The 71,936-nt window shown below is 43.6% G+C and overlaps 1 protein-coding gene across 1 annotated transcript; it reads left to right on the top strand.

The window, feature by feature from the left end:
• Positions 1–22,249: 22,249 nt before the first annotated feature.
• On the top strand, positions 22,250–70,298 carry ERCC6L (ERCC excision repair 6 like, spindle assembly checkpoint helicase). The gene is made up of 2 exons (XM_080653889.1): positions 22,250–22,373; positions 66,294–70,298. Exons 1-2 carry the CDS (start codon positions 22,306–22,308, stop codon positions 69,979–69,981), a joined length of 3,756 nt encoding a protein of 1,251 aa, XP_080510015.1. The 5' UTR covers positions 22,250–22,305; the 3' UTR covers positions 69,982–70,298.
• The last annotated feature ends 1,638 nt before the right edge of the window (positions 70,299–71,936 follow it).

Here is a 71,936-nt window from a genome sequence, read left to right as displayed (position 1 = left end):
TTATGCAAACAATCAGGCCAAATTGAATACAATAGATAAATTGGTCTTGATTTGGTTCTTTTAATCAACAGAGGGATAATTTTAAGGAGAAAAATTCTATTTCAATAGAAGTTATTAAAACTAAAATATTTTCTTTCCCTTCCACCAGACCATTTGTTATAACTCTTGCTATTCTAATTGCTCAATAATACTAAATTTTATAATACAGTTTGTCTCTGCCAGGTCACAAGCCTAACTCCTTCTGTGCCTAGGCCTCATCGCCCCTCTGACAGACAGCAAGGATCTCTTGGCTCTGAAGGAAAACTCCGTTCCCCCTCAGCACGGAAGCAGTCAGAGGACCCCACTGACATCCATTTTCCCTGAAAGAATTCAGAGCCAAGATCCTTGAGGTAATATATAGTAGGCAGTTAGACAGACATGAGCAGAGCAAGGACTGTGAACCAACTAGCGCTACTAGATGTAACTAAGTCTTTCCACCTCTACGTATGTAAGACAAGGGGACTCCCCAGAAGCAAGAGGGAACTAGGCTGCAGATGAAACAGTCCAGGAGGCTGCCCTAAAACCAGTGGGGCCTCTACAGATTCTAGTGACTCTTCCAGACCCTGGCCTACCCACGTCACCAGCTTACACAGAAACCCAATCTAGAAAAGCTAAAATCCATAACCAATCTTTACTCAAGTTCTTACAGGTTTTACAGTCTACCAAGGAAGCAATCCAGAAGCACATCTGAGACGCTCTGCCTGTAACAACTTCTGATCCGGTTCATCCCTTCCACCCTGGTGACTCTGTTTGGGTAAAGAAATTTACCACCCAAGGACTGACTCCTGGAGGAGACTACATATCGTCATCCTGACCACCCCCACGGTAGTCAAGGTCGATGGGATCCCAACATGGCTTAAGGCAGCACAGGCAGAAGGATTCGCTAAAGATAAAACTTTCACATGCACCATATTATTAATTCTCTCTGTAGAACTTAGTAAAGGAAACCTCAAAACTGGATAGGTTAACAATGGTAATAAGACCCAAGAGTCAATGATTTGACTCATGTACATAAAACCAGTGGGAAATGAAGCATCCATCTTACATAAAAACTGCTGTTTGAAATTTTAACCCTGCTATTTTGGCTTCTGTAAATGCTTGCTTGCTTAAATAATAAGGAAATAAGACTACTCCCTGTTCCAAAGAGGCCATAAACCTTCCCCAGATGAAGTTATCAGTGCTGGCGCCAGGCCAAGCCTTTGGTTGAGGTCTCAAAGCCCCAGCACATAGGGCCCTTTAAGAACTTGCAAAGGGAACCGGAAAAATCCTTATTTGGGAGACAAAAAAGGTAAAAACATATAAATACCGGAAACTTCCTGTGTGACTTCCCAGAATTTGAGAGACATTTTCCTCTGGGCCCGCACGTAATAATAATAATAATAATAATAATAATAATAATAATAATAAATGTAACTCCATCTCTCTAAGCATTACTTGATTCTTCTCTGGTTTTCTGTAACAGTGCCTTGCTTGGGTGTCTTGGTTATTTTTTTTATTTTTGTGGGTTTTTGTTTGTTTGTTTGTTTTGTCTCCCAGGAAGGGGTCTGTAAGCCTCTCCACCACAGGAACTGGCCTTTGCATCCCCAGTGCCAGGCCAAGTGTCCACCAGCAAACATGCCCACTACATCTTGAATGAATTGCCTTGCTATGATCCATTCAGAAGAACATTGGAGTTTCCAGAACCACACAGGGCAGAGTCCTCCTCATTACCTAGTTCAGGAAGGTCACCTCTCTGCATTCCCCCACCCCTCTCTGAAATCCCAGACTAGGCCAGGGCTGTCAGCTGGGTGTGCCCACCTCCCTCCCTTCCTTGTTCCTTTCCTCCCTTCCCCCGCCCCAACCCTCCTGAGTACAGGCGAATAAATGGAGGTGGTAATTATTGCGAGTAAATTGGAAGTTTTTTTTGCATAGGGCTATGTCTCACACAGGTCGATTTGTATGCTTCCAGAGCACTTGTGACACTCCAGAAATGCCATAGCAAAGGCCCCAGCGCTGCCCAGCTCCCTGATGGAGGGCGATAAGGCGGGGGAGCAGGTGTGCGCCGCACCCAGAGGGCGGGCAAGGTAAGAGTACACGCGGCAGGGAGTGGGGCTTTCGCCGCCGCCACCTCTCTGAGCCTCGGGTTCCCGTTGGCAACATGGGAATAATAACCCGCACGCAGGCTGTTGTTGAGCAGAAAATGAAATACTGGCCTGAACAGTTAGTAAAACTGTAAACCGAGGTCTGGCTATTAGCAACATGACCATTCTTTATCGCGATGTCGTCTTTCCCACTTCTCCCCGCCGTTCTGCGGCTCCCCCTGCCCGCCTTGCGCCCTAAACCAGTGCCTGCCAGATTACCCAGCCGCAGGAGCGCGGTTCCTGCTGGTGCTCTTTTATTCGGTGCAAAAAGCATGGCCCTTGATCACCTTTTAGCGATGAAGCTCACAGAGACACCCCAGCTCATGGGGGGGGGAGGGGGGCGGCGGGGGCGGGGGCGAGCTACTGATTAAATTGTATTCACTCTGCTTTTCGATAATTCAGATTGACTGGGAAGAGGCCCGCTGGAATTAGTGACAAATTTGAGGCAGAGAATATTGATAAAGGCCGTCTTATTGCCTGCAACGACACGTGATAATGCAAAGGACATTCTCTGAGTGTTTCCAAGGAGAGCTTTAGTTAGTGAATAGATAAGACTTTTTGCGAATTATTTGGGTGGACGTAGACCTCAAGTCCTTAAAATCAGTTTTGATCCCTTCAAGGAGTTGAAAAGCAGCCCTTCCTTTTCCGACTGCTTCCTCCCTTTCTAAATCTGAGTTTCTGATTTGAAAACAAGAAAGCGCTATGAACTATGCATTCATTCCAAATATTTTTATATTTTTATTGATTTCAGAGAGGAAGGGAGAGGGAGAGGAAGAAACATCAATGATGAGAGAGAATCATTTATTGGTTGCTTCCTGCATGCCCCATACTGGAGATTAAGCCTGCAACCTGGACATGTACCCTTGACTAAACAAACTTTGGTGTATCCATACAAGGACAGTTGCCCATCATTAAGAGCTAATGTTCTTAAAGGAGGAACAGACAATATTGAAGTAACCAGAGAAAGGAGACACTTTTAAATTGTAGTGTTACAGAATTTACCAGGCGACTGGAAAATGCACATGCAGGAGTACTCGGAGATACAGGAAAAACCCATTTATTTCCAGATGTATTAGTGCTGTGACTCAGGGGAGCCTGTTTCCAAATCCTGAGCAAGCCAATATGGAGGAAGCTTTCTCTTTATACTCTTTGGTTTCTTTGTCCCCCAAATAAGGATCAGACTTCCGGACATTTCACGGGCTTTGCAAAAAGCCCCATATGTTGGGATGGGGGCCATGAGACCACACCTAAAGGCCTGGCCTGGCGCCTGTGCTGATAACCCCCTCTGGGTGTTGTGTATGGTTCATGGTTTATGTCCTCTGTAAAACGTGAGTATTTAGGTAAACAGGTCTTGCAAGACCAGATAATTAAGGAAGGGGCAGTAACTAGACTATAGGCTAACACAGTGGTCGGCAAACTCATTAGTCAACAGAGCGGCAAACCGCGGCTCCTGAGCCACATGTGGCTCGCGAGCTGCAGTTTGCCGACCACTGGGCTAACAGAAATGTGCATTAGGGATATTAATTAACTAAATACAGAGTCAGGCTGCTGGTCTCTCCCTCAAAATGTCTTATTTTCATCATCTGTAGTAAGGGCTCTAAAGGAGATAAATAGGATGAGGGAGGTGGGGTAGCTACTTTAAAAAAGATGGGTCAGGTCTGGCCAGGTGTGGCTCAGTGGTTGAGCATTGATCTATGGAACAGGAGATCACGGTTCCATATGTCTGGGTTGCGGGCTCGATCCCCGGTGTGCTGCGTGCAGGAGTTAGCTGAACAATGGTTCTCACTTATCATTGATGTTTCTCTCTCTCACTTGCCCTTCCTTTCTGAAATCAATAAAATATATTTTTTAAAAAAGAAGATGGGTCAGGAAAGGTCTCACAGGAGAGATTGCTGAGATCTGAACCATAAGAAGGAGCGAGCCATGCTAAGACTTTAGGGGACAGTGCTCCTGGCACAGGAAATAGCAAATGTAAAGACCCTGTGGTAGAAATGGGCTTGGTTGTTCCAAGAAGAAAAAGAAAGCCAATGAGGTTGAGGTGAAATTAACAGGATGAGATTTAGATGGGGCCAAGTCACTAGGCCAAAACAGAAATGTGGGAAGATAACTGCCTTCCTTTCTGCCTCCAAAACAACCCCTTGCTCTCTATGAATGCTCTTGATCTGTCTTAGTGAAGCTCAGTAAAGAAAACTACAAGGTCCTATCTAATAAAAGAGTAATATGGAAATTGACCATCACTCCAAGACACAAGATAGCCACCGCCATGTGGTCAAGGATGGCTGCCCCCATGCGGACACAAGATGGTTGCCACAAGATGGCTGGCAGGGGAGGGCAGTTGTGGGCATTTGGGGGTGACCCGGCCGGCAGAGGAGGGCAGTTGGGGGAGACCAGGCCTGCAGTGGAGGACAGTTGGGGGGTGACCAGGCCAGCAGGGGAGGGCAGTTAGGGGTGACTGGGCCAGCAGGGGAGGGCAGTTTGGGGGAACCAGACCTGCAGGGGAGGACAGTTAAGGGGGACCCAGGCCTGCAAGGGAGGGCAGTTGGAGGGGGGTACCAGGCCTGCAGGGGAGGGCAGTTGTAGGAAATCAGGCCAGCAGGGAGGGCAGTTAGGGGTGACCAGGCCAGCAGAGGAGGGCGGTTGGGGGAGACCAGATCTGCGGAGGAGAGCAGTTGTGGGCAATCAGGCCAGCAGGGAGGGCAATTAGGAGTGACCGGGCCAGCAGAGGAGGGCAGTTGAGGGAGACCAGGCCTGCAGGGGAGGACAGTTGTGGGGGGACCCAGGCCTGCAGGAGAGGGCAGTTGCGGGGGGGGTCCAGGCCTGCAGGGGAAGGCAGTTAGGGGTTACCAGGCCAGCAGGGAAGGGCAGTTAGGGGTGACTGGACCAGCAGGGGAGGGCAGTTGGGGGCAACCAGAATGGCAGGGGAGGGCAGTTAGGGGTGACCAGGCTGGCAGTTAGGGGCAATTGGGCCGGCTGGGGAGCAGTTAGGTGTCGATCAGGCTGGCAGTGATGTGGTTAGGGGGTGATCAGGCTGGCAGGCAGAAGTGGTTAGGGGCAATCAGGCAGAGGCAGGTGAGCAGTTGGGAGCCAGCAGTCCTGGATTGTGAGAAGGATGTCCGACCGGGATCGGGCCTAAATGGGCTGTCGGATGTCCCTCAAGGGGTCCCAGACTGGAGCGGTTGCAGGCTGAGCTCAGGGACACTCCCCCGACCCCGCCCCCATGCACGAATTTCGTGCACCGGGCCTCTAGTGTTTTAATAACCAGAAGAGTGAAATCAAAAGGTTGAAAAACATTGTTGGCAAAGGTGGGGAAATAGGAACCCTCACCATAAGGGATGTAAGTCCCTTATGGATGACAATTTAGCAGTTTTTATGAAAATGAAAAAGACACATACACTTTGACCCAACAATTTCAGTTTTGGGAAATTATCCTACAAATATACTCACACATATTCACAAAAAATGCATGCACCAGGATAGTTATTGTTACAATGTTTGTAATAACAAATAGTTGGAAAATATCCATAATAGGGGAACTGGTCAAATAAAGTGCACTCTTAACAGTGAAATATATGCAGCCCCTAAAACTGAGAAAGCTCTTGAATTTTTAAAAATAGAGATGAAATTCACATAACATTAAACTCATGGTTTTGACCATTTTGAAGTGTAAAATTATATCTTTATGTTTTAATATAAAACATCCTTAGAGATATATTGGTAAGTGCTTACCTTCACTCACCTTCTGTTCCCATCTGTCTACCTCTGCTGCTGATAGTGGGAGGAACTTTTGCCAATGAGCACCTTTGAAAAGCCTTGGTGACACAGGAGGCTCAGAGGATCTGTTGGTAGGGAAAGGTGATGGTAATATTAATCAGAGGTTTCCAGACTGGAAGCACATTAGTGTCACCTGGGAAGATTTTTATTTTATTTTATTTTATTTTATTTTATTTTATTTTATTTTATTTTATTTTATTTTATTTTATTTTTTATAGCAAAGGTGGAAATTTTATTGAAGTACAAGTACAGACTCCCACGTGGGGAAAGGGAAAGAATCTCACAGCACAGACTCCCACACGGGGAGGGGTCGAGTCCCCACCTGGGAAGATTTTTTAAATGTCCTTGCCCAAGCTTCACCTCTAGAGATTTTGATTTAATTAGTTAGGGGTGTGTCCTGGGCACGAAATTTAAAATTTAGGTATAATTTACAAACAGTAAAATCCATAAGTCTTAAGTGCATACTTCAATGAATTGCGGTAATTGTTGATACCTATGTAACAACTGCCCCAATAAAAACATAGACTGCTCTGGCCAGTGTTGCTCATGCACTGTGAGGTCAACTGTTCAGTTCCAGTCAAGGCACATGTCCAGAGTTTCCGGCTCAATCACCAATAGGGCATGTGCAGGAGACAGCAGATCAATGCTTCTCTCTCTCATCAATGTTTTTCTCTTTTTCTCCCTCTCCCTTCCTCTCTCTCTCTCTAAAAAAAAAAAATCAATAAAAACATATTAAAAATAAAATAACACTGCCTTAAAAACAAAACATAGACCATTTCCACCACCCCAAACAATGCTCCACTCCTGCCACAGGCAGCCACCATTCTGGATTCTATTTTAGATTCATTTTGATTGTTCTTCAAATGTATATAAATGGAATTAAGCATTATGTAACATTTTGAGATTGGCCCCTTTCACATAGCATAATGCCTTTCAGATTCATCCAAATTGTTGCACTGATCAGTAGTTCATTCCTTTTTGTTGATGGGCAACTGTCCTTGTATGGATACACCAAAGTTTGTTTAGCCATTTACACATTCTGAGTTGTTCCCAGTCTTTGTGTGGGCACATGCACTCCTTTCTCTTGTGATGGAATTACTAGATTTATGTTGAACTTATTTGAAACTGACAGTTTTACAAAGTTCTTACACAAATTTGCACCCCCACCAGCAAAATATGAGGTTTACAGTTGTTTCACATACAAGCTAATACTTTGTATTGTCTTTTTTGAAAAAATTTTATTGATTGATTTTATTTTTTTAAAATTTTATATCTTTTTAAAATTTATTGATTAAGGTATTATATATGTATTATTCTCCCATTACCCCCCATTACCCCCACTCATGCCCTCAGCCCCCTGTTGTCTGTGTCCATTGGTTAGGCCCATATGCATGCATACAAGTCCTTTGGTTGATATCTCCCCCTTTCCCCCACCCTTCCCTACCTTCCCTCCGAGGTTTGATGGTCTGATCAATGTTTCTGTCTCTGGTACTGTTTTTGTTCATTATTTATGTTGTTCATTATATTCCACAAATGAGTGAGATCATGTGATACTTATCTTTCTCTGGCTTATTTCACTTAGCATAATGCTCTCCAGTTCCATCCATGTTGTTGCAAATGGTAGGAATTCCTTCTTTTTCAGTGCAGCGTAGTATTCAATTGTGTAGATGTACCACAGTTTTTTAATCCACTCATCTGCTGATGGGCACTTAGGCTGTTTCCAAATCTTAGCTATGGTAAATTGTGCTGCTATGAACATAGGGGTGCAGATATCCTTTCTGATTGATGTTTCTAGCTTCTTGGGATATATTCCTAGAAGTGGTATTACTGGGTCAAATGGGAGTTCCATTTTTAGTTTTTTCAGGAAACTGCATATTGTTCTCCACAGTGACCACACCAATCTGCATTCCCACCAGCAGTGCACCAGGGTTCCTTTTTCTCCGCATCCTCTCCAACATTTGTCATTTATTGATTTGTTGATGATAGCCATTCTGACAGGTGTGAGATGGTACCGCATTGTTGTTTGGATTTGCATCTCTCAGATAATTAGTGACTTTGAGCATGTTTTCATACGTCTCTTGGCCTTCCTTCTGTCTTCTTTCAAAAAGTGTCTATTTAGGTCCATTGCCCATTTCTTGATTGGATTGTTTATCTTCCTTTTGTTGAGTTGTATGAGCTCCCTGTAAATGTTGGAGATTAAACCCTTATCAGTGATAACATTGGCAAATATGTTCTCCCATGCAGTGGGCTTTCTTGTTGTTTTGTTGATGGTTTCTTTTGCTGAGCAAAATCTTTTTATTTTGATGTAGTCCCATTTGTTTATTTTCTCTTTAGTTTCCATTGCCCTAGGAGCAGTATCAGTGAAGAAGTTCCTTCGGCATATGTCTGAGATTTTGCTGCCTTTGGATTCCTCTAGTATTTTTATGGTTTCCCGTCTTATGTTTAAGTCCGTAATCCATTTTGATTTTATTTTTGTGTATGGTGTAAGTTGGTGGTCTAGTTTCATTTTTATGCATGTATCTGTCCAATTTTCCCAACACCATTTATTGAAGAGATTGTCTTGATTCCATTGTATGTTCATGCCTCCTTTGTCGAATATTAATTGAGCATAGTGTTTTGGGTCGATTTCTGGGTTCTCTATTCTATTCCATTGATCTATATGTCTGTTCTTGTGCCAGTACCAGGCTGTTTTAAGAACAGTGGCTTTGTAATACAGCTTGAAATCTGGTATTGAGATCCCACCTACTTTGTTCTTCTTTCTCAGGATTGCTGTGGCTATTCGGGGTCTTTTTTTATTCCAGAATAATTTTTGGAGAGTTCGTTAGGTCTGTGAAATATGTTGTTGGTATTTTAATGGGGATTGCATTGAATCTATAGATTGTTTTGGGTAGTATGGACATTTTGATGATGTTGATTCTACCAATCCATGAACACGGTATGTTCTTCCATCTGTTTGTATCTTCCTCTATCTCTTTTTTCAGTGTCCTGTAGTTTTTTGCATATAGGTCTTTTACCTCCTTAGTTAAGTTTATTCCTAGGTATCTTAATTTTTTTGGTGCAATGTTAAATGGGATTGCTTTTTAAGTCTCTCTTTCCGTAAGTTCACTATTGGTGTATAGAAATGCCATAGATTTCTTGGCGTTAATTTTGTATGCTGCTACCTTGCCGAATTCATTTATTAAGTCTAATAATTTTTTGATGGAGTCTTTAGGGTTTTCTATGTACAGTATCATGTCATCTGCGAATAAGGACAGTTTTACTTCTTCTTTTCCAATTTGGATGCCTTTTATTTCTTCTTCTTGTCTGATCACAATGGCTAGCATTTCCAGTACTACATCGAACAAGAGTGGTGAGAGAGGGCATCCCTGTCTTGTTCCTGTTCTTAGGGGAAATGGTTTTAGTTTTTGTCCCTGAGTGTGATGCTGGCTGTGGGTTTATCATATATGGCTTTTATGATGTTGAGGTATGATCCTTCTAGTCCCACCTTGCTAAGAGGTTTTATGAAGAAAGGATGATGGATTTTGTCAAACGCTTTTTCTGTGTCAATTGATATGACTATGTGATTTTTCTCCTTCAATTTGTTTATGCGTATATTGTACCATCCTTGCATCCCTGGTATAAATCCTGCTTGGTCATAGTGTATGATCTTTCTGTTGTACTGCTGGATCCGATTTGCTAGAATTTTGTTGAGGATTTTGCCATCTATGTTTATGAGGGATATTGGCCTGTAATTCTCTTTCATTGTGTTGTCTTTATCTGGTTTTGGTATTAGGGTGATGCTGGCTTCATAGGATGAGTTTGGAAGTGTTCCTTCCTCTTGAATTTTTTTGGAATAGTTTGAGGAGGATAGGTTTTAGTTCTTCCTTGAATGTTTGGTATAACTCTCCTGTGAAGCCATCTGGGCTTGGGCTTTTGTTTGCTGGAAGCTTTTTGATGACTGCTTCAATTTCTTCCATAGTTATTGGCCTATTGAGATGTTTAGAATCTTCCTGATTGCGTTTTGGAAGGTTGTATTTTTCTAGGAATATGTCCATTTCCTCCAGGTTGTCTAGTTTGTTTGAATAGAGTTGTTCATAATATTTTTTAACAATCCTTTGTATTTCTGTGGTGTCTGTTGTTATTTCGCCTCTATCATTTCTGATTTTATTTATTTGAGTCCTCTCTCTTTGCTTCTTGGTGAGCCTGGCTAGTGGTTCATCAATCTTGTTTATCCTTTCAAAGAACCAGCTCTTGGTTTCATTGATCTTTTGTATTGTGTGTTTTTTTTTTTTTGTTTTTTGTTTTTTGTTTTTGGTCTCTATGTCATTTATTTCTGTTCTAATCTTTATTATCTTCTTCCTTCTGCTTACTCTGGGCTTTTCTTTTTGCTCTCTTTCTAATTCTGTTTGTTGTAGCATTAGATGATTTACTACCATTTTTTCTTGTTTTTTTGAAGTAGGCCTGTAGAGCTATAAACTTCCCTCTGAGGACTGCTTTCATTGTGTACCATAGGTTTTGGATTGTGTTTTTATTGTCATTAGGTTCCAGAAGGTTTTTAATTTCTTCTTTGATCTCATTGGTAACCCAATCAATATTTAATAACATGCTATTCAGCTTCCAAGTGTTTGAGTGTTTTGGATTGTTTTTATTGTCGTTTATTTCCAATATTATGCCATTGTGGTCTGAAAAGATGCTTGGTATGATTTCAATCTTCTTGAATTTGGGGATACTTTGCTTGTGACCCAGTATGCGGTCTATTTTTGAAAATGTCCCATGTGCACTTGAGAAGAACGTATATTCTGCAGCTTTGGGGTGAAATGTTCTGAAGATGTCAATTAAGTCCATTTGATCTAGTGAGTCATTTAGGATTGTTGTTTCTTTGCTGATTTTTTGTCTAGAGGATTTACCCAGTGATGTCAGTGGTGTATTAAAGTCCCCTACTATGATTGTATTGTTGTCTATCTCTCTCTTGATATCTTCCAGGAGATTTTTTATGTATTTGGGTGCTCCTGCATTGGGTGCATATATGTTTACCAGGGTTATATCCTCTTGTTGTATCGATCCCTTTAGTATTATGAAGTGGCCTTCCTTATCTCTTGTTATGGCTTTCACTTTGAGGTCTATTTTGTCAGATATAAGTATTGCTACCCCAGTTTTTTTTTCCATTTCCATTTGCCTGAAAGATATTTTTCCATCCCTTCTCTTTCAGTCTGTGTGAGTCCCTTGTTCTGAGGTGGGTCTCCTGTAGACAGCATATTTATGGGTCATGTTTTTTATCCATCAGCCACTTGATGTCTTTTGATTGGAGCATTTAGTCCATTTACATTTAGAGTTATTATTGAAAGGTACTTGTTTGTAGCCATTTTTATTTTTTGAGGCTGTGTTCCTTCTTACCTTTTTATTTCTTCTTTTTACAGCATTCCCTTTAGCATTTCTTGCATTGCTGGTTTGGTAGTGATAAACTCCCTTAGCCTTTTTTTGTCTGTGAAGCTCCTGATTTCCCCTTCAATTTTGATTGATAGTCTTGCTGGATAGAGTATTCTTGGATTGAGTCCCTTGCTTTGCATCACTTTGTATATCTCCTTCCATTCCCTTCTAGCTTGATGTGTTTCTGTTAAGAAATCATTTGATAATCGGACGGGGGATCCTTTGTAGGTAACTCTCTCTCTCTCTCTTGCAGCCTTTAAGATTCTCTCTTTGTCGATAACATTTGCCATTGTAATTATGGCGTGTCTTGGTGTGGGTCTTTTGGGATTCATCTTGCTTGGGACTCTTTGTACTTGAGTAACTTTTTTCTTCCCCATATCAGGGAAGTTTTCTGTAATTATTTCTTCAAATAAATTTTCTAATCCTTGCTGCTGGCAGCCCTATTATATGTATGTTATTTTGTTTTGCATTGTCCCAAAGCTCCCTTAGGCTCTCCTCCTGCTTTTTAATTTTTTTCTCTAGTTGCTGTTCAGATTGGGCTTGTTTCTGTACCTGATCTTCTAACTCGCTGATTCAGTCCTCTGCTTCTTCTAGTCTACTGTTGAAGCCTTCCATGGTGTTTTTGATTGTAGCTATATCATTTTTCATTTCTTCCTGATTTTTGCATAGGTTGTTGATTTTCTTGTTCATCCATTGTATAACCTGTATGACCATTACTCTGAATTCTTTTTCTGTCATGTTGCATGCTTCCATTTAACTTATTTCCTTACTTGGCCTTTCCTCATTTTCTTTCCTCTGGGGATTGCTTTGTTGTCTCCCAATTCTGACTATCACTAGAAGGTTCAGATGTCGAGTTGCGGGGGCCTGGGCCGTGTGCAGCGGGAGTTTTGCACCCCCCAAGTGTCACTGAAGAGCTCTGATACCAAGACGTGTGGTTGCTGTGGGTTGCTGGGAACCATGCTTGCCCTGGGTCAGAGTCACAGGCGCTTAGTGTGGCCTCGTGTGTTCACCTAGAATCAGGGACTCTGCCTGCACCACGTTGAAACAGAGAACCCACTGGCATGTGCCAAAAATCAAAATCCCCTATTGCATGTCAGGAGTCAGAGGCTCCCTGTGTCCATGCCGAGAATCGAGTATCAGAGTCTCTGTTTCTTGGTGCTATCTTGCACTGAGAATCAGGTTCCTGTGTGCACATGCACCAATAATTGGATTCACTGGCTCTTAGTGTGAATGCACTGGGAATCAGGAATCTCAGGCGCACGTAATGAGGAACAGAGTCTGGTCACTGGTGGTCAATGCTGCCTCTTGTGTGGAGATTCAGGGTCCCCGATCTGCCCGGGAGACCGGGTTGCTCAGTTGCACTGTGTTGGCAGGAGGTCCACTTCTGCCCTGCGGTAAATAGCCTTCTGTGTGCACTTGCCCTGAATCAAAGTCAGGTGGCACTGCCACTTATTGATTGACAGGAAGGGAGAGAGAAACATCTATTGGTTGTTCCACTTATTTATGGATTCATTAGTTAATTCCTATATGTACCTTGACTAGGAATCAAACCCACAACCTTCGTGTATTGGGATGATACTCTAACTGAGCTATCTGGCCAGGGCTATCTGTCTTTTCATTTTATTACTAGAGGCCCGGTGCATGAAAATTCATGCACTGGAGTGGAGGGGTCCCTCAGCCCAGCCTGCCCCCTCTCACAGTCCGGGAGCCCTCAGGGGCAGGAGGCAATCTGGTGATCAGGGGAAGGCGACACCCCCATCACACCTCTGCTGCTGTCACTGCCAGCAGCTCAAGCCTTGGCCGGCCCTGGTTACCTGAGCCTTGAGCAGCCCTGGGCGGCTGGGCAGCCGCCATCTGAGGCTTGCCTGTGCCTTGGGCCAGCCCTGGGTGGCTCGGGGGCTGAGGGAACTGGGGGACTCCAGAGGCAGGCACGTGTAGCGACTGGACCTGCCTGGGGACAGGCACAGCCATGCTGCACACCTGCCGCCCTGGCGGGGCTGAGGGGACTGGGCGCCGCCATCTTGTGGCTATGGGTGCTGCCATCTTTGAGGGCGTGGCAGTCAATTAGCATATTCCCTCCTTATTGGCTGTGGGCGCCACCATTTTGTGAGGGCGTGATGGTCAATTAGCATATCCCCTCATTATTAGATAGGATTATTATTATTTTTTAAAATATATGTTTTATTGATTTTTTACAGAGAAGAAGGGAGAGGGATAGAGAGTCAGAAACATCAATGAGAGAGAAACATCTATCAGCTGCCTCCCGTACACCCCCTACTGGGGATGTACCCACAACCAAGGTACATGCCCTTGACCTGAATCAAACTTGGGGGACCCTTCAGTCTGCAGGCTGATGCTCTATCCACTAAGCCAAACCAGTTAGGGCAGGATTATTATTATTATTATTATTGTTGTTGTTGTTGTTATTTTGTTAATCCTCACCTAAGGGTATTTTTCCCATTGATTTTTAGGGAGGGGGAGAGACACAGAGAGAGAAACATTGATGTGAGGGAGTCACATCAATTGGTTGCCTCCCACATGTGCCCCAACCAGAATGGAGCCTGCCACCAAGGTACATGCCCTTGACCTGAATCAAACTGGGACCCTTCAGTCCACAGGCCAATGCTCTAACCACTGAGAAAACTGGCTAGGGTGAGCTATCTGTTTTTTTAATTGTAGCAGTTCTCATGGATACATAGTGATATTGAAAGGGGGCAGCAATAGGATTTGGGGAACCAGCTAGTATTGTAAGAAATATTAATCATGCTCTGTTAACCATGATTGTTTTATTCTGATCAAAGAAGGCACTTCTACCCTGGCTGGAGCTGACCTGGAGATGCAGCCCTTCCTCCCCATTTGGAGCTGCCTATTATCATGGAAAGATTAACAACTTTGCTGCAGAAAACAGAATGCCAGCCCTTTGAAGATCCCCAGCCCTTTCTGCATACCTGCAGGCCTTTGCAGACCTCCAGCCTGCTTACCTGTTAACTGCCCATCTGGCGCTCCCTTTGGCTATTTGCCCATGTAACCCCAGCCCTTGCATATCACTAAGTCCTTTGAAGAGCCCTAGTCCTTTTGCATATGTGTAAACAGCCCTTTTGCCTACTTTTCCTTTGTGCTTTTGCTATATAAGCTGCTGACTTATAGTGAGCTGCAGAGCAGATTTCTGTGGCTGACCTGTTGCTCTCTCACACTGTCAGCAGTACTGGAATAAACACTCATATATGATTCAACCCTGTCTCTGCTTCATTGGCTCAAGTAGTGACAGGCAGCACAGACCCGTTGTTTGTCCGGTTACAGTATCTCCTCACGGTTTTAAATTGCATTTCCCTAAGGACTAATTATGTTAATCATCTTTTCATGTGTTTATCCCATTCACATAACCTCTCTCATAAAGTGTCTGTTCCAGTCTTTTGCCCATACTTTTTGGTTGTTATTTTATTATTGATTTGTAGGGGCTCTTTGTATATTCTGGATACTAGTCCTTTGTGAAAAACATGTATTGTAAATATAACTATTGTTTAAAAGATCCCCAGTGATTCTAACTTGAACCCCTGGCTCGGTAAAGATCAGAAGCTCTCTACTTTTATGGGTCCCAAAATCTGCCCCCTGGCAACTGTGCCTGAGGGTTGGCTCTTCAATACACATGAATATCCATGGCTTCAGGGATTTTAGGAGTGAGGGGTGCCTTGTCGGTCTTCCTCCTGTGGATCTGTCTGGCTTTGGACAGTTCCATTAATCTGAAATGTTCTTATTCTCTGATGTGAGACCATAGGTAATTCTATTCTTGTCTCCACTGTAAAATTTTCCAGGTCTGAAACTTGATCTTTTTGTTGTTGTTAATCCTCACCAGAGGCTATTTTTTCCATTGATTTTCAGAGAGAATGGAAGGGAGAGGAGAGAGAAACATGAACCTGAGAGAGACACATTGACTGGTTGCCTCATGCACATGCCCCACGGGGGGGGGGGGTGCGGTGAGGGGAAGTGGGGAGCAAACCCGCAACCGAGATACATGCCCTTCACCAGGAATCAAATCTGCGACCCTTTGGTGTGTGGGCCGACCCTCTAACCACTGAGCACGCCTGCCAGGGTTGAAACGGCTCTTATTGTCTGGCCCATTCCCACCACCTGGAGATGGTTGTGTCAAAGGGACAAAGATATGTTTCTCCTGTATGGAGCAAGCTATGTCCTAGGCATAGGAGTGTGATTTCTGTTTCTCCTCCCTGCCATTGTCCTCAGGCTGCCTTCATGTTCACTGAAAAGAAGAATTGTTTTCTAGCAGCCTCAGCAACCATTCAAATGAGGCTTGGAATTGATGGCCTGGTCCTGATCTCTTGGAATTTGCTGTGTATTTGCTACATAATTTTACATAAGGCACTTAACCTCTCTCTAAGTCTTGGTTCCTGTGACTGGTAAAGGAGAACAGTAACTTCTTGCTTGCTGTGGAGGAAGTGCATGGCATAAAGTAGGTGTTCACAAGCCATTAGTTCCCTTGAAATGGGAGCTGTGAAGTTTTGGCTCTGGGAGTAGTGCAGCTGAGCCCTATGCTTGGGGACTTGCCTTGCCCTCAACATGCTCTGGTGTTATATATCTGCCCCTTTCCTCCATACCTTCGGAAGCCTAGATTGGCCAGTGTCCCTCCTGCTGTGTCATCCTCACCTGCCCTTCTTGGCTAATTTGAACAGAGCATCCCAAGAGGGCCCCTAGGATCTTTAAGCTCAGAGAAAATGGCTTGGAAGCCAATTTTCTGGGACATACAGTTCCTGACTCAGATCTGGGCAGGGAGCCAAGGCCTTCGAAGGGCTGTAGAAAAATGTTACCCTTACTTCCCTCCTTAAGAGCTCATAGTTTTGCCAAAACCGGTTTGGCTCAGTGGATAGAGCGTCGGCCTGCAGACTCAAGGGTCCCAGGTTCGATTCCGGTCAAGGGCATGTACCTTGGTTGAGGGCACATCCCCAGTAGGGGGCGTGCAAGAGGCAGCTGATCCATGTTTCTAACTCTCTATCCCTCCTCTCCCTTCCGCTCTGTAAAAAATCAATAAAATATATTAAAAAAAAAAAAGAGCTCATAGTTTTTACTGTTTGTCTCTTTTAGTGCCAAAGAGGAAGGGAAGAGGACCACAAAGGTTAAGATTAGGTGCTCCCTGGGAGTGTCTTCCTGGACAGGCACCGGAGAGGAGCCTTGACTCCATCTGCTGGAGAGGCGCCCATGCAGTAAAGGAAGGGTTTCTCTGCTGCTCCAGGAGGAGGAGGAAGCTGAGGGGGAATTCATGGGGAGCTCCCAGAAATGTCCTTGACCTGGGGAACAAGTGGGTATAGGGCATCCGGAGAATCCACCAACACTAGGCACTGGCTGGAACCCATCCATTTCACAGCCAGGCATGGGTGGTTTTGTCCCAGCACAAGATTTGGGAAGGGAATAGAAAAGAAATGTCACATTCCTGGGTGTAACTCAGATTTCTCTGAGCAATTTCTAGGTCTGTCTTGAGGCAGGTTCAAGAGGGAGACGGGGGAATGCTGGCAAGAGGAGTGTCTGGGATGGGTATGCTCCCCTTCCCTGGTTTCTGGTCCCCATTAGTGTTTTGGATATATCAATCCCACCCAGGGCCTCATTCTAGCTCTCTAACATGTTGCCCATTGCTCCCCTTTAGGATTAGTAAACTGACAAATCCATCCATCCATCCATCCATTCAACAAATATTTACTTATCAGCTCCTATTGAAGCATAGTAACCTCCATCTTGGGTAAAAACTGCTGTTTAAAATTTTAACCCTGCTATTCTGGCTTCTGTAAACATTTGCTTGCTTAAATAATAGGGAAAAATAAGACTACTCCCATTCCAGAGAGGCTATAAACTATGCCCCAGACAGAGTTGTCAGTGCTGGTGCCAGGCCAGGCCTTGAGATATGGTCTCATGGTCCTGTCCCAGCACACAGGACTTTTTCTCAGAAGGTCTGGAAGTCTCACTCCAAATTTGGAAGACAAAGAACTGAAAAAGGTATATATAGGAAAGACTTCCTCTATTTGGGGCCCCAGAATTTGAGAAGCAATATTTCCTCTGGGCCCGCTAGCGCTAGCGAAATGAAAAGGACTCCAAATAAATTTGGCTTATTGATTAAGGCGTCTTCTGATTTACAATATAACACTATGTGTAGGTACTAGGCTAAGTTCTGTGAATCTGTAACTGTGAAAAAGACATCTGTCATTCACAGAGTTCACATGATCATGGGGGAGTCAGAGAGGTTATCAGGAAGCCACATTCCATGGACTAAGTCCAAGGATAAAAGCGAAGTATGTCACATTGTGTCACAGAGGACACTGTTGGGAAGAATCATGGAAGGACCCTGGAACAAGAGGGACCAGAGCTGAGAGCTGGGTGGATGGGTGTGGGGGGGGGAGTCAATAGGAGGGATAGTAAGATGAAAAGGAAGGGAATAAAGTCCAGGCAGCAGAAACAGCATGTGAGAGGGCCCAGAGGCAAGATCTGAGTAAGAAGTGGTTCCCTTTGAGAAGAGTGGTGTGTGTGTGTGTAGGGGCTGTAAAGAAGTGAAACACAAGACGGAAGAAGCAGTCAGGGACTAGATCAGGAAGGCCTTGTAAGCCATGGCAAGGAGTCAAGACTTGATTTTGAATGAAAGGAAGAGGCTTTGAAGGGTTTAGACAGGGCCATGACATGATCAGATTTGTGTTTTTCAAACATTACTCTGATTTCTGGGTGGGGAGCAGGCACAAATAAACACAGGAAGAAAGTCAAGAGCCTATTGCAGTAGGCCAGGGGAGAGATGATATTGATGTTGACCAGAAAGGTAGCAGTGGGAACAGAAAGAAGTGTTTGGGTTTGGGATGTATTTTGGAGGTTGAGTCAATAGGACTTACTGGTGGATTGGAAAGATGCCTCCGAGTTTCTGACTTGAGGGATTGGTAATGCTATTCATGAGATGGGGAATAGGGAAGGGTGGGAGATAAGTTCAGTGCCATGGTGAAAGCTTCCAGGAAGACATGTCCTGTAGCCAGTTGGTCATCTAGGTCTGAAACTCAGGAGAGAGAATGAGGCTAGAGACAGAATTGTGAAGTCTTGGAAGTGATGAGGTAGCCCAAAAGGAGTGGAGAATGCCATGTTTTGTGCAGCAGCACTGTCCTGTCAAAAAAAAAAAAAAAAAGCTTTGGGCCCTAGTCGGTTTGGTTCAGTGGATAGAGCCCTGGTTGCGGGCTTGATCCCTAGTGGGGGGCATGCGGGAGGTAGCCAATCAATGATTCTCTCTTATTTTTGATCTTTCTATCTCTCTCTCCCTCTCCCTTCCTCTTGGAAATCAATAAAAATATATTTTAAAAAAGTTGTTTTTCTTGCTTCAGGCTAAACCCTGGGAGGCAGTTTTAGCAGGCAGTTATCAAAGACTTTGCAATTTAGTGCAAAGGCCCTGCAGATAAACCTAACTCTTGGCTCCCTCTTCCCCCTCAGTTCCTGTAATTTCCACAGCATCTTGGGCTGACTTGACTAGTTTCCAGTAAGAATGGCAGAGGCCAGGCCAGCTGCCATTCTTAGGAAATTCGGTTTCCAAACTCCCCCTGCTGGCAGAGCTGACTCAAAGCTGGGTGCAGAGCTTGAGAGAGCACCCTATGTTCTGCTTCCCTTGGGGCAGACCCTTCTCACCCCAAAGGAGGGGATTAAGACCTCACTTAAGTCCCCTTCTCCTCTTTTCCCTAACACTTCACCCACTTTAGAACTCTAGCTAGAAATAGAGAAAGAGAAGACTAATTAGGTACTGGGAAGCAAATTACAGTTTTCCTGCTTCCAAACACTTTCTTTTGTTGTCTGCCCCAAACCCACTCTTTTCTTTTTTGTTGTTGTTAATTCTCACCCAGGGATTTTTTTCCATTGATTTTTTTTTTTTGAGAGAAAGTGGGAGGGGGAGAGAGACAGAGAAACATCTAAGTGAGAGAGACACATTGAATGGTTGCCTACCTCGTGTTCCCCAACTGGAGCTGGGGATTGAGCCTGCAATTTAGGTACATGCCTTTGACTGGAATCAAACCCAGGAGCCTTCAGTCCTTGGGCCGATGTTCTAACCCCTGAGCAACCGGCTAGGGCAGTGGTCGTCAAACTCATTAGTCAACAGAACGGCAAACTGCGGCTCGCGAGCCGCATTGGCTCGCGAGCCGCAGTTTGCCGACCACTGGGCTAGGGTATAAACCCACTCTTGATTGCCTTGCCCATGAAGACTTAATTTGGTTATTTATACTTATCTCCAAAAACACTCTCTCCGTATCTCAGTCTCCCAGAGTTACATTTTGCTGACACCAGTTGGCCTTCCTCCTCCTCCTCCTCATATACAGGAAAGCAATGGTCTGTGATGATAAGAGCACTGGGCTGGGTTTAAGTCCTGTTTCTGCCACTGATTCAGAGGGTCACCTTGGGCCAGTCATTTCCTTCTTTCCCAGTGGCAGTTCTCTCACTGTGACATTGGACTGGACTCCAAAAAACTGTTCCAACTCTAGCGATCTAGGCTTTACTCCAACTACCTTACCTTTTCAGTTCTTCACATGCATCAAGTTCTCTCCTGCTTCAGGGTCTTTGGTCATGCTCTTATCTCTGTCTGAAATGTTCTTCCCTTCCCTTTTTTGTTTAGTTAACTCCTCCTTATCTTTCAGCTCTCAGCTCATATGTTACTTCCTCAGAGAAACCTTTCCCAGGCCTGCCAGACTGTGTCAGGTACTTCATCATATGTTCTCAGAACTCCCTGGAGTTTTCCTTGTGTGCCCTCATCATGGTTTATAATTTTTCACATGTTGTGGGATTATTGTTTCAAGTCAACTCTCTCCCCACCATAAACTCCTTGATAGCAAGGACCTGTCTTTTGCTCACCACTGTACCACAGCATCCAGATCCTTGCCTGACCATCTTGTAAAGCTCAACACGTATTTATTAAATAAATGAAAAAGTAAAAGGATAAGTGAATCCCTCCTTCATCTATCAGCTGCTTCATATATCTAACTAGCATAGTATTTAGGAGCAAAAAGTCAAAATCCAGACTGCCTGGGTTTGGACCCCAGCTTTATGACTCACAAGCTGTGTAAATTTGTGCAATTTATTCAATCTTTCTGTGCCTCAGTTTCCTTATCTATGAAGGGAGGATAATAATAGTATACACGGCCTAACAAGGTTGTTGTGAGGATTAAAAGATTTAATATCTGTAAAGTGTGTAGAACAAGGCCTGGCATTCAAGTGCTATATTAGTAATACCTATTGTTCTTCTTTTGCTTCATCCATCTCTCCAGTTACCCATTCTGAACTCTCCCACCAGACCTCATTATCTTATTTCCGGTCTGTGAGTGGGTGACTCAGTGTAATTTGCAGAACGGATAGAAAAGGTGTTTTTTTTTAAAATTATAATGGAAAATTTTAAACATGCAGAGAAGTAGAGAGAAGAGGATAATGAACCTCTGTAACAAGCTTCAATAATTATCAATATTTTGCCAAACTATGTTCATCTGCTCCCCTCTCATTTTTCTTCCTACTGGAGTATTTTAATGTGAATCTCAGGTGTCATATCATTTTATTTGAAAATACTCCATTATGTATGTCTAGCAGATAAAGACTTTAAAAAATACAACAATACCATTAAAACACTTAAAAAATAACAATAATTAGGGAAGGCTTTTAAAACCCCATTCCCTTGAGAAAAGCTGGGGGAATGAGAGTCCTCACTTCAGGGTAGATGTGAAATGAGGAACAACCAGGAGAGTTAATATAAGGTAAAAGTACTTTATACAGGGCTTGACAACATAAATGGGATATAGTAGTAACTATTATTTTGATTCTTTTTTGTTGCCCCCATTTATCTACTCTAAATCCTGCCCACCTTTTCTCTTATTTATGGTCTGTGAATGTGGGTGACCATTTACAAAGGAGGACTAGGTGGGGAGTTTTCTGGGTCATTGGCACCCTGGGGTGGGGGCTGGGACACCAGAATGTACCGAAAAGGGCAGCAACTTAAGGACTGAGGTGGAGGGAAGGAGAGCTGGAGGACTTAGTGGATTTAAAGAAGTGGTAGTCCTGTGGCTGTGTGAAAATGGCAACTGAGAGAAATCCAATAACCTAAGGGCAAGTGAGCCAAGGGTTGGTCCTTTCTTCCCAGTGATTAGGGCCTTTGGGGATCACTGCCAGTTGGGAAGCAGGAAGATGGTAGCTTTAGTCCTGAGGGAATTCCTTTTAGCTTTTCTCCACAGACCACAGAAGGGCAGCTGCCTAAGACAGCAATTGGGGTTCTGTTTTGTTGTCTCACAACCTATTTGCATCGCCAAAACAAGCCATTAACTCAATCACCATGTTTCTGGAAGCTCTAAGCTCTGCCTTTGAAAATATGCATCTCAGTTGGAGCTTCTGAAGAAATGGTGACCACAAGGATAGCATTACTTATTTCTTAAATAAGGGCTTTGGCTCGGTTCTTGAAACCCTTCTTCAGTGTGACTCACGGGACTATGCCTCCCAGGGTGTTTGAATTCAAAGCATGCTCCAGCGCCAGGCAGTGGAAGGAATGATATTTGGGTCGCAGGCTGTGGAGGAGGTCTCTAGTGGCTATGACTGAGATCACATCATGCAGTCTACTCCATCGCGTGGACAGCACACGCACACGTACACGCACACGCAAACACACGATTGACCTCAGCATGGTTTGGATTGGACTGAAAATGGTAGAAAAAAAAAAAAAGAGGACACGCCCAACCCGCGCCGCCGGGGCCGGACAGCCTCTTAGCTCCTGCAAGCCTAGGCGCAGGCGCGCGACCTTTGTGGGCTGGACTCAGGTGCTGATGCCGGAACTTAGGGGGATTGACCAGCCCGGTGCAGCCCGGTGGCCAATGGTTGGCGATGCTCCTCCCCCGCCCCCTTCCCTGTGCACAGCGCGTGCGCAGGGCGGGAGCGAGCGAAATTCAATCCTTGGCGGAGATAACTAAGACCCAAAGTGACGGTTATGGAGGCGTCCCAAGGGTTTGTGGAAGCCGAGGCTTTAAGCCCAGAGCTGGCTGCTCTTTACCTGAGGTATGTCTGGGCCGCTGGGCGGGTCTAGCTCGCAGGTTCTGGCCTGGAGTAGGGGTGAGGCGTCCCTCCGACCCTCCCAGGGGCCTAAAACTTTTGAGAGCAGGGCGCGGGAATCTGCTCAGCTTAGCTTGGGGAGCCCCCCAATGTCCCCTTTGAGAATCAAATGACTCACTTTTATGAACTCCTTAAAGCCAGAACTTCAATTCATCAAGCCTTCCTTGAGTCTTTCCAGCCTACCAAGCCACAGGCCTAAAATATTGGCCTCCTCCCCAAATTGCTTATACTAGTAATCTAGTAGTGGAAAGGGATAGGTAAACTTACAATATTTAATAAGTGCTGTAAGAGGTATAATGTGTAAGGCATAGTATGGGCATTCAAGGAGCGAATGGCCAACTACAGGGTCGGTGAGCCAAGGGAAGACCTCATAAAAGGAAGAGACATTTGTGTTGAAAAAATGAGGAAGCATTCTCCAGATGGCTGAAGGTGGAGAGGGTTTGGTGATGTGGGAGTAAGCATTAATTTTTTTTAATTGTGCTAAAATACACACAACATAAAATTTGTATTAACCTAATTTGTCTTAACCATTCTTTAGTGGTATTAAATATATTGTTGTTCAACCATCACCAACATCCATCTCCGGAACTCTTTTCATCTTGTAAAACTAAAACTCGGTAATTATTAAACACTAGCTGCTCATTCTCCACTTCCCCAGCTCCTGGCAACCATCATTCTACTTTATGTCTCTGTGAATCTGACTCCTCTAGGGACTTCACATAAGAGGAATCATACAGTATTTGTCTTTCTGTGACTGGGTTATTTCACATAGTATGATGTCCTCAAGGTTCATCCATGTAGTGTTGTGTGACAGGATTTCCTTCCTTTTTAAGATGGAATAATATTCCATTGTCTGCATTATTCACATTTTCTTTATCCATTGATGGGCACTTGGGTTACTTCCATCTCAACTATTGTGATAGTGCTGATGTAAACATGGGTGTGCAAATATCTCTACACGATCCTACTTTCCATTCTTTTTGATATATATCCAAAGTGGGATTGCTGGATCGTATGGTAGTTCTACTTTTAATTTCTTGGGGAATTGCCATACTGTCCTCTAGAGTAGCTGCACCATTTTACATTCCCACCAACAGTGCACAAGGGTTCCAGTTTCTCCACATCCTAGCTAACACTTATTTTCTGTTTTGTTCTTACTAGCCATCTTAATGATAGTGAAGTAGTATCTCATTCTGGTTTTGATTTGCATTTCTCTAATGATTACTGATGTTGAGAATCTTTTCATATACCTGTTGGTCATCTGTATGTTTTCTTTGGAGAAATGTCTATTCAAGTCCTTTTTTAGTTGGGTAGTTTGTTGTTGTTGAGTTGTAGTTCTTTATATATTCTAGATATTAACCCCTTATCTGATTTATAATTTGCAGATATTTTCTCCCATTTTGTAGGTTGCCTTTTCACTCTGTTGATTGTGTCCTTTGATGTACAGTTTTATTTTTTTTTAAATTTAGAGTCTGATTTTAATTTAATTTATTTTTTCAATATATTTTTTATTGAACTTATTGGGATGACATTGGTTAATAAAATTATATAGGTTTCAGGTGTACAGTTCTATGCTACATCATCTATATATTGTATTATGTGTTCACCACCCCAAGCCAATTCTCCTTCCATCACCATTTATCCCTGCTTTATCTTATTCTACCTCTCCCCACCCCCTTTTCCCTCTGGCAATCACCACATGGTTGTCTGTGTCTATGAGGTGGTTTTTTTTTTTTTTTTTTTTAAAGAAGTTTTATATTTTGATGTAGTACAAAGAAATAAATTGAGGCAGTGAACAGTTCTGTCTCCCTTTTCAGAAAAACAATGTTTTAAGGCTGTTAAAAGCCAAAAGATCTTACAGAGGAGTAAAAGTACATTTTTGGACTAAGTTACATGACTTCCTTAAGGAAGACTTGGGGGAAACAGAGGGAGGCAGTGTGGTGTGGTAGAGTGATGGCTTTATTTATTTATTTATTTATTTATTTATTTCCATTGATTTCTAGAGAGAGTGGAAGGGAGGGAGGAGGGGGAGGAGAGAAACATGGGTGTGAAAGAGACACATAGATTGGTTGCCCTCCCGCATGTGCCCCCCGCATGTACTGGGGCTGGGAAACTAGCAACCAAGGTATGTGCCCTTGACCCTTGATGGGGACTTGAATCCTCAACTCTTAGGCCCGAGGGCTGATGCTAACCACTGAGCAACCAACCAGTGCGAGTGCTGGCTTTAGAGTTGGGTCATTTGGGTTTCACATTATGGCTTTGTCACCTGCTAGCTGGGAGACCTCAAGCAAGTCACTTGACTTTTCTGACCCTCAATTTTCTCATCTGGAAAGTGGTGATAAGGCTTAAGGTCTTTAATCCCCTTCCCTCCTTTCTGTGAGCAAGCAAGTGGGCCTCTCAGCTTGCACTGTGCACTGATTCCTTAACACTGCCTCTCAAGCTGGCACCTGTTTCTCACTTGCTCCTAAGTGCTTTCTTCAGAACATTCTCAAATTGTATCTCTCCCACTCCCCTCAACAATCACCCCCTTATCTCACAGTCATCTTCTGCTGTCACAATCCATACCTTGCTTTCACAGTTTCCTTGTCTCTTATGACATCCCATCTCTCATGACCCCTCAAGTCTCATAATTCTTTTATTCCTCCTAATCTTTCTCAGTGTTTTCCATCCTCTTCCAAATCCCACACACAGCTTTCTTTACTTTCTCTCTTGCTCATAATTCTGCTCATTGGCACAATCCTATTCTCACACAATTTCTCTGTCTCTATTTCTCCCTCCTTCCCTCCCTCCCTTTTATGTCCCTCTCCTTCCCTGTCTCTGCCTCTGCTGCCTAAGAGATGAAAGAAAACTTTGAAACTTGCTGTCACACACTCTCTGCACACCTTTCTTTTTCACACACCTTCATTTTCTGTCACATATGATAACTCTGTCACACATTCTCTGTGTCAGTCCTGCTCTCCCTTGGTGATGCCAGCCCAGCAGCTCCTCTATTACCCACCCTCTCACTCTGATGCCCACTGTCTATTTGTGCTCTCTGTACCCCCATGCTTCCATTCTCTGTTGCTCCCCGCACCATTTGTCCCTTATTTTTCTTTTTCTGACATTCTTTCTTTCTCTTTCTCCCAGCTTCTGTCTCTTTGTCTTTCTGTCACCCATTATCTCTCCATCTGTGTCTCCCACCTCTGTCACCCATTGTCCCTCTCTGGCACTCATTCTCGCGCTCTCTCCCATTGTCTTGCTCTGTCACCCACTACCCCCTTCTCTCTGTTGCTTACCCCTCTCTCTTTCTGTCACCCACCTGTTCCACACTGTCATCTACCTGCTCACACTTACTCTTTCTGTCAACCCACCCTCTTTTTCTCTGTCATCCTCCCCACTCTGTACCTCTGTCACCCCTTCTCCCTTTCTCTGTCACCCATGATCTCTATCACCCACTCTTTATGTTTCTCTATGACCCATTCTCTCTGTTACCCACTCTTTCCCTGTCACCTACTTTTTTTCTGTCACCCACTCTCTCATTCTGTCACTTATCTTTTTTCTCTGTCACTGTATCTTTCTGTGTCCAATCAAGAATAGAAGCCATACAGTATGTTAAAGCATGGATTTTAATATAAATAATTATTAAACTATGAAATGAATGGCCATACAAAATAAGGACACTGTACTATGATACCCTAGGGCTATGGGAGAATACCAAGGAAAGGACAAACTTGGAAGGGAGCCCTCTCCCCAAGGCTGAGGCTCAGACCTCCTTGAAGAAGATATAGTTCTGCCCACTGGATAGAAGAGAAATATGCTGGCTTGCCCAGGCCAGGTGCTGGTCGGCAAACTGCGGCTCGCGAGCCACATGCAGCTTGCAAGCCACGGTTTGCCGCTCTGTTGACTAATGAGTTTGCCGACCACTGCACCTAGGCCAACAGGAAGCAACCTTCTGGACTGTGGGCTGGGAGCAGGCTATCAGCAACCCATGGCTTAGACAAGCGGAAGGGGTGGAGCTCAGGGCATAGGCTAGCTGCTGAGGGAACTAGTTTTCATTCAGAGAGGGCTGCAAGAAAGTAATTTCCTGGCCAGGTGGATGCTTCAAGGTCATTGAGGGACTGGGTGTTGTGGCTGACCCACTGTGTTGCAGCACCTGGCAACTTCAGGAGAGTTCCTTTCTCCTTCAGTGTCCCTCAGGCGCCCTCTACTGAGAAAACTTTGTCCTGGCTGGAAAGGAGAGATGCTTAAAGGAATTCTGTCCATTATCACAGAACAGGTATTGAGGAGTGAATTTGGAACTGAGAGGTAATAAATGATGACTGGCAGAGTTACCCATCCTCTGTCTCTGTCACTCACCTTCTTTCCTATGTTGCCCACCTTTTCTGTCACTCACTGTTTGTGTCATCCCTCTCTCTCTGTCACCCACTTGATTATTGTCCACTCTCTCTTGTCACTCATCTGCTCTTTTTCTGTTTTTCTATCACCTACATCTCCTATTACTTTATTCATACTGCTTTTTTCAAGGTCACCAATCACTTTCATATAAGTAAATAATGGTTGATTTTTAATCCTCATCCTCTTTAATCCTACCAGTAGTATTTGACAGAGATTATCATTTCTCCATGAAACACTTGATTCATTTGGCTTCCAGGACCCCTCATTCTTCTGATTTTCTTCCTACCTCACTGGTTGCTGCTTCTCAGATTCTGCTGATTCTTCCTCATACCCTCAATCACATTTTTCTTCTAATGTACTTTAAGTTAAATTCTCAGGCATCATGGCATTTCCTTTTTAAATACTTTAGTATGCATCTCTGAAAAAGAACATATTCTTAACCATCATACCATATCACACCTAACAAAATACTAATTCTTTGATATCAGCTAATACACAATTTATATTTCAACTAGAGGCCCAGTGCACGGAATTAGTGCACTCAAGGGGGGGGTCCCTCAGCCAGGCCTGCGCCCTCTCCCAGTCCGGGAGCCCTTGGGGGATGTCCGATTGCTGTGGGGAGCGGCCTAAGCCATCAGTCAGACATTCTTAGCGCTGCTGTGGAGGCAGGAGAGGCTCCCAACACCGCTGCTGTACTCGCCAGCCTTGAGCCCAGATTCTGACTGAGCGGCGCTCCCCCTGTGGGAGTGCACTGACCACTAGGGGGCAGCTCCTATGTTGAGCGTCTGCCCCCTGGTGGTCAGTGCGCATCGTAGCGACTGGTCATTCCGCCATTTGGTTGATTTGCATATTAGCCTTTTATTATACAGCATTTTTGAAATGCTTTTAAGGCTTTTTATAATTGGTTTGTTTGAATCAGGATCCAAAGAAGGTCCATATGCTGCATTTGATTATATTTCTTAAGCCTCTTAATCTTTTTTTTTTATTGTCTAAAGTTTTACATATGTCTCCTTTTTCCCCGATTGACCCCCCTCCAGCCTGGGCAAGCCCCAACACCCCAGTGTCTGTGTCCATTGGTTATACTAATATGCATGCATACAAGTCCTTTGCTTGATCTCTAAATCCCCCCCTCCCCTGCCATTTGTCTCTGCATCTATTTTTGTTCATCAAATTATGTTGATCACTAGTGGCCCGGTGCACGAAATTCGTGCACATTAAAAGGGGATTAATTAGAGGAAATAATTTAATATTGCTATTTGCCCTTTCTCTATAATAGAAGTGTCAGAAATGAAAGAAAATTAGTAAAATGTATATGAAAACCTTCCTCCTGTCAGAGAGTCAAGTCCCCGCCCACCCACATGTGCCTCAAAATCGCATGAGACCCAGACCCGGCTGACCTCCGCCTCGATTGGGTTAGATCAGGGGTGGGCAAACTTTTTGACTCGAGGGCCACAATGGGTTCTTAAACTGGACCGGAGGGCTGGAACAAAAGCATGGATGGAGTGTTTGTGTGAACCAATATAAATTCAAAGTAAAGGAGTGGAGGGGAGAGCAAGAGAACCAGATAGAACAGCTGGATCTGGCCCGCGGGCCGTAGTTTGTCCATGGCTGGGCTAGATCCAAACCTGGCCAGTCCCACCCTTGTCAAGCCCCGCCAGGCAGGGGACGTAGTCTCAGGTCCCCTGGCCCAGCGCCAGGACGGGGGGTGTGGCCTGAGGTCCCCCAGCCCAGACTGGGGCGGGGGGTGTACCTTGAGGTCCTCCGTCAAGCCCTGCTGGGTGGAGGTCCCCTGTCAAGCCCTGCCAGGCAGGGGGACGCAGCCTCAGGTCCCCTGGCCCAGTGCTGAGGCAGGGGGTGCGGCCTGAGGTCCCCTGGCCTGAAGTCCCCTGTCAAGCCCCACCTTGTGGGGGCGAGGCCTGAGGTCCCATTCAAGCCCCGCCTGGTGGGGGGCGTGGCCTGAGGTCCTCTGGCCTGGTGCCAAGGCGAGAGGCGCGACCTGAGGTCCCTTGTTAAGCCCAGCCAGGCAGGGGGGCACAGCCTCAGGTCCCCGGCCCAGTGCTGGGGTGGGGGGTGCGGCCTGAGGTCCCCCGTCAAGCCCCACCAGGTGGGGTTGCGGTCTGAAGTACCCCGGCCTAGTGCTGGGGTGGAGGGCGCAGCCTGAGTTCCCCTGACCCAGCACTGGGGGTGCACCTTGAGGTCCTCTGTCAAGCCCCGCTGGGTGAGGGGTGCAGTCTGAGGTCCCCTGTCAAGCCCAAGCCAGGCAGGGGTCACAGCCTCAGGTCCCCTGGCCCGGTGCTGGGGCAGGGGGTGCGGCTTGAGGTCACCCATCAAGCCCCACCAGGCGGGAGGTGCAGTCTGAGGTCCCCTGACCTGGTGCTGGGTGGAGGGCCGGGGGTGCACCTTGAGGTCCCCTGTCAAGTCCTGCTGGGTGGGGGGCACAGCCTGAGGTCCCCTGTCAAGCCCAGCCAGGCAGGGGGGCACAGACTCAGGTCCCCTGGTCTGGTGCTGGGGCAGGGGCCACAGCCTGAGGTCCCCTGTCAAGCCCCGATGGGCGGGGGTGTGGTCTGAGGTCCCCCAGCCTGGTGCCAGGGTGGGGGGCATGGCCTGAAGTCCCCTGTCAAGCCCCACCTGGTGGGGGGTGTGGCCTGAGGTCCCCCAGTCTGGCGCTGGGATGCGGGGAGCAGCCTGAGGTTCCCTAGCCCAGCACCAGGACGGGAAGCGCACCTTGAGGTCCCCCATCAAGCCCTGCCAAGTGGGGGGCATGGCCTCAGGTCTCTGTGGGGGGCGTGGCCTGAGGTCCCCTGTCAAGCCCCATGGGGGCAGGGGAGGGTGTAGCCTCAGGTGCCTGCTGATTGCTCTTTAAGGCTCCTATGGGAACTTGGCTTCAGCTGTGGGTGCAGCCATCTTTGTGACGGAGTGATGGTCAATTAGCATATTCCCTCTTTGTTAGATAGGATTATATCCCACATATGAGTGAGATCATGTGATATTTATCTTTCTCTGAATGGCTTATTTCACTTAGCATAATGCACGCCAGTTCCATCCATGCTGTTGCAAATGGTAAAAGTTCCTTCTTTTTTACAGCAGTGTGGTATTCCATTGTGTAGTCAGGGGTCCTCAAACTTTTTAAACAGGGGGCCAGTTCACTGTCCCTCAGACCATTGGAGGGCCGGACTATAGTTTAAAAAAAAAACTATGAACAAATTCCTAGGCGCACTGCGGGCCCGGGACAAGTCGGCTGCTAAGCAGGACAGGTAGCGGCACCCGGTGGGCCGGATAAATGTCCTCGGCGGGCCACAGGTGGCCCGTGGGCCGTAGTTTGAGGACCCCTGGTGTAGATGTACCTCAGGTTTTTAATCCATTCACCTGCTGATGGGCCCTTAGGTTGTTTCCAAATCTTAGCTATTATAAATTGTGCTGCTGTGAACATAGGGGTGCATATATCCTTTTCTGATTGGTGTTTCTAGTTTCTTGGGATATATTCCTAGAAGTGGGATCACTGGGTCAAATGGGAGTTCCATTTTTAGTTTTTTTGAGGAAACTCCATACTGTTCTCCACAGTGGCTGCACCAGTCTGCATTCCCACCAGCAGTGCACAAGGGTTCCTTTTTCTCCGCATCCTCTCCAGCACTTGTCGTTTGTTGCTTTGTTGATGATAGCCATTCTGACAGGTGTGAGATGGTATCTCATTGTTGCTTTGATTTGCATCTCTCACATGATTAGTGACTTTGAGCATGTTTTCATATGTCTCTCAACCCTCTGTATGTCCTCTTTCAAAAAGTGTATTTAGGTCCTTTGCCCATTTTTTGATTGGATCGTTTATTTTCCTTTTGTTAAGTTGTATGAGTTCTCTGTAAATTTTGAAGATTAAACCCTTATCTGAAATAGCATTGGCAAATATATTCTCCCATGTAGTGGTCTTTCTTGTTGTTTTGTTGATGGTTTCTTTTGCTGTGCAGAAGCATTTTATTTTGATGTAGTCCCATTTGTTTATTTTCTCCTTAGTCTCTATTGCCCTAGAACAGCCGTGGGCAAACTACAGCCCGCGGGCCGGATCCCATTCAGCTGTTCTATCTGGCCCGCGGAGCCGAAAGAGCGGAGGGTTCTCTTGCTCTCCTCTCCGCTCCTTTACTTTGAATTTATATTAGTTCACACAAACACTCAATCCATGCTTTTGTTCCGGCCCTCTGGTCCAGTTTAAGAACCCATTGTAGCCCTCGAGTCAAAAAGTTTGCCACCCCTGCCCTAGGAGCTGTGTGGGTAAAGATATTGCTACAACATATGTCTGCTATTTTGTTGCCTATGAAGTCTTTTTTTTTTAAATTTTATTTTATTGTTTAAAGTATTACAAATAGTAGTACATATATCTCCTTTTTTTCCTCATTGACCTTTCCCCAACCTCCCCTAACCCCTGGCACATACCCTCATCCCCCCCGCCCCACTGTCTTGTGTCCATTGGTTGTGCGTATATGCATGCATACAAATCCTTTGGTTGATCTCCCCCCCTTACTCCCATCCTCCCCTACCTTCCCTCTGAAGTTTGATGGTCTGATCAATGCTTCTCTGTCTCTGGATATGTTTTTGTTCATCAGTTTATGTTGTTCGTTATATTCCACAAATGAGTGAGATCATGTGATATTTATCTTTCTCTGACTGGCTCATTTCGCTTAGCATAGTGCTGTCCAGTTCCATCCATGCTGTTGCAAATGGTAAGAGTTCTTTCTTTTTTACCGCAGTGTAGTATTCCATTCTGTAGATGTACCACAGTTCTTTTAATTCACTCATCTGCTGATGGGCACTTAGGCTGTTTCCAAATCTTAGCTATGGTAAATTGTGCCGCTATGAACATAGGGGTGCATATATCCTTTCTGATTGGTGTTTCTAGTTTCTTGGGACATATTCCTAGAAGGGGGATCACTGGGTCAAATGGGAGTTCCATTTTTAGTTTTTTGAGGAAACTCCATACTGTTCTCCACAGTGGCTGCACCAGTCTGCATTCCCACCAGCAGTGCACGAGAGTTGCTTTTTCTCTGCATCCTCGCCAGCACTTGTCGTTTGTTGATTTGTTGATGATTACCATTCTGACAGGTGTGAGATGGTTCCGCATTGTTGGTTTGATTTGCATCTCTCGCATAATTAGTGACTTTGAGCATGCTTTCATATGTCCCTTGGCCTTCCTTCGGTCTTCTTTCGAAAAGATTCTTTTTAGGTCCGTTGCCCATTTTTCAATTGGATCATTTATCTTCCTTTTATTAAGTTGTATAAGTTCCCTGTAGATGTTGGAGATTAAACCTTTATCAGTGATAACATTGGCAAATATGTTCTCCCATGCAGTGGGCTTTCTTGTTGTTTTGTTGATGGTTTCTTTTGCTGTGCAAAAGCTTTTTATTTTGATGTAGTCCCATTTGTTTATTTTCTCTTTAGTTTCCATTGCCTTAGGAGCGGTATCAGTGAAGATATTGCTTCTGCATGTGTCTGAGATTTTGCTGCCTGTGTATTCCTCTAGTATTTTTATGGTTCCCATCTTATGTTTAAGTCCTTTATCCATTTTGAGTTTATTTTTGTGTATGGTGTAAGATGGTGATCTAGTTTCATTTTTTTGCAGTATCTGTCCAATTTTCCCAGCACCATTTATTTAAGAGACTGTATTGACTCCATTCTATGTTCATGCCTCCTTTGTCGAATATTAATTGAGCATAGTGGTTTGGGTCGATTTCTAGGTTCTCTATTCTACTCCATTGATCTATATGTCTGTTCTTGTGCCAGTACTAGGCTGTTTTGAGAACAGTGGCCTTGTAATACAGCTTGAAATCTGGTATTGAGATCCCACCTACTTTGTTCTTCTTTCTCAGTATTGCTGTGGCTATTCGGGGTCTTTTTTTATTCCAGATGAATTTTTGGAGAGTACTTCCTAGGTCTGTGAAATATGCCATTGCTTTTTTAATGGGGAGTGCATTGAATCTATAGATTGCTTTGGGTAGTATGGACATTTTGATGATGTTGATTCTACCAATCCATGAACATGGTATGTTCTTCCATCTGTTTACGTCTTCCTCTATCTCTTTTTTAAGTGTCCTGTAGTTTTCTGAGTAGAGGTCTTTTACCTCCTTAGTTAAGTTTATTCCTAGGTATTTTAATTTTTTTGGTGCGATAGTAAATGGGATTGCTTTTTTAGTCTCTCTTTATGTAAGTTCACTATTGGTGTATAGAAATGCCATAGATTTCTTGGCGTTAATTTTGTATCCTGCTACATTGTCAAATTCATTTATTAAGTCTAATAGTATTTTGTTTTTTTTTATGTACAATAACATGTCATCTGCAAATAAGGACAGCTTTACTTCTTCTTTCCCAATGTGGATGCCTTTTATTTCTTCTTCTTGTCTAATTGCAATGGCTAATACTTCCAGTACTATGTCGAACAGGAGTGGTGAGAGTGGGCATCCCTGTCTTGTTCCTATTCTTAGGAGAATTGGTTTTAGTTTTTGCCCATTGTGTATGATGTTGGCTGTGGTTTTATCATATATGGCTTTTATTATGTTCAGGTGTGATCCTTCTATTCCCACCTTGCTGAGAGTTTTTATCAAGAAAGTGTGTTGGATTTTGTCAAATGCTTTTTCTGCATTAATTGATATGACTGTGATTTTTATCTTTCAATTTGCTTATGTGATGTATCACGTTTATTGATTTGCGGATATTGTACCATCCTTGTATCCCTGGGATAAATCCTACTTGGTCATGGTGTATGATCTTTCTGATGTACTGCTGGATCCAATTTGCTAGAATTTTGTTGAGGATTTTGGCATCTGTATTTATGAGGGATATTGGCCTGGAATTCTCTTTCATTGTGTTGTGTTTATCTGATTTTGGTATTAGGGTGATGCTGGCTTCATAGAAGGAGCTTGGAAGTGTTCCTTCCTCTTGAATTTTTTGGAATAGTCTTAGGAGGACAGGTTTTAGTTCTTCTTTCAATGTTTGATAAAACTCCCCTGTGAACCTGTCTGGCACCAGGCTTTTGTTTGCTGGAAGCTTCTTGATGACTGCTTCAATTTCTTCCATAGTTATTGGCCTGAGATGTTTAGATTCTTCCTGACTGAGTTTTGGAAGGTTGTATTTTTCTAGGAATATGTCCATTTCCTCCAGGTTGTCCAGTATGTTGGAATAGAGTTGTTCATAGTATTTTTTACCAATCCTTTGTATTTCCATGGGGTCTGTTGTTATTTCTCCTCTTTCATTTCTGATTTTGTTTATTTGCTTCTTGGTGAGTCTGGCTATAGGTTCATCAATGTTGTTTATCCTTTCAAAGAACCAGCTCTTGGTTTTGTTGATCTTTTGTATTGTTTCTTTGGTCTCTAGGTCGTTTATCTCCGCTCTGATCTTTATTATTTCCTTCCTTCTGCTTACACTGGGCTATTCTTGTTGCTCGTTTTCTAACTCTTTGAGTTGTTGGGTTAGGTAATTTATTACCATTGTTTCTTGTTTTTTGCAGTAGGCTTGTAGAGCTATGAACTTCCCTCTCAAGACTGCTTTCGCTGTGTCCCATAGATTTTGGATTGTTGTTTTCATTGTCATTTGTTGCCATGATGTTTTTTATTTCTTCTTTGATCTCTCTGGTAACCCAGTCATTTTTTAATAGCATGCTATTTAGTCTCCATGTGTTTAATTTTTTGGATTGTTTTTATTGTAGTTGATTTCCAGTTTTATGCCATTGTGATCTGAGAAGATGCTTGATATGATTTCTATCTTCTTGAATTTGAAGAAACTTTTCCTGTGACCCAATATATGGTCTATCTTTGAAAATGACCCATGTGCACTTGAGAAGAACGTATATTCTATGGCTTTGGGGTGAAATGTTCTGAAGATGTCAGTTAATTCCATCTGGTCTAGTGCATCATTTAGGATTGATATTTTTTGCTGATTTTTTGTTTAGAGGATTTGTCCAATGGTGATAGTGGGGTATTCAAGTCCCCTACTATGATTGTATTGCTGTTAATCTCTCCCTTGATATCTTCCAGGAGTTTTTTTTATGTATTTGGGCACTCCTGTATTAGGTGCGTATTTGTTTACCAGAGTTATTTCTTCTTGGTGGATTGCTCCCTTTAGTATTATGAAGTGGCCTTCCTTATCCCTTTTTATTCCCTTCACTTTGAGATCTAATTTGTCAGATATAAGTATTGCTACCCCCGCTGTTTTTTCATTTCCATTCACCTGAAAAATCTTTTTCTGTCCCTTTACCATCAATCTGTGTGTGTCTTTTTTTCTGAGGTGTGTTTGTTTTAGACAGCAGATATATGGGTCATGTTTTCTTATCCAATCGTTACCCTATGTCTTTTGATTGGGGCATTTAATCCATTTACATTTAAAGTTATTATTGATAGGTATTTGTTTGTTGCCATTTTTATTCTTTACCCCCGTGTTCCTTCTTTGCTTCTTATTTTTTTTTTTAAAGCAGACCCTTTAGCATTTCTTGCATTGGTGGTTTGGTGGTAATTAACTCTCTTATTCCTTTTTTGTCTGTGAAGCTCCTGATTCCACTTTCAATTTTGATTGATAGCCTTGCTGGGTACAGTATTCTTGGATTCAAACACTTCATTTCCTTGACTTTGTATATTTCATTCCATTCCCTTCTGGCCTGATGAGTTTCTATTGAGAAATCAGTCTCTAGTCTGATGAGGTATCCTTTGTAGGTAACTTTCTGTCTCTCTATGGCTGCTTTTAAGATTCTTACTTTGTCGTTGGTGTTTGCCAATTTAATTATAATGTGCCTTGACGTCGGTCTTTTGGGGTTCATTTTGTTTGGGACTTTGTGAGATTCTTGGATTTGTGTGAGTTTTTTCTTTACTTTATCTGGGAAGTTTTCTGTCATTATTTCTTCAATCAGGTTTTCTATTCCTTGCTCAGTTTCCTCTCCTTCTTGGACCCCTATTATGTGGATGTTGTTTCATTTCGCGTTGTCCCAAACTTCTCTTAGGCTCTCTTTCTGCTTTTTAATTTTTTTTTAGAAGCTGCTCTACTTGGGTATTATTTCCTACCTTGTCTTCTAGCTCACTGATGTGGTCCTTGTGCTTCTTCTAGTCTACTCTCGATGCTTTCTAATGAGCTCTTTACACCAGCGATGTCATTTTTCATTTCTTCATGAAATGATGTTTCTTCATTTCCTCTTGGTTCTTACACATATGGTCGAATTTGTCTTCCATTCTTTTCAGCCACTTTATGACCATTTCTCTGAATTCTTTCTCTGACAGGTTGCTTGCCTCCATTTCGTTTACTTCCTTTTCTGGTGATACCTGCTTTTCTTTCATATGCGGGCTGTTTGTTTGTCTCCCCATGGTCTCTCTTCTCCGGGTGTCTTGTTATGTAGTTGTCTCTCTCCTGTGTTGATTTAAAGGCACAAAATACAACACAACAAGGCACAATGCACAAGGCACTGAACACAAAAGTACTCACGATATTAATAACCCCAAATAAAGGTGACCACTAGAGAAATGCGAATTAGAGGATAAGAAAGAAAGAAGAAGAGAAAAAAAAGGAGTACAAAAATGAAATTGTGAAAAGGAAAAGAAAAATATGAGAAGAGAGACAATAAGAAGAGGGGAAAAAACTATATATATGTGGAGAAAACTCCAATAGAACAGCCACTAATCCCAACACATGGTAGCAACAAGTACCTGGAGATGAATGCAAACAAATACAACTAATAACAAGTGAGGCGAGGGAAAACAGAAGCAAAAAGCAAACAAAAACAAAACAAACAAAAAGAAAAAGCGAAACAATCTCACAACTAAGCATAAAAAATCGATATAATCAACAATCAAGCAAATAACAACAAAAGGACAGAGATAAAAAAATTTTGGATAGTGAAGAAAGAGAAGAGAGAGGTGTGTGTGGACTTGGAGCAGGGGATTGGAAATTAGATATATAAGTAGGGTGAAATTTTAACAGGGGTAAAAAGAAGGAATAGGGAAAATCTAAAGCAGGAATAAGGTAAGAGAAACAGGACAACAAAAGGGGAAAAGTGAGGAAGAGAGTGATGGCATAAAGGTAAAGTTGAGATAGAGTAAAATGATGCTAAAGGAAAGATTAAAATAGAATGTAGAACACTAATCCCAAAGTAAAATAAAGAGAAAATAAAATAACTCTTTTTTAAAAAGGTGAAATAGTAGTAGTAATAATACTGATTCAAAATATAATAATGAAAAAGGTAAAATCAAGTGAGGAAAAAAGAAAAAAAATTAGTTTCTTAAGTAAAAGATGAAAAAAAAAAGTGCAGTAGTGAAGGTCATTCACTTCCTCTACTGTTCTCTTTGTCACTCCTGTTCCCTAGTTAGGATACTATTGAAGTTACCTGCGTTCCTCTGCTCCTCAGTGTTGTAGGCCACAGTCCTGATTTTTAAGCTGACAGTACTTCTTTGTTAATACTCCTTTATTTGTGTTTACACAAGAGTCAATTTGTGATTCAACCCCTGGGTGGCAGTGTTTCTGAATTGACCTTTGGGTCTATAAGTCATCTCTAGCTAGTGTTTAGATTTTGTTTTCCCTGTCGCACTTAATACCGGTTTGGGGGAATGGGCTGCCCCAGAGCTGGTTCTCTGATCGTTATTCCCTGCTCTGATCCCCAGGTTCCACAAAAACAACTTTACCCTGCAGTCTCTTAGAGTGTCCCCAATTGGGTGATCCTATGTTCCAGGCTTAGTAATCAAAAGCAAGGATTTAAAGAGAAAAAAAAGCCAGCGTAAGTGAGCGAATGCACGACTTTTACCCTCTGGCACTGTGCGCAACTCTATGATCCTCTCTGTGCACGTCTTTTTTACCCTGGCACTAAGCAGCCAGCACACTGGAAAATTTCACGCTGCCTTTTAGCGCCCAGTCCAGCTATAGGTTGATTTTTAGAGTTCCCTTCTGCCAGCAGCCCTGCGCATCCCCTTCCGCATTCGCGGATCATGGCCGTGTATTTTGTGAGGCAGAGACTTCCCCCAACCTATATATCCCGTTTCGCGCATTTTTCTCTCCAGCCTGTATCGCAGACCTCACCTTTCCCTAGGCGTAATCTCTCCTTTCCTTGAGAAGGTGCAGAGCTCCTCTGAGTCAGTTTATTCGCGCTGCCTGAGATCCTGTGTTCCTGGGTCCACAGTTGGTCCCTGGGTGTTCTGTTTGTAGAGTCGCGGGATGTATAGTCTTCCGATGACAACCATTCTCCCCTTCAAGATGGCGTGATCTCCACAGTAGAGCCCGTTGCTCCAGGAGAGATTTCAGCAGCAGTGTATGCTGCCCAGTCAGGGGAGCCTGGTCCGGTAGTCCCCGATAGTCCCTTGGAGTATAGCTGACCCTCACTCACAAATATACACTCCCCATATGTCTACACACTCTCCTTTCGTTCTCTCACTCATACTTTATCTTGCATTCTACCCTCCCGTTGGCAGCCATCTTCCCAATCCCTGCCTATGAGGTATTGTAGGATTTTTATGGTTTCCCATCTTACATTTAAGCCCTTTAGCCATTTTTTAAAATATATTTTATTGATTTTTTACAGAGAGGAAGGGAGAAGGATAGAGAGTTAGAAACATTGATGAGAGAGAAACATCGATCAGCTGCCTCCTGCACACCCCCTACTGGGGACGTGCCTGCAACCAAGGTACATGCCCTTGACCGGAATCGAACCTGGGACCTTTCAGTCCGCAGGCTGATGCTCTATCCACTGAGCCAAACTGGTTTCGGCCCTTTAGCCATTTTGAGTTTGTTTTTGTGTATGGTGTAAGTTGGTGATCTAGTTTCATTTCTTTGCATGTATCTGACCAAATTTCCCAGCACCATTTATTGAAGACCATTTGTCTTGACTCCATTGTATGCTCTTGCCTCCTTTGTCAAATATTAATTGAGCGTAAATGGCTTGGGTCGATTTCTGGATTATCTGTTCTGTTCCATTGGTCTATATGTCTGTTTTTTTTTGCCAATACCAGGAAGTTTTGAGAACCGTGGCTTGTTAACATAGCTTGATATCTGGTATTCTTCTTTCTCAGGATTTCTGTGGCTATTTGGGGTCTTTTTTTATTCCAGATGAATTTTTGGAGAGTTTGTTCTAGATCTTTGAAATATTCTGTTGGTATTTTAATAGGGATTGCATTGAATCTGTAGATTGCTTTGGGTAGTATGGACATTTTAATGATGTTGATTCTACTAATCCATGAACATGGTATGTTCTTCCATTTGTTTATATCTTTCTCTATCTCTTTTTTCAATGTACTGTAGTTTTCCGAGTATAGGTCTTTTACCTGCTTAGTTAAGTTTATTCCTAGGTATCTTAACTTTTTTGGTGCAATGGTAAATGAGATTTTTTTTTGTGTGTCTCTTTCTGTGAGTTCATTAATGTATAAAAAGGCCATACTGAGTGTTAATTTTGTATCCTGCTACATTGCCGAATTCATTTATTAGGTCTAGTAGTTTTTTGATGGAGTCTTTGGGGTTTTCTATGTATAGTATCATGTTATCTAAGAATAAGGACAGTTTTACTTCTTTTCCAATTTGGATGCCTTTTATTTCTTTTTCTCGTTTGATCGCTATGGCTAGTACTTCCAGTACTATATCAAACAGGAGTGGTGAAAGTGGGCATCCCTGTCTTGTTCCCGATGTTAGGGGAAATGAGTTTAGTTTTTGCCCATTGATCACGATGTTCGCTATAGGTTTGTCATACAAGGCTTTTATTATGTTAAGGTATGATCCCTCTATTCCCATTTTGCTGAGAGTTTTTATCAAGAAAGGGTGTTGGGTTTTGTCTAATAATTTTTATGCATCGATTGATATGATTATGTGATTTTTGTATCTCAATTTGTTTATGTCATGTATCACATTTATTGATTTGTGGCTATTGTACCGTCCTTTCATCCCCAGAATAAATCCCACTTGGTCATGGTGTATGAACTTTCTAATGTAATGCCAAATCCGATTTGCTAGAATTTTGTTGAGGATTTTAGCATCTGTGTTCATTAAGGATATTGGCCGGTAATTCTCTTTTTTTTGTGGTGTCTTTTTTTTTAATTTAATAAATCTTTATTGTTCAGATTATTACAATTGTTTCTCCTTTTTCCCCCCATAGCTCCTCTCCACCCGGTTCCCACCCCACCCTTTGCCCTTACCTCCCCCCACACTGTCCTCATCCATAAGTGTACGATTTTTGTCCAGTCTCTTCCTGCACCCCCCCATACCCTTTTCCCCCTGAGAATTATCAGTCCACTCCCTTTCTATGCCCCTGATTCTATTATATTCACCAGTTTATTCTGTTCCTCAGATTTTTAATTCACTTGATTTTTAGGTTCACTTGTTGATAGATATGTATTTGTTGTTAATAATTATTCTCTTTACTTTTTTCTTCTTCCTCTTCTTAAAGAATACCTTTCAGCATTTCATATAATTCTGGTTTGGTGGTGATGAACTCCTTTAGGTTTATCTTATCTGTGAAGCTCTTTATCTGACCTTCCATTCTGAATAATAGCTTTGCTGGGTAGAGTAGTCTTGTTTGTAGGTTCTTGCTATTCATCACTTTGAATATTTCTTTCCACTCCCTTCTGGCCTGCATAATTTCTGTTGAGAAATCAGCTGACAATCGTATGGGTGCTCCCTTGTAGGTAATTAACTGTTTTTCTCTTGCTGCTTTTAATATTCTCGCTGCTTTTAATATTCTCTCTTTGTCTTTTGCTCTTGGCATTTTAATTATGATGTGTCTTGGTGTGGTCCTCTTTGGATTCCTTTTGTTTGGGGTTCTGTGCACTTCCTGGACTTGTAAGTCTATTTCTTTCACCAGGTCGGGGAAGTTTTCTGTCATTATTTCTTCGAATAGGTTTTCAGTATCTTGCTCTCTCTCTTCTTCTGGCACCCCCATAATTCTGATGTTGGTACGCTTGAAGTTGTCTCAGAGGCTCCTTACACTATCTTCAACTTTTTGGATTCTTTTTTCTTTTTTTTGCTTTTCCAGTTGAGTGTTTTTTGCTTCTTTGTATTTCAAATCCTTGACTTGATTCTTGCATTCCTCTAGTCTGCTGTTGGGTCTCTGTATAATATTTTTTATTTCAGTCAGTGTATGTTTAATTTCTAGTTGGTCCTTTTTCATATCTTCGAGGGTCTCGTTATATTTATCGGCCTTTCCTAGGATATTCTTGAAAAGCCTTATAACAGTGGTTTTGAACTCTATATCCAGTCGTTTGTTTTCCTCCATTTCTTTTGTTTGTTATCTGTTTCTTCGTCTCCCCACTTTTCATTGATTCCCTGAGTTGGTAGGGTAGATTTGTGTGCTAGGTTTCCTATATGGCCCAGTGGGTCGGCCTCCCCAGTTAACCTGAGGTGGACACTCTTGGTGCACCCCTTTGTGGACTATGTGTACAGCCTTGTTGTAGTTAAGTCTTGATTGTTGTTGGTATCAGTGGGAGGAATTGACCTGCAGGCCAGTTGGCTGTGAGGATCAGCTGTGTCTACACTGGGAGATTTTCGGTGCCGGAGACAGCCTTATAGGATTAGCCTTGCCAGATTGCAAAGGCCTCTGTGCTCAGCTTGGAAGGGGCTTAGTCTCAGGCCGGAGCAGACAGTCTTGGCTTCCCGTCAGCCCTGCCCTTGCTCGCGAGTCTCCGGACCTCTGCCTTCCGCAGTTCCGAGTTTCCGCCTTACAGTCCAGATTTCTCCCGTAAGAGCATGGGTCCCCAGGGGCTCGCCCGGAACTGCGGTTCAGTGCAATCAGAAGCCTCCGACTCCCCTCCGCCAGGGACAGCCTGTGGTAAACTCTGCAGTCAGTCTTTGTGCGCACTTGCACTTCCAGACCCCTGCCGCCGTGGCTCCCCTGAGTCTCCGAGTTTCAGAGTCTCCGTGTGCCTTTCTCTCCACCCGACAGTCCAAACTCCCCCTTTATGAGCCTGAGTCCACAGGGTTTCGCCCAGAACTGAGGTTCAGTGCAGTCGGAACTGGGGTTCAGTGCAGTCGGAGCCTTCCTTCCCCCTCTCGCCAGAGAAAGCCAGCCAGGCACTCCACCGCCCTTCCTCTCTGTGCGTGCGTGTCTCCGTACCTCAGCTCTTTGCCGCTCCTTCTCCGTGAGCTTTCCTCTTTCCTTCTAGTTGTAGAATTTCCACTCAGCCAGCTTTCCTGTGGTTCTGGATGGTGCCCGTTCTGTCTTTTAGTTGTAGTTTTGAAATTGTTGTGTGGGGCAGCAGTTTAGGTGCTTACCTATGCCGCCATCTTGGTTTCTCCTGATAAATGAAAATTAAAGTGTGTTTTGTGGTGTCTTTTTCTGGTTTTGGAATTAGGGTAATGCTGGCTTCATAGAAAGAGCTTGGAAGTGTGCCAAGCCTCTTAATCTTGAAAAATCCTTCCCTACCTCCCACTCTCATTTCTATGCCAATGATTTGGATTAGTCTGATGGCTTCCTAGTGGTGACATTAGCTTGTTCTCCTGTCTCCTGTACCAGTAATTTAAATTTAAAGATTTGATATATGAGTGAATAAGGAAAATGTGGCATATTCATAAAATGGAATTATTCAGTCATAAAAAGAAGGAAATCTTTCCATATGTGACCATGTGTATAGACTTCGAGGTCATTATGCTAAGTGAAATAAGTCAGACAGAGAAAAGCAAATACCTTACTGTCTTACTTACATGTGAAATCTAAAAACAAAAACCACCAACTCAATATATACAGAGAACAGATTTGTGGTTGCCAGAGGAGGGGGATGGGAGGTGTGCAAAATGGATGAAGGTGGTTAATAGGTGCAAACTTCCAATTATAAAATTAATAAGGTGTGGGGATCTATTGTACAGCATGACAACTATAGTAGTACTGTTTTGAATATTTGAAAGTTGCTAAGAGAGTAAGTCTTAAAAGCTTCCATCACAAGAAAAAAAGTTTTTCTAACTATGTATAGTGGCTGATGTTGACTTAGCGTGGTCATCATTCTATAATATATACAAGTATCAAATTACATTGTATGCTGAAGCTAACATAATGTTGTATGTCAATTATACCTAGATAAAATTTTTCTAGAGCAAAACATATTAAGGTTCAATATTTTTGGCATGACTACTTTGTAGGTGAGGCCATGTACTTAATATCACATCATATCAGGAAGTATATAATATCTGATTTTCCTACTTTTTGTAATGTTAAGTAATGGGTTCATTTGGCTGCAGGCTGACCATGTCTTTGCAGAATTGCATTTCCCCTTTATAATCCTATACTAGTGGCCCAGTGCACGAAATTTGTGCACATGTCTTGAGATCCCCTGTCAAGCACCATCGTGTGGGGGGCGCAGCCTCAGGTCCCTTGGCCCGGGGCGGGGGGAGCAGCCTGAAGTCCTCCTGCCCAGCACTGGGGCTGGGGGCACACCTTGAGGTCTACCGTCAAGCCCCAGTGGGCTGTGGGCGTGGCCTCAGGTCTCCCAGCCTGGCGCCGGGGGTTGGGGGGCTCGGCCTCAGGTCCCCCGGCCTGACGCTGGGGCGGGAGGCATGGCGTGAGGTCCCCTGTCAAGCTCCACCAGGCGGGGGGTGCAGACTCAGGTCCCCTGCCCCGGCCCAGCGTGACGCAGCTTCAGGTCCCTGCTGGTTGCTCCTTAAGGCTCGTTACTGGAACTCTGCCTCTGCTGTGGGTGCAGCCATCTTGTGTTACAGAAAACCCGCCTCCACTGTGGGTGCTGCCATCGGTACTACCATCTTTGTAACAGTGTGATGGTCAATTTGCATATTCCCTCCATATCTACACTAATAAAAGAGAAACATGCAAATTGACCATCTCTCTGTTACTCCCACCAGCCAATCAGAGCGAGTATGCAAATTATCCCAACTAATATGGCAGCCGCCACGGAGCTGGAGCTAGCAGGAGGCTTGGGTTGCCCCTGGCGATGGAAGAAGCCAAGCTTCCCACCCACCCTTGCTGGCCCTGGCCTCCGCTCAAGGTTACAAAGTTTCAATTATAGAAGATAAATAAATCCCGGAAACCTGCTTCCAGCCGGCCCTGGCCTATGCTTGGGTCACCGGGGTGCGTGGCCGGTCTGCAAACCACCACAGGCCCCTTGCCCAGGCTGCCCCATGCCCCAAGGGAAACCCGCCATGATCCGGGACATCCTTCAGGGCAAACCAGCCAGCCCCCACCCTTGCACCAGGCCTCTATCCTATCTAATTATAGATTAATATGCAAATTGACCATCACTCCAACACACAAGATGACTGCCCCCGTGTGGTCAAAGATGGCTGCCCCCATGTGGAAACAAGATGGCTACCACAAGATGGCCAGCAGGGGAGGGCAGTTAGGAGGGACCAGGCCTGCAGGGGAGGGCAGTTGTGGGCGATCAGGCCAGCAGGGGAGGGCATTTGGGAGGGACCAGGCCTGCAAGGGAGGGCAGTTGCGGGCGATGAAGCCTGCAGTGGAGGGCAGTTAGGGGTGACCAGGCTGGCAGAGGACAGAAGTTGGGGGTGACCGGGCCTGCAGGGAAGGAGAGTTGAGGGGGACCCAGGCCTGCAGGGGAGAGCAGTTGGGGGGACCAGGCTTGCAGGAGAGGGCAGTTAGGGGTGACCCAGCCTGCAGGGGAGGGCAGTTGGGGGACCAGGCCTGCAGGAGAGGGCAGTTTGGGGGGACCTGGCCTGCAGGGGAGGGCAGTTAGGGGTGACCAGGCTGGCAGAGGACAGAAGTTGGGGGTGACCGGGCCTGCAGGGAAGGAGAGTTGAGGGGGACCCAGGCCTGCAGGGGAGAGCAGTTGGGGGGGAACAGGCCTGCAGGGGAGGGCAGTTGGGGGGACCAGGCCTTCAGGAGAGGGCAGTTAGGGGTGACCAGGCCTGCAGGGGAGAGCAGTTGGGGGGACCAGGCCTGCAGGAGAGGGCAGTTTGGGGGGACCTGGCCTGCAGGGGAGGGCAGTTAGGGGCAATCGGGCTGGCAGAGGAGCAGTTAGGCATCAATGAGGCTGGCAGGGGAGTGGTTAGGAGGTGATCAGGCTGGCAGGCCGAAGCAGTTAGGGGCAATCAGGCAGTTGGAAGCCAGCAGTCCTGAATTGTGAGAGGGATGTCCAACTGCCCGTTTAGGCCCGATCCTACTGGGATAGGGCCTAAACGGGCAGTCGGACATCCCTCGAGGGGGTCCCAGATTGGGGAGGGTACAGGCTAGGCGGAGGAATACACACCCCCGTGCACGAATTTCGTGCACCGGGCCTCTAGTAGATAGATAATAAAAAGCTAATATGCAAATGGTCGTCATGCTCTTGGGCCCTCCCGTACTCGCGCTGGGGCTGGGGGACCTGAGGCTTGGCTGGGGGACCTGCAGCCGCGCCCCCTGCCCCGGCGCCAGAGCCGCTGGACCTGAGGCTGGACTGGGGCACCTGAGGCTGCGTCCCCAACCCGGTTCCGGGCCAAGGGACCAGAGGCTGCACTGGGGGACCTGAGGCCACGCCCCCCACCCGGCATCTGGCTGGGGGACCTGAGGCCATGATCCCCGGCACTGGGCCAAGGGACCTGAGGCTGCACAGAGGGATCTGAGGCCACACCCCCCACCCGGCATCTGGCCAGGGGACCTGAGGCTGCGCCCCCTACCCAGCGGGGCTTGATGGGGGTGACGCCAGCCGGGTCTGGGTCTTGTGCTATTTTGAGCACGCCCGGGTGGGCGGGGACTTGACTTTGGGTCTCGCTGCGCGCCCCAGACTCTGACAGGAGGGAGATTTTCATATACGTTTTACTAATTTTCTTTCATCTCTGACACTTCTATTATAGACAAAGGGCAAATAGCAATATTAAAATATTTCCTCTAATTAATTTCCTTTTAATGTGCATGAATTTCATGCACCTGGCCACTAATGGGTAAATAATATATTGGGGTCCTAGCTGATTTGGCTCAGTGGACTGAAGGGTTATGGGTTCTATTCTGGTCAAGGGCACATACCTTGGTTTCAGGCTTGATCCCCATGTGCGGGAGACAACCAATCGATGTGTCTTTCTCACGTCAATGTTTCTCTCTGTCTCTACCCCTGCCTTCCACTCTCTCTAAAAATCAACAGAAAAAATACTCTCAGGTGAGGATTAACAACAACAACAAAATAATAATATGTTGGGGATCCTTTAGCATCTTGTGAGTACTCAGTTCCCCATCAACCTTTCATGCATTGATAATCATTGCCCACATCAGTTATTTCAATAGGGATTACAAAGTGGCCTTTTTAAATTTTGCCATTTTTTCTGTATTCATTAATTGGAATTCTTTTGTAAGTGCTGTTAATGTTAAAGTGTTGGACTGCCATGTTTTGTTTTTTAATTACACTCCTTTTGTTGCCATTATCTAGGTTCTTGACTTTAAAACCCATCTTTATGCTGAAGATATTCACATTTTTATCTTTAGTACTGACTGACCGCTTCTGAATTCCAGACTTCTGTATCCAACTGCTTACTTGACATCTGTACTAGATAATAGACATATCCATCCAACTTGTCGAAAACCAAAGGACAAAACCACACGTTCATCTCAATGGGTGCAGAAAAAAAATTAACAAAATCTAGCACCCTTTACTGATCAAAATACTTGACAAGCTAGGAATACAAGATAACCATACGCAGCTGGTGTGGCTCGGTGGTTAATTGTCTACCTATGAACCAGGAGATCATGGTTCGATTCCTGGTCAGAGTACATGCAAGAGGCAGCCAATGGATGATTCTCTCTCATCATTGATGATTCTCTCTCTGTCTTTCCCTTCTTCTCTGAAATCAATTAAAAAAATTAAAAAAAAGATAACTTCCCCAACCTGATCAAGGGTATCTGCAGAAACCCAAGGTAACATTATACTAGTACCTAATGGTGAAAGTATGCAGTCTTTCACCATTAGGTAAAATGTTGAAAGTTTTTGTCTGCTCTTAGTACTGTTGTTCAACATTTTAACTTATTATAATTCAACATTGTAATAGAGATTCTAGTCAGGGCAGTTAGTCAAGAAAAAGAAAAAAAGGAATGTAGATTAGAAAGAAAAAAGTAAAACTATTTGTATTTGCAGATTGAATGATCTCTTATATAGGAAGGCCTATGAATCCACAAAAAACTGTAAGAGCTAATAAACAAATTCAGCAAAAATGCAGGATACAAGATCAATATTCAAAATTCAGTTGTATTTCTATACATAGCAGTCAATGAAATTAAGAAAACAATTCATTTACAATAGTACCAAAATGAATAAAATGCTAAGGAATAAATTTATCCAAGGAAGTGCAAGGCTTATTTATACACTGAAAATGACAAAACATTGTTGAAGGAGTTTCAAGAAGGCCTAAATAAATGGAAGGATAGCCAGTGTTCATGGATTGGAAGACTTCAATTCTGAGAGTCCTAGAGCTACTTTTTTTTTTAGAAATCATTTGGAGGGGAAATCCAGGCAAAGTCAATGGTACCTTTTTAAGCTGAGATAAACCAGATGTCACAAACTGGCAGCTCATGACCCAGGTTCACAGATAAGTTTTCTTTGCCCTGCCCAGTGTTTTTTAAAAATATGTGCATTAATTACCATTTAAAAATCAGGAGAATTCACATAAAAATCAGAATTTCCTCCTTTTTTTCAACCATCAAAAAATCTTGGTAACCTTAGGCTCTTATTCCTGCATTGCAGGTTCCATCTAGGAATGAATATTGGGTTTCCCCCTTTAGAAGGGGCATATGGGTCTCACTGTTGCTTTTCATACAGCAGCTTCACTTGGTTTGGTTACTTTCTGTGTCTTTATAGGTCTTCGCTTTGTGACCACTACACTTTGGGTGTATTCAGCAAGTACTAAACCTGGAGAGTTAAAATAGAATTCTATGAGGTTTGAGGCCTACTGTGCTTTATCCCTGGGTTTCCCTGTTGTATGCTCTATTAGCCCTGTATACTTTTCCTTCATAGCTGTTATTACAGTTTATAACTAACTAGAGGCCCGGTGCATGAAATTCGTGCATGGGGGGTTGTGTCCCTCAGCCCAGCCTGCACCCTCTCCAATCTGGGACCCCTCGAGGGATGTCCGGGATCGGGCCTAAACAGGCAGTTGGCATCCCTCTCACAATCCAGGACTGCTGGCTCCCAACTGCTTGCCTGCCTGCCTTCCTGATTGCCCCTAACCGCTTCTTTCTGCAAGCTTGATCACCCCCTAACCACTCCCCTGCCAGTCTGATTGATGCCTAACTGCTCCCCTGCCAGCCTGATTGCCCCTAACTGCCCTCCCCTGCAGGCCAGGTCGCCCCCAACTTCCCTCCTCTGCCGGCCTGGTCACCCCTAACTTCCCTCCCCTGCAGGCCTGGTCCCCCCCAACTGCCTTCCCTTGCAGGCCTGGTCCCTCCCAACTGCCCTCCCCTGCTGGCCATCTTGTGGCAGCCATCTTGTGTCCACATGGGGGCAGCCATCTTGTGTGTTGGAGTGACGGTCAATTTGCATATTACTCTTATTAGATAGGATAGAGGCCTGGTGCACGGGTGGGGGCCGACTGGTTTGCCCTGAAGGGTGTCCTGGATCAGGGTGGAGGTTCCCTTGGGGTGTGGGTTGGCCTGGGCGAGGGGCCTGTGGTGGTTTGCAGGCCGGCCATGCCCCTTGGCGACCCAAGCGGAGGCCCTGGTATCTGGGATTTATTTATCTTCTATAATTGAAACTTTGTAGCCTTGAGTGGAGTACAGGGCCGGCAGGGTGTGCAGGAAGCTTGGCTTCCTCCAATGCCAGGGAAACCCAAGCCTCCTGCTTGCTCCATGGATGCAGCCATCTTGGTTGGGTTAATTTGCATACTCGCTCCTGATTGGCTGGTGGGCATAGCTTGTGGGTGTAGTGGAGGTACTGTCAATTTGCATATTACCCTTCTATTAGATAGGACTAGAGGCCTGGTGCACGAAATTCGTGCACAGGGGTGTATGTCCCTCCGCCCAGCCTGCACCCTCTCCAATCTGGGACCCCTTGAGGGATGTCCAACTGCCCGTTTGGGATCGGGCCTAAACGGGCAGTCGGACATCCCTCTCACAATCCAGGACTGCTGGCTCTCAACTGCTCGCCTGCCTGCCTTCCTGATTGCCCCTAACCGCTTCTGCCTACCAGCCTGATCACCCCCTAACCACTCCCCTGCCAGCCTGTTTGCCCCTAACTGACCTCCCCTGGTGGCCTGGTCCCCCCCAAATGCTCTCCCCTGCAGGCCTGGGTCCCCCCCAACTGCCCTTCCCTGCAGGCCCAGTCACCCCCTACTTTTCTCCTCTGCTGGCCTGGTCACCCCTAACTGCCCTCCCCTGCAGGCTTGATTGCCCCCAACTGCCCTCCCTTGCAGACCTGGTCCCTCCCAACTGCCCTCCCCTGCTGGCCATCTTGTCACGGCCATCTTGTGTCCACATGGGGGCAGTCATCTTTGACCACATGGGGGCAGCCATCTTGTGTGTTGAAGTGACAGTCAATTTGCATATTATTCGTTTATTAAATAGGATTATTTATGTGGTTCTTTGATAAATATAAATCCCCTGTACTATAAGCTACATGAAAGCAGAGACCTGCTTTGCTCTGGGCTATATCTCCAGTGTTTAGCACAATGTTTGACACATGGGAAGTGCTTAATACATGTTTGAACAACTGGTTAATCAAATGTCCTTCAACCACAGTGCTTACAGTTTCACCAGTGGAGGACCTATAAACATTGGGTGATTATGACAGGAGAATGGAGAGAGAGAGAGAGAGAGATTGAGATTGAGAGAAAGAGAGGAGAGCGCTTTCTGGAGCATCACTGGGCATTGGTGCCTCCATGCTACCTTGATTAGAGCTAATTCAGGAGCAGTTATATCTCAGGATCTAAGCTTCTGCTGGGTCTTATAGCTAAGCTCAAGTTCTTCCATTGAGATCTCTACTAGCCCAGTGTTTTGGATTTGTTTTAAACTTGGCTGCTTATAAAAGCACTTAAATTGTATTAATGTTGAAGTGACCTCTTCTGAATTCTGCTTAATGTGCTGTCTTTTAAAAAAATACGTTTTTATTGATTTTTAGAGAGAGAGAGAGAAACATCGATGAGAAACATCATCGATCGGCTGCCTCCTTCACGCCTCCTTCTAGGTATCGAGCTTGCAACCTGGGCATGTACCCTGACTGAGAATCGAACTCTGACCTCTTGGTTCCTGAATCAATGCTTAACCACTGAGCCACACCAGCCGGGATTAATGTGCTGTGTTGAAGGCAGTATTTTACACACCAGATCTTAGGTGGTTGCACATGTTATAGTCTCTGTACGATAAGTGGAAGAACTTGTAATAGCTTCGATGGAAGGTTGCAAACTTCTGGAAGGACAAAAGATTGCCCGTTGTATCTGAAAGATGCTTTCTTTCTGTTAATTTTTGAGTATCCTGACCTCACTTTGATGCCTTCCCCAAACATTTATTAAATGTCTCCTGTGGACCAGCCTACACTGCTGGCTGCTGAGGATGCAGTGGTAGAAAAGACACATGTTCTTATAGTCTGATGGGGAAGAAAGACAAATGAAAAAAAATCATATGATATAAATACAGAGGATATATACCTAATCCAGAATTCTGAGATTTGGTGTGTGTGTGTGTGTGTGTGTGTGTGTGTGTCAGAGAGAGAGAGAGAGAGAGAGAGAGAGAGAGAGAGAGAGAGAGAATGGGGGAGTTGTCAGGAGGACTTCTTGGAAAAAATAGTGCCTTTGCTAACTTTTTTTTTTAATTTATTGATTTTTAGAGAGAGGAAGGGAGAAAGAGAAACATCGATCAGTTGCCTCTGGCACGTGCCCTGATCGGAATTGAACCTGTCACCTTTTTGTGTATGGGACGATGCTCCAAACAACTGAGCCACACTGGCCAAGACCCTTTGCTGACTTTTAAAGGATGAGTTAGAATTAACTAAGTGGGGAAGAAGCTGATGCACATGGCATACTAGACAGTTTTATGTATAAAGGGTCAGAAGCCAGGAGAAGCATGGCCTCTTCAGAGCAGTGTAGGAGTTTAGTATTGCTGGAACATGTATGTGTTTAGTATGTGGGAGGTATGGAAGCAGATCTTTGAACCTTGATAGTAAGCCTGGGGAAAATATGATATGGAGGCAAGATAGAATGGTCAATAAAGCAATGGCTTTGGATTTTTCAGGTGTCAGTTAAAATTCTAGCTCTGCCACATCCATCTCCACATTCTCCTTAAACAAATGGCAGTTCCTAAAAAAAGATAAATACAGAATTACCATGTGACCCAGCAATTCCACTCTTAGGTATGCACACAAAAGAATTGAAAACAGGGACCCAAACAGATACTTGTACACCAATGTTCATTGCAACATTATTTACAAGATCCAAAAGGTGGAAACAATCCAAGTGTCCATCAACAGACAAATGGATAAAGAAAATGTGCTTACATGCAAATGGAATATTTTTCACACTTAAAAAGGAGTGCAGTTGTGACATATGCTGCAATATATGGATGGACCTTGAAAACATTATGTTAAGTGAAAAAAGCTAGACACAAAAGGACAAATAGTGTATGATTCTACTTGTATAAGATACTGAGAATAGGCAAATTCACAGAGACAGAAAGTAGGATAGAGGTCACCAGAGGCTGGGGGCAGAGGGGAATGGGGAAGAGTTTCTATTTGGGGTGATTAAAAAATTTTAGAAATGGTAGTGATGGTTATACAACATTATGAATGTAATTAATTTATTTGAAGTACAATTTAAAATGGCAACTTTTATATAGATTTCAACACACACACACACTCACACTCACACTCACACTCACACTCACACTCACACTCACACTCCCCAGAAATTTATTCTTTTAGTTCTGGAGGCCAGAACTCTGAAATCAAGTTGTTATCAGGATTAGTTTCTCTTTGGAGACTGTGAGAGAATCTGTTCAAGCCTCTCCTGGTGGTTCTTCTGGTGGTGTCGGCAATCATCCTTGGAGTTCCTTGGCTTGTAGGTGCATCTTTCTAATACCTGTCTCCACTCTGTCTCTCTGTATACAACTGTACCTCTTAAAAGGACACCGGTCATGTTGGATTAGGGCCCACCCTAATCCAGTATTATCTTATCTTAACTTGATTACATCTGCAAAGACCCTAATTCCAAATAAGGTCACATTCACAGGGGGTTGCTATTCAACCTAGTACAAAGCCACTACCATGGATAAAATCTGGGGAAAGTACATAGAGTCAGAAGGGCAATGACAACAAAAAGATTCTCAGAAATTCTAATGTTTATATGGGGATAGGCAGAGGGAGAGGAATTCAAGATGCAATCTGAGAAGGAATGGTTAGAGAGGTAGGAAGAAATCCAAGAGAGTGTTGTGTACCACTGTATCCAAGGAGGAAAAACTTCATGAGGAAGATGGGCAGTGGTTTTAAATGCAACAGAAAGGTCAAGGAAGATAAACACCAAGAAGAGGCCATTGAATTTGGCAATGTGAAGGACATTGGTGCTGTTGTTGAAAACAGTTGCATTATAGTTCTTGGGTAAGGAGCCAAATTGCAGTATGTTGAATTATGATTCCCAGTTATGTGTGCCTCCAAACTGAGGCAACAATCTATTGGAAAAGCAGTCTTTTCCTCTTTTTTTTTTAAAATATATTTTATTGATATTTTACAGAGAGGAAGGGAGAGGGATAAAGAGCCAGAAACATCGATGAGAGAGAAACATCGATCAGCTGCCTCCTGCACACCTCCCACTGGGGATGTGCCCACAACCAATGTACATGCCCCCGACCGGAATCGAACCCGGGACCCTTCAGTCCGCAGGCCGATGCTCTATCCACTGAGCCAAACCGGTTTTGGCTCTTTTCCTCTTTTTTTGTTATCCACCACCCAGATATGTTATTAACATTTCGATGTACTTTATTACATCTATTCTGATCCATCTTATTTTTGGACACATTTCAAAGTGAATTGCAGACATCAGGATACTTCCTCTCACTTCAACATACATATCATTAACTAGATTTTAATCCTTTTTTTGAAATAAAATCTACATACAAAGAAATGCACAAATTTTAAGTGTACATTTGGTGAGTTTTTTTTTAAAATATATTTTATTGATATTTCACAGAGAGGAAGGGAGAGGGATAGAGAGCTAGAAACATCGATGAGAGAGAAACATCGATCAGCTGCCTCCTGCACACCTCCCACTGAGGATGTGCCTGCAACCAAGGTACATGCCCTTGACCGGAATCGAACCTGGGACCTTTCAGTCCACAGGCCGACGCTCTATCCACTGAGCCAAACCGGTTTCGGCCATTTGGTGAGTTTTGATGAATGTATCCACCTGTGTAACCCAAACCCCTGTCAAGATATAGAATATTATCATTACCCTGGAAAGTTCCCTTATGCCCCTTCCCAGGCAACCCCACTCCCACTTTGCAGAAGCAACCACTGCTCTATGTTCCACCATAGATTAGTTTTGCCTATTCCAGAACTCCATGTAAGTAAAACACACTGCTTCTATTCTTATGCCTAGCTGCTTTGGCTCAGCATGTTTTTGAGATTCATACCTGTATGAATTCATGCATGGATTAATACATCTAATAGTTCATTCTTTTCTCTTATTGAGTAGAATCCCATTGTATGAATATACCACAGAGTATCCAAGCTGGACACTTGGGCTGTTTCCAGTATTGGGCTATTAAGAGTAAAGCAGTATAGTTGTTTGATTTTTTTTGTGTGTGCCTTTTTTAAAATTCTTAAAGGTCCATCTCACAAATTGGGCAAGGCTGAGAAAAGCTACTTATCAAATAATCAGTAGTACTTGCTGTTGGACTGGAATGTGAACCATATTATCTAGTTTATCCCAGAAGTTGCTACTTAAGTTTTTATTTATAAGTGATTATAATAAATTGTTTTTCACTTGATTAATGGTCATCCCTGGAAGTAAGGACAAAAGGCGACCATCTTCCCCAGCTAGTTCTTCCATGACCTGGGCTTTTGATGGATTGCTTTCCAGTACTGGCATTCAGATCACCTGCAGTTTTTTATATCAGCCACACACATTTTATTGATTCTGATTCAGAATCAAAAGACTTACTAATTGTGTCTGATGTATCCATGTAGAGAGAGATACGTCAGTGAGCTCCTTATAAAGGAGGAGGATCAGGATTGGGGAACTGAGTGTGGGAAGGACATTAATAACTACTCACCTGCACTGAGATTAGCAGCCCCTGCATCCCAACCAGAGACCTAGTGCCTTGTGGTCAGGATAGAAAACAGCAACTTCCTGTTGTTTGGCATGGGAAGCGAAGTTTTATTGGATTGGGCTCTGGGCTCTTTCTTTGCATTTAGTTCTCTATCTTGATGTATTCCATAAGAACATCATAGAGAATGTTGCAGAGGGCCCCTCCAGATTGTGTCTTTTCAGCTGCTGATTTGCAGACACTGTTTTTCTGGTGTTAGCATTTTGGGGTATAGATATAGTATGGCTAATTGGTTTCTCCAGGTAGGAAAACTTTTCAGCATCTAAGCTTGGCAGTCCCTCTATGGAGAAAGAAGCCTTCTGAAGTTATCAGCCAGTTCTGAAGGGTGATAGATGGGGTGAGATGGGATTGCTGAGATGTTGGCTATGGTTGAGGAAGATGTTTGCATCCACGAAACAGAAAGAGCTTTTGGGCAGAGATGGTTTTAAATGGCCACTTGGGTAGGGTTTCTTACGGTGAAAACCTTTAGGTAGGTTTAGGACCCAGGGAGTTAGCAAGTGGGCAGTTCTGCCAATGAAAGGGTAGCTTTGTAGGTACAGGACTTGTAGCCCATGTTTAGTGGTTGTGTCTTTCTCCAGGAGTTGTTTGTATATAATCTTGCTATATGTTCTTAAAAATGATCCTTTAAGGGAACCATGTTCTAGGCATGTAATTTCAGGTATAGTCATTTAAATGTAAATATTTTTGTTTTGTCCCTTGCTGTGGCATTAAAATCTCTCTTCTGGCTTGACAGTTTTGCATCTGAATAGTTCTTTAACATATTAGAGCTTCACATATAAATGCCTTTAAAAATTATTAAATTGGTAAATGAAAATAAAAACTGACATTCTTCCCCATATTTTAGCAGTTTTTCTCCTTGTTCTCTTGTTTGAGGAGGAGGTTATTTCTCCTAATTGGTTACTCTCCCCTTGTCCTCTTGGCTTCTAAACAGTCCTGGCTTCTCCCCAGCCATGCTCAAGGATAATAAGGGAGCAATTTTGGGAAAGAATATTTGAGTCCATGAAGTGTTAGCTAAGTTCTCCACATCATTGTCATATGATTGCATTAGTAGTAAAAATGACATGTTTTCTTTCCAAGCCCTGGATAATGGAGGTTAAGTGGCTGAATCAAACTGTATTACAAAAAGCACTGTAGTCTTGTAAATAATCAGATATTCACAGCAGTGCTATAAACAGCAGAATTCATTTTTCCCTTACTCCATTATAGGGAAACTAGAGGCCCGGTGCACGACAATTGTCCGACTGCCGGCTTAGGCCCAAGGGGCCCTTAGTGCTGCTGCGGAGGTGGGAGAGGCTCTGCTACTGTCGCTGCGCTCACCAGCTATAAGCCCAGCTTCTGGCTGAGCGGCGCTCCCCCTGTGGGAGTGCACTGACCACCAGGAGGCAGCTCCTGCATTGAGCGTCTGCCCCTGGTGGTCACTGCGTGTCATAGCGACCAGTCTTTGCACTGTTCGGTCGATTTGCATATTAGCCTTTTATTATATAGGATAATACTGTCCTAGGTCCAACTTCATTGGTGGAGTAGATAGGGTGGAGTGGGACAGTTGAGATGCAGTATTAGACCTCCTATCTAGGTGGACCAGGGACTGGGGAGGCAACTTGGTTGACAGAAGGGCTTCAACTCAACCATAAAGTGGTGGTGTCCAAGGAATAGTGTAAACTCTGGTTGTAGTTCAGGCAGAAGGTTGACAAATGTGGAAGTTCCAGAGAATGGGTAGAACCCAGCAATATGAGTCTTAGGATGGTGGTAGGAAGTCTAGTTGCCATTTAAAATGTTGGTGTATGATTATGGGAACTCTGGCCCAGAGGTAGGGTTCAAGGGCAGAACTTGACTCTCTGGGATGGAAGCCTGGCTGGAGTTAGAATCTCAGGCTTCACAGGAGTTCAGGTTACCAGTTCAGGAATTTGGAAAGAATCTAATAATAATTTTAAAATGACATATCTCCTTCAAGTTCTGGAACATAGACCAAAGCAGATGACTAGTTACCCAGTTGATGGGATGGGAAAGGCCAGGAGGAAAGGGAGAACAGAGAATAGGTTCAGGGTCTGGCACTTAGATGGAGGAATACAGTGGTTGCTGCTATGGCCTCACATTCAAGGTTGGGATGACAGGGAATGCAGCTTTATTCTAAAGCCCACCAGAATAGGGGAGGTGGGCAGCTGATCTGCCAGGATAGGATTACAGAATAGTTTTTTGTTTGTTTTTTATCCTCACCCGAGGATATGCCTCCTATTGATTCTAAGAGAGAGAGGAAAGGAAAGAAAGAGAAACATCGATGTGAGAAAGAAGCATTGGTTAGCTGCCTCCTGTACGTGCTGTGACCGGAATCAAACCCGCAACCTTTTGGTGTATGGATGACATTGAACCGCATCCAGCATGGCCAGTGGTGAACCTGAGGAGGGGTGGTGAAGGATTAAAGAAAACAGACAAGAGAATATAGTTGGGGCCAGATGGATCACTGCACCTGGATGAGGAAACAGTGACAGCCTGTAAGCTGAGTCTTTATTTTATAGTCAGATCACACAAAGCAAAACAAGGGAGTGGTCAAGATGTTTACAATGTTCTTGTGAGTTTCAAATCTACTTAATTACATGCACCTGAGAACTCTATCAAGCTTTGTTTTGCCAGCACTTGCTGCACCTCCTGCAGCCCACATCCCCCAGCTACCTAGGACTACAGGGTCGGACTATAAGGTCAAGCTTACAACCATTGCCTTTGGCTATAATTGTGCTGGGAGGGCTTTGCCCTCCAAGCTGGAACTTGTAATTGTGCTGGGGCTTTGCCACAAGAGGACCATGCCCTCTCATCAGTCCAAGGCTTGAACCTGTCTAAATGCTGTAGCTGCTCTCCACATGACACTCTGACCAACTGAGCCACCTGGCCAGGGCAGATTACGGAGTTTTGAAACCAGTAGGCTCTTTTCTTCCTCTTTCTTCCTCTTCATCTTTTCATTCAGTTGACTTTTACTAAGTATCTGGTCCTAAGACCTGATTTCTATCCCTGTTCTCAAGGAGTTCACACAGATAGATATTTTTTTTCTTTTAAAATGAACTTTTAATTTTAGAATATTTTTAGATTTACAGAAATATTGCAAAGATAGTACAGAGACTCCCCATAGACCCTGCACCTAGTTTCCCCTATTGTTAACATCTTACAATAGTATGGTACATTCATTACTGTTAATGGACCTTCAGATACATTATTATCAACTAAATCCATAATTTATTTGGATTTCCTTAGTTTTTACCTAATGTCCTTTTTCTGTTCTGACATCCTATCTAGGGCACCATTAAATTTAGTCATCTGTCTCTAAGTTTCTTCTTGTCTATGACAATTTCTTAGATTTTCCTTGTTTTTGAAGACTTTGACAGTTTTGAAGAGTACTGGTCAGGCATTCTGTAGACTGTTCCCTCAATGGGATTTGCCAGTGTTTTTTCTCATGATTAGACTGGGGATTTTGATTTGTGGGAGGAAGACTACGGAAGTAAAGTACCTTTCTCATTAAATCATATCAAGGGTATGTACTGTCAACATGACTTATCACTCTTGATGTTGACTTAATCACCTAGCTGTGCTACTGTTTGCCAGATTTCTCCACCTTAATGTCCCCCCATCCCGCCCTGCATCGCACCATTGTATAGTATACTATGCTCTTTGGAAGAATGTTGCTATGTGCACACCACATTTAAGGAGTAGGAGTTATGCTCTATCTCCTTGAGAGCGGAGTATCTACATAAATTATTTGAAACTAGAGGCCTGGTGCACGAATTCGTGCACCAGTGGGGTCCCTTGGGCTGGCCTGCGGAATTGGGCCAAAACCGGCTCTCTCACATCCCCTGAGGGGTCCTGGATTGTGATAGGGCGCAGGCCAGGCCGAGGGACCCCACCGATGCACCATCGGGGCCGGGAGGGGACACGGGAGGTTGGCCAGCCAGGGAAGGGACCGCGGGAGGGCTCCAGGTCGTATCTGGCCTGTCTCGCTCCGTCCTGATCGGCCAGACCCCAGCAGCAAGCTAACATACTGGTTGGAGTGTCTGCCCCCTGGTGGTCAGTGCACATCATAGTGACTGGTCGACCGCTCGACTGTCTGCCCCCTGGTGTTCAGTGCACGTCATAGCAAGTGGTTGAGTGGCCTTAGCATATCATTAGTATATTACACTTGGATTGGTTGAACGGATGACCGGACACTTAGCATATTAGGCTTTTATTATATAGGATTCTTCTTCAAAGGAGATTTGTCTCTTCTATATTTATTTTTTCACTCGTTTACATCGATATGGACTCACATATTTCATACTTTGAGTTATAATCCAGCTTTGACCATTGGGAGTTCTTTCATTTAGCTCCTGTGTCTGTTTGATATACTCCCATAATTGTAAGGGGTTGGTTGTTTTTTTTGTTTTTTTTTTCCTTTTTTTTTTTTTTTTTAGTACTTCCTCATTTTCTGATAGTACAAGATATTCCAGGCTCATCATATGGATTTCCTGCCCCAGCACTAGAATCAGTCATTTTCCCAAGGAGCCCTGATTCCTTTTATTGGAGAATGGCATTAGAAACCAAGATTTGGATGCTAGGTGTGCTTGTGATACTGGGGATTCCTTGCTTCTTGGCCTTCTCAGCTGAAAGAGTAAGAAAATATGTGTGTATACTAACCTGTGTGTATACACATGTCTGTAAATATTTCTATGTATAACCATCTGTATCTGTGTTAAACATGGGTTTATACTCATGTCTCCAACTGATCCAATACCACATGAATCATTCTAACCTCCTACTGTTGCTTATCTATAAACACCCACTCCAACAGAGAGAAACCTGGCTCCCACTATCTGCCATCCATTTACTTAATTCTTCAATGCTAGTATACATGCATTGCAGTATCAAAATTGTTAGTCCATACCCCCATGGGAAACAACTTCATCCACCAGAGTACAACCCTTGTGTCATTTCCTTTGCTTTTAGTCTTACAGGCTTCATTTCTTTCCTTCAGTGAGGTTGTTTCATACATTTCTAATATAGCTAGGTTGTTTTGTAGTGATTTTAATACAATGCATTAAATGCTTTGAGGGAGATTAACACAGGGGAATACTGAGGTGGAACCAATCCAGTTGGAGGATAGGGTAGGGATGGAAAGCATCTTAGAGCAGTGGTCGCCAACCTTTCAGATCTCATGGACCACCAGTGGTCTGCGGACAACCGGTTGGCGACCGCTGCTTCAAAGGTTTCCTTAAACCAGCAGTCACCAACCTTTTGGACCCCATGGACCACCAGTGGTCCGTGGACCACTGGTTGGCGACCGTTGTCTTAGAGGAACCTCACTGTGGCCTGATATATACCTTAAAGCAAGCAGCTCTTAAAGTATGATCTGTTGACCACAAGTATTAGCATCATCTGGGAAACTTAAATACAAATTCTTGGGCTTCACTACAGAATCAGTATTGGGGCTCAGCAATCCGTTTATTAACAAGCCCTCCAAGAGATTCTGCAGAACACTGAGAAATTGCTCTTAAAGAATGAGTTGAGTGAGATTAGCTTGTTGAAAGGAGAGGATTGCATTCCAGGAAGAGGAGGCTGCTGTGAGCCTAAGCTTAGAGAACACAAAGCAGCATGATGGTCATAAAGGGTTAAAATAAAACGTTTTGAAGCAGGAAGTGACAGGAGAAGTCAGCAGTTCCTGGCTGTACCTGGAAGGGTTTGGAATGCCAAGCTAATAAGCTTAAACTTCCTTCTGTAGGCCACAGGAAGCCACTGAGGAACTGACAGGCTGATTTCCAAAGCAACTGCACCATTTTACATTCCCACCAACAAAGTTATGAGAATTCCAATTTTTCCACACCTGGTATTTTCTCACTTTTTGATTATAGCCATCCTAATGGGTATGAAATGGTATCTCATTATGGTTTTGGTTTGCATTTCCCTGATGATTAGTGATGTTGAGCATCTTTTCGTATATTTATTGGCCATCTGAATATCTTCTTTAGAGAAATGTCTATTCAGATTCTTTGCTTATTTTAAATTGGTTGTCTTTTAATTATTGAGTTGTAAGAGTTCTATATATATTCTAGGTACAAATCCTTTGTCAGATACATGATTTTCTCCCATTACTTGGGTTGTTTTTCTACTTTCTTTTTAAAAAATATTTTAAGTTAAAATATTTTTATTGATTTCAGAGAGGAAGGGAGAGATAGAAACATCAGTGGTGAGAATCATTGATCAGCTGCCTTCTGCATGCCCCACATTGGGGATCGAGCCCGCAACTTGTGCATGTGCCCTGACTGGTAATTGAACGTGACCTCCTCCTGATTCATAGGTCGACACTCAACTACACTGAGCCACACTGGCCAGCTGTCTTTCTACTTTCTTGATGGTACCCTTTGAAGCACAAAAGTTTTTAATGTTCATTAAGCCCACTTTATTTTTCCCTTTGGTTGCTTATGTGTTTGGCATATCTAAGAAACCATTGCCAAATCCAAGGTCATGAAGATGTGTGTCTATATTTTATTTTTTAAAATATATATGTATATTTTCCATCACCATTTATTCCCCCTAAAACCTCTTCCACCTCCACCCAAATTCCTACCCCCACAATCACCATTCTGTTGCCCATGTCCATGAGTTCGTTTGTTCCCTCCCTCCCTTTCTCCCTCCCTCCCTTCCTTCCTTCCTCTCTCTCTCTCCCCCCTCTCTCTTTCTCCCCCCTTCCCTTCCCTTCCCTTCCCTTCCCTTCTCCCTTCTCCCTTCCCCTTCCCTTTCCCTCTTTCTCCCTTCCTTTCTCTTATTTCTTTTTTTTTTCTTAATCCTCCACCACCACTCCAAAACTCCCCACCTCTCTATTTATAAGTCTGTCTCTGTTTTGCTTGGTAGTTCAGTTTGATCGTTAAATTCCACATATAAATAAAAACATATGGTTCTTGTCTTTCTCTGACTGGCTTATTTCACTTAGCATAATATTCTCCAGATCCATCCATACTGTCTCAAAGGGTATTATTTTCTTCTTTTTCTTCTTTTTTTAATCTTTCTTGTTCAGATTATTACAGTTGTTCTTTTTCCCCCCCTTAGCTCCCCTCCACCCGGTTCCCACCCCACCCCATACCCTTACCCACCCAACTGTCCTTGTCCATAGGTGTATGATTTTTGTCCAATCTCTTCCCGTACCCCCCACACCCCCTTCCCCCCGAGAATTGTCAGTCCACTCCCTTTCTATGCCCCTGATTCTATTATATTCACCAGTTTATTCCGTTCATCAGATTTTTTATTCACTTGATTTTTAGATTCACTTGTTGATAGGTATATATTTGTTGTCATCTTGTTGTTCATAATTTTTTATCTTTACCTCTTTCTTCTTCCTCTTCTTAGAGAATACCCTTCAGCATTTCATATAATACTGGTTTGGTGGTGATGAACTCCTTTAGGTTTATCTTATCTGTGAAGCTCTTTATCTGACCTTCAATTCTAAATGATAGCTTTGCTGGGTAGAGTAATCTTGGTTGTAGGTTCTTGCTATTCATCACTTTGAATATTTCTTGCCACTCCCTTCTGGCCTGCATAGTATCTGTTGAGAAATGGGTGCTCCCTTGTAGGTAACTAAGTGTTTTTCTCTTGCTGCTTTTAGTATTCTTTGTCTTTTGCCCTTGGCATTTTAATTATGATGTGTCTTGGTGTGGTCCTCTTTGGATTCCTCTTGTTTGGGGTTCTCTGCGCTTCCTGGACTTGTAAGTCTATTTCTTTCACCAGGTGGGGAAGTTTTCTGTCATTATTTCTTCAAATAGGTTTTAAATATCTTGCTCTCTCTCTTCTTCTGGCACCCCCATAATTCTGATGTTGGTACGCTTGAAGTTGTCTCAGAGGCTCCGTACACTATCTTCATATTTTTGGATTCTTTTTTTTTTTTTTTTTTTTGCTTTTCCGGTTGGGTGTTTTTTGCTTCTTTGTATTTCAAATCTTTGACTTGATTCTTGCGATCCTCTAGTCTGCTGTTGGATCTCTGTATATTATTGTTTATTTCAGTCAGTGTATGCTTAATTTCTGATTGGTCCTTTTTCATATCCTTGAGGATCTTACTAAATTTCTCAGTGGTTTCTAGAAGATTCTCGAGTAACCTTATAACCATGGTTTTGAACTCTATATTGAGTTGTTTGCTTTCCTCCATTTCTTTCATTTGTGAACTGTTTCTTTGTCTCTGCATTTTGGCTGCTTCCCTGTGTTTGTTTCTATGTACTGGGTAGCTGCTAAGTCTCTTTGAGTTGATAGAGTGGCCTTGTGTGGTAGGTGTCCTATAGGGCCCAGTGGCTCAGCCTCCCCAGTCACCTGAGGTGGATGCTCTTGGTGCACCCCTTTGTGGGCTGTTTGCACAGTCTTGTTGTAGTTAAGCCTTGATTGCTGTTGGTATCACTGGGAGGAATTGACCTACAGGCCAATTGGCTGTGATGACCAGCTATGTCTACACTGGAAGATCTGTTGTGCAGGAGACACCCTTATGGGGCAGGACTTGCTTCAGTGGGGCTTTGGTGCTCACTGAGTCTGCCCCTTGAGTGTGTCTTTTATGGATGTGAAGAGTTGTAATCTGGTATGGTCTCACTCTGACCACTCACTGGGTACACTGGCTCTTGGATCTCCAAGGAAGTGCAAGCTCAGCCACTGTCTGGGGCTGCCCAGCAGGAGCCACAGAGAGATCTGCAGATTCCTCCTCTTTGTATGGGTTTTGGAAGTGCCCAGCTGAGGTCCAGCTATGAAGCCAGGCAGGCTGCTGCTGCCGGGCCTTGGGCCTTCTTTTGGAAGCTCTGGGGCTCGCTGACCCAGCTGCAGTTTGACAGGTTTTAGGCAAAAGGACAGGCCATTCATATGCAAAAACCGATGTGCACATCTTGGGTGTGGTTGTAAATTGGGTGGGGCGGGGTCTCTGGGAATCACCAGGGTGGAGCAAACAGCAATGGCTGCCAGTCAGCCCTGCACCAGAGAGGTAAACGGGTCTCTGCGTCCCGCGTCCCCGTGCAGGAACAATGATTGCTGCAAGCACCTCTGAGAGAAAGCTGCCCTCGCGTTCTTATCCCGATGCCAGACAGTCCAGTTTCTCCCCGTATGTGTCTGGGTCCCCCAGAATCTCGCTCGGAATTGGAGTTCAGAGCAAGCAGGAGCTTGTATCTCCCTCCCGATTAAAAGAGCAGCTCATCCAGGTGCCAGCACTTTCCATGCCTCCGCACCTCTTACCAGTCTCAATGCGATTTCTTCACCTCTCTAGTTGTGGAACTTCCACTCAGCCAGCTTTCCTGTGGTTCTGGGTGGTAGTTGTTCTGCTGTTTAGTTGTGGTTTTGATGTGGTTGTGAGAGGCAGCAAGTATATGTTTACCTATGCCACCATCTTGGTTCTCTCTTTTTCTTCTTTTTTTACTGCTGAGTAGTATTCCATTATGTAAATGTACCATCACTGTTTTATACATTGATCTACTGGTGGACACTTGGGCTGCTTCCAAGTCTTGGTTATTGTAAATAATGCTGCAATAAACATAGGGGTGCATATGTTATTTATAATTAGTGTTTCAGGTTTCTTTGGATAAATTCCCAGAAGTGGAATTGCTGTGACATAAGGCAGTTCCATTTTTAATTAAAAAAATTTAATATGTTTTTAAATTGATTTTAGACAGAGGAAGGGAGAGGAAGAGAAAGACAGAAACATCAATCATCTGCCTCATGTGTAGGTATTTCTCTCTTTCCGCGTCCAGCGCGGCTAGAGAGCGGGTCCAGTTCCTGAGTAGGGGCAGCTGGGGATTGAGAAATAAAAGAAAGAGACAAAACACAGAGATAGAAGGAAAAAGCTGGGACCGGGTGGGACCACCGTCCTCTTCTGATGGAGAGACAGGGACCCAGAGCCAATCCAGCGAGTTTATTTTATATCCCAAATACCAGGAAGTTTCACCAAAAGGTCAAGACAAAAGGAGATGATTTGCATTCTTGAGTAGGCCCTGAGCATTCCTGGTGCTAGGCTGGATTTAGATATCAAAACCACTTCCCCACACCACGGGCTGAAATGAAGGTCAACAATACCCTTGCCCTTTTGGCAAGGCGTGTTCCCAGGGCGTGGCTTTGCTGATGCCTTGGGTTCAGCTGACAATAAAGAATGCCCATGTGCATTCCCAGGCGCTGTCTACACTCATGCACACCCCCTACTGGGGATTGAACCCACAACCTGGGCATGTGCCTGGACGGGGAATCCAAATGGCGACCTCCTGGTACATGGGTCAACGCTCAACCGCGGGGCCATTTTAAATTTTTTGAGGTAACTCTATACTGCTTTCTATAGTGAGTACACCAATCTGCATTCCCACCAACAATGCACAAAGGTTCCCTTTTCTCCACATCCTGGCCAACACTTGTTTATTGATTTGTTTATGATAGCCATTCCGACAGGTATGAGTTGGTATTTCATTGTGGTGTGAGTTGATATCTCATTGTGGTTTTAATTTGCATTTTTCTGATGATTAGTAATGTTGAACATCTTTTCATATGTCATTGGCCATCGGTATGTCCTCTTTGGAGAAGTATCTAAAACAGGTTCTTGGCCCATTTTTTAAATTGGGTTGTTTTTTTTTTTTGGTATTGAGTTTTATAAGTTCTTTATAAATTTTGGATATTAACCCCTTATCAGATGTATTGGTGAATATGTTCTTCCATTCAGTGGGTTGTCTTTTCTGTGCCTGTATTTTCTTCTAATAGTTTTGTAGGCTAAGTTCTTATATTTAGGTCTTTGATCCATTTGAAATTATTTTTTTTTGTATAGTGTAAGGTAGGGGGCCTATTTTATTTTTTTCCACATGGATATCAAGTTTGTTTATTTTTGTTGTTATTTTTTTTGTTGTTAATCCTCACTCTAGGATATTCCATTAATACTTAGAGAGAGTGGAAGGGAAGATGGAAGGAGGGAGGGCGAGAGAGAGAAACATCAATGTGAGAGAGACACATAGGTTGGTTGCCTTCCGCATGTGTCCTGACCAGGCCAAGTATCAAACCTGCAACCCAGGTACCTGCTCTTGACTAGGAATTGAACCCATGACCCTTTGGTGCGTGGGCTGTTGCTCTTACCACTGTGAAACGCTGGCCAGGGCATGGATATCCAGTTTAAATGACTATTCTTTCCTCAGTGAATTGTTTTGGCATCTTTTTGAAAGCAAGTGACCGTAAACCACTGAAAAATTTTAATCAGAGGAGTGGCATGATTTCTTTTATATTTTAAGATAATACCACTGGATGCTATGTAGAGAATGTATTGGAAGGGTCAAGAGTGGATGTAGGGAGACCAGTTGTAAGAAGTTGCAGTTATCCAGGCCAGCGATAATTATGACTTAAACCACAGTAGTGGTAGTGGAGATGTAGAGAAAGACACAATTTATATTTGGGAAATAAAGTTAATTGGACTAGGGACTGTCTGGCTAGGGAGGTTAAAAGAGGGGAGAGGTCAAGGATGACTTATATTTGGGTTGGAGTCAAGAATGATTTTCAGATTTCTAGCTTGTAAGACTAAGTGGATGGCAGTGTCATTTACTATCACATGAATGGAGAGGCATGTTTTTAGAGAGGAAATAATGATTTTAATTTGAGGTTAATTGAATTTGAGGTGCCTATGAGACTTTCAAGTGGAGATGTCCAGAAGACAGTTGGAATATGGGTCTAGATTAGAGCTTGTGGGCAAGACCTGGGTTGGAGAGTGATTTGGGAGTCATGAGCACAAAGGTGGGAGTGGAAGCTCTAAGAGAGTCTGAGGAAAGTAATGAGTGAGAAGAGGGCCTAGGACTGAACCATCTTGGAGGAAGAATAGGAGCCCAAGGACACAGAGAAGAAATGACCAGTGATTGATAGTGGTACTTGTGGGGGTGAACCAGAAGGAATATATCGGAAGGGAATTTTAAGGAGGGGAATGATCATTAGTGTCAAATGCATCACAGAGGTCCAGAAAAATAAGGCCTAGGAAGTGTCCATGTAACTTTCCTGTTTCCATGCTTCCACAATACAGTATAGGTTGGTTGATTTTATAAAAAAAATCACTCCGTACCTCTTACAGGTGGCAAAATTTTTAAAATATTGTGGAACCAATAACCTTTGCACATACATTTCCCACAACTAGTGCCTGAAGGTGTTGCTGGCAGTGTATGGTGGATATTTGTGTCTTAAGTAATGCCAGCTTTCATGGGCGTCTTCTGTGATAATCTTTCCCATCCTGAATTGAGGATTAAAAGCCCAAGTTCAGTTTTGATTCAAAAATGGACTCTAAAGTATTCTTAGACTTAATGTTCAAACTATTTCCTTTCTTTCTAATGTTAATATATATCTTTAATTTTTTTAAATAGATACGTGAAAGAGGCCAAAGAAGCAACTAAGAATGGAGATCTGGAAGAAGCATTTAAACTTTTCAATTTAGCAAAGGACATTTTTCCCAACGAAAAGGTGATGAGCAGAATCCAAAAACTACAGGAAGCCTTGGAGGAGTTGGCAGATGGAGATGATGAATTCACAGATGTGTGCAACTCTGGCCTGCTGCTGTATCGAGAACTGCACAACCAACTATTTGAGCACCAGAAGGAAGGTGTAGCTTTCCTATATAGTCTATATAGGGATGGAAGAAAAGGTGGTATCTTGGCAGATGATATGGGATTAGGGAAGACTGTTCAAATCATCGCTTTCCTTTCTGGTATGTTTGATGCTTCACTTGTGAATCATGTGCTGCTGATCATGCCAACCAGTCTTATTAGCACATGGGTAAAAGAATTTGTCAAGTGGACTCCAGGAATGAGAGTCAAAACCTTTCATGGCCCTAGTAAGGATGAACGTGCCAGAAACCTCAGTCGGATTCAGCAAAGGAATGGTGTAATTATCACTACATACCAAATGTTAATCAATAATTGGCAGCAACTTTCAACCTTGAATGGCCAAGAGTTTGTGTGGGACTATGTCATACTTGATGAAGCACATAAAATAAAATCTTCATCTACTAAGTCAGCAATATGTGCTCGTGCTGTCCCTGCCAGTAATCGCATTCTCCTCACAGGAACCCCAATCCAGAATAATTTACAAGAACTATGGTCCCTGTTTGATTTTGCTTGTCAAGGGTCCCTGCTAGGAACATTAAAAACTTTTAAAATAGAGTATGAAAATCCTATTACTAGAGCAAGAGAGAAGGATGCTACTGCAGGGGAAAAAGCCTTGGGACTGAAAATATCTGAAAACTTAATGGCAATCATAAAACCCTATTTTCTCAGGAGGACTAAAGAAGAGGTACAGAAGAAAAAGTCAAGCAACTCAGAAATCAGACTTAGTAAAAAGAATCTAGATGTTAATGCCAGTTATGAAATGCCTTCCCTTTCCAGAAAAAATGATTTAATTATTTGGATACGTCTTGTACCTTTACAAGAAGAAATATACAGGAAATTCGTGTCTCTAGATCATATCAAGGAGTTGTTAATGGAGACACGCTCACCTTTGGCTGAGTTAGGCATCTTAAAGAAGCTGTGTGATCATCCTAGGCTGCTCTCTGCAAGGGCTTGTCATTTGCTGAATCTAGGGGCTGTCAGATTCTCTGCTGAAGATGAAAGTGAAGGGGAAGATTCCTCAGATGTGGACCATATTCATATTGACCAAATAACTGATGATACACTGATGAAAGAATCTGGAAAAATGATATTTCTAATGGACCTCCTTAAGAGACTGCGAGATGAGGGGCATCAGACTCTGGTGTTTTCCCAGTCAAGACAAATTCTAAACATCATTGAACGCCTTCTAAAGAATAGGCACTTTAAGATATTGCGAATCGATGGAACAATTACTCATCTTGTGGAACGAGAAAAAAGAATTAACTTATTCCAGCAGAATAAAGATTACTCCATCTTTCTGCTTACCACTCAAGTAGGTGGTGTTGGCTTAACATTAACTGCAGCAACTCGAGTGGTCATTTATGACCCTAGCTGGAATCCTGCAACTGATGCTCAAGCTGTGGATAGAGTTCACAGAATTGGACAAAAAGAAAATGTTGTGGTTTATAGGTTAATCACTTGTGGAACTGTAGAGGAAAAAATATACAGAAGACAGGTGTTCAAGGAGTCATTAGTAAGACAAACTACTGGTGATAAGAAGAACCCTTTCCGATATTTTAGTAAACAAGAATTAAGAGAGCTCTTCACAATCGAGGATTTTCAGAACTCTGTAACCCAGTTGCAGCTTCAGTCTTTGCATGCTGCTCAGAGGAAATCTGATAAGAAACTAGATGAACATATTGCCTACCTGCACTCTTTGGGGATAGTTGGAATCTCAGACCATGATTTGATGTACACACATGACCTATCTGTTAAAGAAGAGCTTGATGTGATAGAAGAATCTCACTATATTCAACAAAGGGTTCAGAAAGCTCAATTCCTTGTTGAATCTGAGTCTCAAAATACAGAGCTCTTAATGGAAAGACAAAGAACTAGAAATGAGGGGATCTGGCTGAGAGAACCTGTAATTCCTTCTCAAACAAAGGAGAAATGCCCTGAAGTGAATAAACCACAGCCTCAGCCTTCACCTCTTCTAACTACTCATTATACCCAGGAAGAAGAAATCAGTTCCCAAATGGCAAGTGTAATCATTGATGATCTGCCTGAAGAGAGTGAGAAATACTATCTTTCCAGTGTAAAGACAAATGTTACCATTGTACAAGATGGTAGGCACCCACATGAAAGCACATTTGATGCTGACTTTATAGCTATGTTACCCAAGGGGTGTGGAAGTGTAGAAGAAATTTGGACTGACTCTTTATTGGGAATGACTCTACAAAAAGAGGTATCACAAGAGGGGACTACACAGGAGGCACTGCAAGAGAACCCTCTGCAAAGTTTTAATTATTTACTTAGGAAATCTGTCAGAGCTGATCTTGGGCCAAATATAAATGAAGTAAAGGATGATGAGATTTTACAGCAGTGTAATCCCTGGCCCACTAATCCCATAACAGATGAAAATAAAAATACAGAATCAGATGCATCTGTTATTAAAATAGGTAATGATGTCTTGTCAGCATCCCACAGTGCCCTGCAGGATGCTCACGCAAATGAGGCCACTTTAGAAGAGGAACCTTTAGAATCTTCTCCACAGTATGTGTGTGATTTTAATCTTTTCTTGGAAGACTCTGCAGACAATGGACAAAATCCTTCCAGTCAGTCTTTGGAGCATGTTGAGAAAGAAAATAGCTTGTGTGGCTCTGCAGCTAATTCTAGAGCAGAGTTTGTGCATAGCAAAGCAGGTCTCAGTATGGATCTTTCTGAGAAAGACGATGAGTCAGAAGTAGTAGTTAATTTGAGAGTCAAAAGTAAAACTAGAAGGATCGTTTCAGATGGTGAAGATGAACATGATACCTTTAAAGATACTTCAAACACAAATCCATTCAGCACATCTCCCTTTCAGTTCTTATCTGTAAAACAGTTTGATGCTTCAACTCCCAAAAATGACATCAGTCCACCTGGAAGGTTCTTTTCACCTAAAATACCTGATAGTATAAATAAGTCTATAAACTCTAGAAGATCCCTGGCTTCTAGGAGGTCTCTTATTAATGTAGTTTTAGACCATGTGGAGGATATGGAGGAAAGACTTGAATACAGCAGTGAAGCAAAGGTAGCTGAAGATTCTCTGGAGGAAGGAGCTGAGGAAAGCAGTGGCGGTGCCTCAGAGGGTACAGAAGAGGAACCTTTCAGAGAAACATTGTCTTCAGAAAGTAAGTCCAGCTGGTTAAGTACACCTAAGTCTGGTGCTGTAGCTCAGGAGACCTCTCCTGGTAACCCTGGGTCTTTGTCTGGTGGACAGTTGGTTGATTCTCCTCAAGATAAGGCAGTGGAGGCTGTGAATGATTATGAGACTCTTGTAATGCGTGGAAAAGCATTGAAAGAATGTGGGAAAATACAGGAGGCCTTAAACTGTTTAGTTAAAGCACTTGACATAAAAAGTGCAGATCCTGAAGTCATGCTCATGACTTTAAGTTTATATAAGCAACTTAATACAAACTTGAGAATATAACCAGTTTATTGTATTTAAAGCAAAACTAAATATGAGATTGGGTTCTTTGGTATTATGGAGCATTCAGGCTTAAGGTGAGAAAGATCTCAAAAGGCAAGTTTTTGTTTCTAACTTTTTTATAAATTCTGCCTTTACCCTCTTCTCCTGTCCCCCCAATACATATATTCTGGTATTCTTTTTGGCATACTCTATAAACTTAATAGAACTATATTATTTCTAGAAATCTTTTTGTGCAATTATTCTGGCCATTTAAAATTTTATTCTGAAAATGATCACTTTTGTATATCACAATACAGATAATTAAAGTTACTTTTCTCAAGTGTTTTCCATTCACTTTCTTTCCCTGAGATGATTCTGGCAAATGCATATACAAACTCCTTAGTTTAGGCAGGAGGTTGTCATTAGTATTCCAAACCTAAGATCTACTATTTTATGCTCTCAGCTTACTATAGTAGAAGGCTTCTTTATCACTGGTACCCTACCTTAGAGTCACTTTGCCAACCACTTATCATTCTTCTCTCACCACCAGCTGTGTTCTGACATATACTAGTACTGAAAAGAAGTTTGGTTCCTTCTCAGGAACAAATGCAGTGTAGCATACTCTGCACTTGGTCACTGGAGCAGGAAAACTAGCATTTATCAAGTACCTTCTGTGTATTGGGTACTCTTAATAGGTTTCTTGTTTCATCTTTACCATAATCTTTGAGGTCAAGGGTGGCATTTCCATTTTTTAATTGAGGAAACTAAGATGCTTCGAGGTTGTGACCTGCCCAAGATCACATAGTAAGGGGTGAAATGGATTTTTAACTGTGTGTTACCTAGTGAAAAGCCATATAATATACTATATATCATAGCCACACTTCTGACACCAAATGTTTAGGAATTTTTACACCAAGCAGTTCTCTAATTCTCTGCAGACACCAATTGGGTGTCCTACCATTCAACTCAATTCTGGAGTTAGGATCAGACTCTACAGGTTTAAGGGCACATTCCCATAAAACTGCCCTTACTTCAGATGCCAGTTGCTAGTATTGGGTCTTCATGTTATTCACACTTCTGTTCAACTTGCCTACAAACTGAGGGTTTCCATGATTGCTCCTTTAGGTTCAATAATTTGCTAGAACAGCTCACAGAACTCAGGAAAACAGTTTACTTATTATTACTTGTTTTTATAAAGAATATAACTCCAGAAGAGATGTATGGGGCAAGGTATGGGGGCTGGAGAGGGTGAGTGGAGTGTCCATGCCCTCCGGGCACTGCCACACTCCCAGCACTTTGATGTGTTCGCCATTCCTAAGCTTTAGGGTTTTTTATGGAGGCTTCATTACATAGGCATGATTATTTAAATCATTGGCCATTGGTAAGTAACTCAATCTCTAGCTCCTCTCCCTATCCCAGAGGCCAGGAGAAGGGGCTACAACTTCCAAACTTCTAATTTTGTTTTGTCTGTTTAGTAACCAGTCCCTATCTGAAGCAATTTAGCGCCCCACCCCCCAGCCACTGGTCTCATTAGCATACCAAAGACAACCCAGATTCAAAGGGTTTAGGAGCTGTGTGCCAGATAGGAACCAGGGACGAAGACCACTTACTTTTTAAAATATACATGTTTATTGATTTCAGAGAGGAAGAGAGAGGAGAGAGAAACATAAATGATGAGAGAGAATCATTGATTGGCTGCTGTCTGCATGTACCCTACTGAGGATTGAGCCTGCAACCCGGGCATGAGCCCTGACCTGGAATTGAACTGTGACCTCCTCGTTCATAGGTCAGCACTCAACCAGTGAGCTACACCAGCTGGGCGACCACTTGTTTTTTATGTCACATACAAACATATATAAAAGTTACTTGTAAATTGTATGTATACAGCAAGTAGGGTACTCAGGGGTTACCATGTCTCTTGATTGCAAAAGGGAATATTTTTATAGGAAGAAGGGGAATTATTAGCAAAAGGGAAA

This window comes from Plecotus auritus (genome assembly GCF_963455305.1).
Source record: "Plecotus auritus genome assembly, chromosome: X".
NCBI lineage: Eukaryota > Metazoa > Chordata > Mammalia > Chiroptera > Vespertilionidae > Plecotus > Plecotus auritus.
This window is presented reverse-complemented; position numbering and strand designations above follow the sequence as displayed.

What these genes read in the sequence shown, in the direction of transcription:
- ERCC6L (XM_080653889.1), top strand. Translation starts at nt 22,306, where the DNA reads ATGGAGGCGTCCCAAGGGTTTGTGGAAGCCGAGGCTTTAAGCCCAGAG. An exon ending in CTGGCTGCTCTTTACCTGAG is followed by an intron (nt 22,374 to 66,293) that starts GTATGTCTGGGC and finishes TTTTTTAAATAG; the next exon opens with ATACGTGAAAGAGGCCAAAG.